We start from the raw sequence: 60948 nt of genomic DNA on the forward strand, positions 1-60948 counted from the left end.
ACAGAAACTCTGGACACAAACAAAGCAGTGAGACAGGAATGATAAACTCTGCTGTGAAAATGAGAATAAATGGATGTCAATTTCCATGTGGAATTGGTAACCAATGATCCATTAAGGCAGTCTCTCCACAACACACAGACAAAACAGCCTGAATTAGAAGTGCCTGACATTTCAGTTAATTGCACTAACCATGTCAGCTCCACAGTAGCTGCAAACCAGGTTAAGTCTTCTACCTTCTACCCACCATATAAAATGAGAGGAAAGGCCACATACAGAGCTTATGCATGCATGATCAGTGCACACATGCAACTGGTAAATACTTATATGCATGAATTGACATTTGATCAATGATGAAAGAAAATACAGCATTAAGATTCACTGTGAGGTGGAGCTAATTGTTGTTCCAATTATGCTCAAAGGAAGATATGTTCACATATTTTGGTCATTTGCGTGTAATCTTGATTGACCTTTTGTATTTAGGGATTTAGATACAATGGAAATATCTCATATGTCAGTAGCTTGTTATCCTGTAATGTTCTTTTAAGAATCTAGGGACACAACGAAACGTTATTTGTAGTTTCAGGGACATTGTATTATTTTATATCACTACTTTCCCTACTGCCCTGCTTGTGGTTTCTACTCCTATAGTTGCTTAAATTTGTAAGAAATTTGATTTCTGCAGTTCTCTTCGTCATAGTTGTGAAATGTGATATGTATTTTGTGTTAAATCCTTAGATATTTTCAGCCGAATCGAAAGAGAGGCACTAAATGAAGTGGACATATTATACAGATTTCTATATTTTTATTTTGATTCAAGGCTCTATTTTTCCCCTTTCACTGTCACTTGCTGCAGAACCGCTGTGCACTCTGAGTGAAAACGGGCCATTTTAGGTAGTGCCGCATTCTCAGTAATCTCACTCAGTTGTGATTGGTTTGGTCAGTGTCAGGCATGAGCTGGCAATACCCACAGACTATAGAACACACACACGACAGCCAAACACTGTGTGTATAACCGGATGTGTAAGGCAAATCAAAACACAAAACTGAAGGACCAATCAAACAAGAAGCTTTCAGGGCAGTTCAGCACCTTTGGGTTTGTTTTGTGGACTTATCTTAGGTGACAACCTAGTGTTTGCAGCTTTGACAATGTTCTACTTATCACATACTATATACCACTATAGAAATTTGTAAGCAACAGTGAACAGGTACAACGCTCTTCTTGAACACATATACAACAATGTACCTGTGAATGAGCCGACACCACAGTTTGCTGTCATGAAAGCAAAAGGTTTATTCATGTTTGAAATTACACAACTACCACAAGGAAGACTTTTCAGTCCAGGGTGTAGTCTGGTTAGAAAGAAACACTAAACATCTTTAATACATTAGAATCACTGCCACAAATCATTTGTCATGACTTTCAGTTTCAGAATCACATACAATAGAAAAAAGAGAAAAGAAGTGTTGCACCCTGTTGAACAGAGCTGGAAATTTACAGTTCTGAATACTGAAACCTCTATGCATTACACTTTTTATAGTCATTTTTTTCTTTTTTGCATGATTTAGTAACAAGATGAGCAACATTCAAAATGTTCTTCAGTATTTACAACAGTTTCACTGTTTGGTGTTAATTTATCAACAATGTTCATCGCTCCCCTTCGTAAAAGCCACACACCAACAACTTTTTAATTCCCCTTATTTTTCACGGTATTAATATTGTTATCATTTCCATTTTTTATTTTTTTTATTTTAAGTTGCAATACAGCAACGCCATTTTATTAAAAGATTAAAATATACATTAGATTACATGGAGAATGAAGAGTTTACAATGTTACAAGATGTAATCAAAATAACTACATAAAAACATTAAATTAGGGCAAAAAACAAAAACAAATATGGTGGTGATATTGTTTAGAGGTAGTAAGTGAGCACTCTAAGCTACAGAAATGTTGGAAATGATTGGTTTCTATGAATTTCAATGAGGTAATAAAGCTGTGTATTGATTGGTGGGATGTATAATTACTCTTAAGCTATATTATGTACAACTTTTCTGATGTAACGTGGGTTGGAGTCCTGCGCACCATGTTGAAGTGATGTACTGTAGGGGATCTGTTGATTTCCATAAGCAGTACAAAAAAGTGTTTACATATGTACATACTTAACATCAAATTATAAAATATGGAACGGTGTCATGTTATAGTCAAGCAATCAATTACACTTCTTTATGTTCCACAGTTTGAATAGTCATTTCCTTGTACTAATGTACTGGGAACATATGGCTGTAAGGCAAAATAAATCTTGAAAGTAACTACAAAGCTGCCATTGAGCTGTCAACAGGAGCATTGTTGAGTTGCTGGACTTTGCAAAGCACATTACAGTCAAAGAAACAGCTGCGTTAATCTATGTATTGTAAGGAGCAAACAGTTGTAAATAAAATCCAATTATCAAAATTGAAACTAGTGATTAAATCAACAAATGGGCATTTAAAATGTCATAAAATGTGGCAAGTGTAATCTGTAATTTGTTTAATATTGACAGGAAAAGAATCCTCTGAGATTCAGCATGAAGAGGATCTGAGGGCCGTTTCATATTCGTACATTTGTGTGCTTACCCCTACGACAAACAACAAACGACAACATGACGGTTAATGAAGACGGAGTGAAGTAAACATTGAGCGACAGAGATGAAGAAGGTCGTCAGCGAGTGAGTGGCGTAGTCGTGGAGATTTCTAAGGAACTGGAAATAAAATCAGTTGTGAAAAGGTTTTGTTATGTCCTCTGCAGTTGGTCAGTCAGTTAGAAGTCCATGCCCGGCTCGGGGCGAAGATGCATTAATAGCGGATCAATTCGAGGTATCGGAGTGCACACTTCCAGGTCCTTCTGTCGGAGATATTACAGAAGATGGAGTCGTTGCATCTTGCCATCCCCCATTAGCCTGAGACAGAAATGGAAAAGGGTCAAGATTACAGCCAGAATCCCTGAAATATGAGCCCAAGACACTTTAATACCACAAATACTGTTAAGGTAACATAACCACACTCTAAAAATAAGAATGATACACGTGGATGCATTAACGAACCACCAGACAGGAGGCCTTTTCTACTATTTTACTTGTTATTGAATTTGTCTTATATTTGCCGCCTAATTGCAAAAAGGATGACACATATTTTGATATTGACTAGACATGAATGCCAACCCTGTGAACAACAATGACACCTATGATGAACTGAGAATGATAACAAAAAAAAAAAAAATCACATTAATGTTTTTACAGATGTTTTAATTTCATATTTAATTTCGTTTTTTTCTAGGGGTCTATGTTTTTAGAATCAAATTTAGAATCAGTAATTTAATGAATTCATTCTAAATTTGTTTGTTATTAACATATATATTTTAATAAGACAATATTTGCTGAGCTGTGTAGCGAACAATTCCTTTTCTTAAACTGTGCATCTTTTGCATAACAAATAAAAGCAAAATTACCCTGCAAACTGATTTGTAAGATTCTAGAGGGTTTCACCATCAGCTGATCATAAAATGTTGGAGTGCGTTTAGCATTTGAGTGGAATCAGCAAAAAAGACTCCTGGAAACAAATCCATCCTGTGTCCCGGCCAATGGGAGCAAACCCCGAAATCAGTGTCTAAGCAGATTTCAGCAGCGGCCGACAGCTTGTCGCTACATATTCCCCTGTCAGTCAGAGGGTGGAGGGGGGCGAGGAGGGGCGGGAGCTGAGTGGAAGTGACGGGGCAGGACCTTTCTGAGAGAGAGAGCCGGTCTTAGCAAGCTCCACTTTGCTTTGCTGGAGGCATGACCTAGCCTTTACTGGATCCCCGTACGTCACAGTCAGAGCTAAAGGTTAGTCTGTGCTGAGATCGGCCTCTTTATCAGTCAGTGCGACAAACTATTCCAGTTATTCCATAAAATCATTTATAAAGGCAAATATCTTATTCTGTTTCTCTGCAGATCTGAGCGTGTGCAGTGCCGTTGTTGTTGTTTCGCCGGGATCAGACTCAGTAGGTGTAGGTCTGCACTGCACATGGAAGTGAGAAACCTTGTGAGAAAGTGCAAAACGCTTGATCCTGCTAGGAGCTGACATGTCTAAACAGCTTACGGCAAGACGGCTTCAACAAAGCTAAAATGACACCCAAAGCTCAGAATGCTGGCAACGGCCTCAGAGTCTCTTTTTTACAAAGCATGTCTCTTTATTTTTATAATTTCCAGACTTTTTATTTCAGTATAAACCTGTAAATACCTGCTGTGCTTCATTATTTTAGATGTTTAAGCCTTTAATGATTTCAGACTGAATATCTCACATTTCACCCAACAGGCATGACAACACGCAGACAGCACATGGTAATGTTCTGATACAGTGAAGGCGGGAGAGAGTGGGAGAGAGAGAGAAATGGTTTCAGACAGCTCTCTCTCTCTCTCTTCATCCTCTCTCATCAACCAAATTAATCTTTACTCTGATAGCTTCAGATTATGCGCTGCTTTACAAAAAGGCTCCGTATCAAACCTCATCAAGGAAGATGGAATTCACGTCTGGAAAAAGGCTGCGGGCGATCACGTGCTAATATTTTATCACGCAGAAGATAAGGCTGCGGAAAATTCTGTGAAGCATTTCAAAACAGCCGCCGTGCAGCGACAGCATTTCCATCTAATTTTGGCTGGAGACATGCAAAGTATTAAAAGAGGTTTATTATGGAAGGTTTTTATTCCCCTGCAACGCAATGTGCTTTATTAAATGCAACCTTTACACATATCAGGTGACAAAGTGCCAAGATGCGTGTGTAACACAATAAGTTACTTGATCCCTCCTTTAGGAAAACAAATGATTTTAATGCGATTGCATAGATTAGATTTCTATTTTTACCATGCATCTTGATGTTCGTTGATAACAGAAAAAAAGGCAGCGGCTTGTCAAGATACAGCGCCGTTATCTCAACTGTCCTTTGGCGTGGAGCTGCAAAACTACTTACATTTAAGCCATGTGGACTATACATCGCGTTCCCCCCGAGAGCATCATTGTATCCTGCCGTCTGACTGATAACATGGCGCAGGGTATCCACCTAAAGGGGACAGACAAGGCGGACAAGCTGGTCAAGTTAGTGTCTCGGGCCGGCTGAGGCCAACACTAACTGTACACATGCTCAGTGAGGCTACAGGTACTGACGAAGAGACTCTCAATACAGTAAATGCGCTAAGCAGACTCGCCCACGATGTAAACGTGGCGAAATAAAATCATACTAGCATGCTAAAGTTGTTTTTATTTTAGTTTAATAAACAAACAAAAAAGCAGCATGACTTTTATTTTACATTACTCATGAGTAGCAAACACTTGTACATATAGGCATGGTAGACATTGTGAGTCGGTCGTGTAGCTTCTATCAGACTACATAATGGAAGACAACATCAACAAACGAGAACAAGATGAGGCAGGAAGATAGAAATATAGAATACAGAACGAAGGGGAAACACGGTACCATAAACCCAATACCAACCCAAGAGCTCAAGTCAAAGCCAAATGCATTCCCAAAATGTTTACCGTTTGGAATTGGTCGCCAAGAAGATTGCTTTGCGTCATGGCAGCAATGGGGTGGGATTATATTTTGGTATTCCATCCAGAGTGAAATACTCAGTAAACACTTTGTTTAAACTCCCACTGTGGCACGTTTTGGTATGAGAGACATCGCCGCGGTAATTTGAGCCGCTAAAGTTTGAGCGGCGGGGATTTTTTTCTCTAATGATATTTACTTCAGACTGCACTGTGGATGGCTCAGTACACAGGCAAGACAAGGACAGCTCTCTGCACTGGTACTCAGGACCTGTCCCTGATTGTTGATCCTACCTGTGACTGTACATTGGCTCCGACTTGTGCCCCTTGGTAAGAATCCCCATTCAGACTCTGCATGCTCAAGAACATGTCCCCAGAGTTTGGGAGGTTAAAAGAACCTGAAGAACCTGGAAAGGGAAGATGTAAGTAGCTGAATATGTGAGAGGGCTATAAGGGAAAGCACAGACACACACACACACACACACAAACTACCACTCGTGTCTGCGTAGACAGACCCGACTCAAGCAGACCAATACACTGAGGAGATTCCCATAAAGCAAGCAACTACAAAGGGTGAAGGAAGGAAAGCAAAGAAACAGAAAGAAGAGGATGTGAATGACTGACGGGGCCCACACAGATCTTTCATTTTACAAATGCAGAGGACACAAATGAAATGAGAATCACATGACACAAGGGACTGGTTCTATATGTGGTTGGTCGCTTAAGCTCCCAATTGTTCCACATCGCCTACTTCCTATCTAACGTTGGGCGGGAGGGTTCACATGGTAAATGACAAGGACAATAAGAAGCTTATGAAAAGACCAGTACCAGTAAACATGTTGGTTAAAAGAGTGTTTTTGCTCTCTGCAGAATCCAGCTGAAACTCTTCATCTTTCATCTGGAATCCTGGGTGCAAGAAAAAGGGACCACTTCATAAGCTTACCACATCCCGACGCAGGTCAACTTAGTCCATACTCAGCATTACATCACTCTTTATCCCCGACTAAACATGCCCTTTCAGGCTCTGCCTCATTCAATAGGAACTGCATTTTCCATTTTGATATCATGCCATTACTACAGGTAAAATGCTCCCAGCAATTATTTTCCCCTTTAGCAGAAAAGCACTACCACTCAGTGGAACTACATACCATTACATTACAAATGACAGCAAGTTGACATAAAGTCAAGGGAAAACAAATCCCACTGGCATCATTGTGAATTCACTTCACTTTTTTTTTACTTTGCCAAAAATACACGTGTTCTCGGTTCACAAGTCAGGAACGCTCTCTTTATGCATGAGTTTGCATGGCATCAGCTGTCTTATAGACAGGAGACACTGTGATCCCCGAGCTGGGAGCAGAGCCTGTCACTGCTGGCTGTGTGAATGGTGCATGAGAGAGTGAGGCAGGTAGGCAGCGGGTTAGGGGCTGAGGTGGAGGGCAGATTGTTTTGTCTATATGCAGGAGGGCCTACCGGAGTTCGGTGTGGTAGGTGAGTTGGCCTGGCTGTTCTGCACTGCAGCGGCTGCAGCGTGTGCTGCATTTACAGCAGTCTTGGCGGCATACAGGTTGGCTTCTTCCTGAAACTTGCCGATATTTTTCTTGTACCGGATCCTTTTGTTGCCAAACCAGTTGGATACCTGTGTGGGCGAGCAGAGGAGAAGCAGAGGAGTCAGACGTCAAGCAGCTACAGCACAGTGCACTGAGCAGTGCGATTGTTTCAAGATGTCATGTTTGGGTCCATCAAGTACCCAATTCCCAGCTCCTGCAGTAATGTCCACTGGGTACACAAGCTAATTAAGCCATAATCAGGAAGCACTTGTGTCTTCTCATGGATGGGAGCATGACATGCTCTCTGTTTGTCTCCTGACAAAACCAACACACCCGGGGCCCCCAGCTCCCACTGCACAGGCACTAAAGTTTACATATTTTCACATCAAGAACGTGGCTGCTCATGATGCAAATCCTGAAATTTCCCTCAGTGAAACATGTTCACCTTTAGTCTCAGAAGGATTACGAACTGATTAAACAAAATAACTTGGATAAGATAAATTAAAACATAACATTACAACATTATTTGACTTAGGCAATAAAATGCTACCTGGTAAAGCAAAGCAGTGTATTATATGAAATGATAAGGGACATGAAAGAAGTGACAAAGCATAAACACGACAAAGATAAATGTCTGTGTTCAGATAATTTCACATTTGTAAGCATGCACACATCCCAATGAGCTCATATTTGTTTAACTGCTATTATTGGCTGGACTGAGCAGTTGTAACCATTGCACTTGCATCTTTTCATTGTAAAAATTCCAAACACAGACAACAGCAACACAGTACAGTTTTCTGTGTATGTCTGTGTGTACATGCAGCAAATGCACTTTTGTATGTGGTAATAAGAAAATGCAAGTAGACAAATGTGAGTTGAAGATTAAAGGCCTGCACACATCAGAGGCAGTAACTAGTTAATTGTGGTGGCAAATAACAAATGTGACTAAGTGAAATATTAGGGAATATTCAGGAATGAAATAGTGAATATTCAGATTTAGGGCTGTTGAACATCAGTCAGAGAGAAAAGTTGAACCTCGTGCGTGAGTGCTGGCTCTGCAATAACACTGGAATAATAATGAGATGATGCTTGTTTTTAATGGTCCTATAAATTAGAGTGTCTTGTCGCGGTGCTGGTGCCCCCCTCTCAGGCCCTGCAGCCCACGGCTGGACCAGCCAAAGAGCAGCTGCCCCTAATGACGCTTTATTTAATTTCCACCCATGTGCTTAAATTTTAATATCCCCAGCAGCCCGCCAATGCTGTGGCGCAAAAACTGACTGGATTCACAGGACATCAGATCATTTCTATCCCGCATGTCTCTGCGCTCTAAATCTTTAATATCTAGGCAATTAAAATTAATGACCATTCAGGCGAGGCCCACTGTTGGCAGGGTTTCCTTGACATCAATTGTTTGATGGGTTTACCTTGAGGTTAAACTAACAAGCAAGGTTTAATTGGAAGCAATGAAAGCCCTGGCCATCATCCTTTTTACTTAACCTGCTTATAAAGGATTCTACAGCCAAACAGGATGCAATAGTCTCACTCCTTAAGAGAGATCACATGGTGCTCACAAAGCACCCAAAAACACAAAACATATGTAGGCATTATAATCAGGAATACATAACGCACATTTATAGAGATACAAAGCATTTTACAGTTATAATATTGTCATACAAACACTGTGTTAAACTAGTAATATTCACAAAACAACAGGCAGTTTAATAGTATGTGTGTAATGCATGCAAAACTGCTCTAAACAATAGAAGATTGATGTCATCACATGTTGCAGCTTTTACATTAGTGTTAAAGTTTGATGTGGCTTTGTGCGTTGTGATGAAGGAAGCCTGTTATGACTTTGCTCTGCCACTGTATGGTGTGGCGAGCCTGGACAGACTCGGCCGGACATTGTGCCGCCCGTTCTACATTCGAGACACATTTCTCTCCTGTCCACTGAACTCTGGCTTTAGTGATTCCCGGGTTCAGCTAAATATTGAACAAATGCAAGGCGCTGTAAGGTGGGGCCCGCAACCCAATCTACAGAACTAATTCCTTTTTATCTTGTGGCAGGCCATGCATTCAATTGACTCTTGTGTGTAATGAGAACCAGGTTGTGAGACTGAATTACCTGACCTCAGCAGCCTCAGAGGCAGCGATTGTATAATGACCATGCACACTCCCTGCAAGAATACAATACCGTTGCCTTCATTGCTCCCTACTAGAGAGCCTATGGAGCTGCGGTTAATAATTCAAACAATTTCACCCTATTTCAGGTCAATACTGCTCGCTTGTCAGTGAAAGGCGATGCACGATCTGTCTAAGATCTCAATACATCTGAGGCTGTAAAGCTCGGAGCCCTAAAACACAAATACAAAGGTGGTCTCCCTCGCAGTTACACGGCGTGTGTTAATAATGAATAAGAACTCCAGGCTTAGTTTTCTCTAAATTCATTATGAGCTGAAATATTGAAAAGTGTCACTCGGAAGAAAAATTTGGCTAAATGCAAATTCATCTCGGCAATGAAATCCGACTTAAATGTTGAGCACAGCGTCCCTATGAACACAGCGTTCCCTCCACACTGGAGATTGTAGATTATATCAGTTATGGCCTCCGGCACATCCATAAACCTGACACAAGGAGCAGCCAGCCAATCCTCTGCCTTCATTTCAGGCTCCGGTGTAGGACATGCAAAGTGACAGAGGGAAATAAGACTGCATGCATCCTGCACTTGAGGAGCCACAGCCTTATCTAATCAGGTAACAGCAGATCATCGTACTGATGCTGCTATAAAAAGAATTGGAGTTTCATGATTAAATAAATCAGACACGTTGAAGTAATTGAGGTAATTCAAGAAATCCAAATCTTATCTTCATTTGAGGCGTGATGACGACTGCTGTGCATCCTGTGCATTTTAATTTAGTTTGTCCCTGTTACAATGAAGCACAACGTTGCATCAGCGATGATGTATTGTGCAAGACTGTGGACTGATATTGGCAAACCATTCACTATGGATAGTTTTTGCTTAATGAACTGCTTGTGTAATCACCAAAGCCCCAGAAAGAGTTTCGGGTAGGGGTGAAAAATGACCGAGCCGAATCCTCTGAGTGGCTACAGCTCCTCTGCGAGGCCGCGGCACGGTGAGGGATAACACACTTACGCTGCACTCGGCATAATGTGGAGCCTCAGACTTTGTTACGCACTTAAAATGAGCCAAAGCACTAAGAATAAGTCAATAAGAATGTCTGCCGTGGCCTCCGCTTGTCGAGGAGTACGCTACTAATGGGGCTTGAGATGAGTTCAAGTGAATTTTTAAAAGCCCTCTAATTTCTGCGTAGACTGATTTGTTCTCGTGGGAACGCGTACAGTGGCCTGTTTAGCGAGGCACTCAAGAAAACAGTGAGCGACGCTCCCATTTGCCAGGGTCAGCGGCCGTTTCTTAAACTGCTGTGAGGCGAGTGGCGATCGGGGGGGGTGGGGTGTGTGGAATAAAGTCAGCGCTTGGAAGTTTCAAGATGACACAAGAGGTCGACGCTCTACGACAGACAACAATAAAGCTGAATGTGATACACAGGAGCAGAAAGTAACAGATCATGTGACACATTTGTACACAACGAATATGGTGACATAGGTGTAGAAATGTGTGTGTTTGAGTGTGAGTGTGACAGTGTGTGTGTGTGTGTGTGTGTGTGTGAGACATTTGTTATCCATTCCTTTTTACGTGTGTCAATTCAATTAACTTGATTAAACTGGATTAAAAAAACAAATCAGCATTGAAGGAGGAGGAGAAGGAGGAGGAGAGGGAGGAGGGGGGAGGGGGGGGATGGGTCTGTGCAGGCTGTACATACATAAACAAAGGAAAGTACAACAAAATGAAAACAGTGGATCAGGAGAAGTTATGACATACCTGTGATACTGTGATGGTGCTTCCCACCCCCTGAAGGCAAAAAAGAATGGGCTTTTACAGTATCTGACTCTCATGACTACACTCCATAATATACCCCTCAACACCCCCCCTCCCCACACAGAAAAGAACACGTTAGCGTATAGATTAATGTTATAGTCTGATAGAACAATAGAGCGATCACAGTAGAAGCAGCAGAAACAGAGGCACAGTGATAATAATACTTTGGGATATGCGGTGGCGGGGAGGGGAGAGGGGGGGAGAGAGGGGGGAGGGAGGGAGGGGGGGTTAGGTGTGAGAGAGAGAGAGAGAGAGAGAGACAGAGAGAGACAGAGAGAGAGAGATTTGCCTTCAGGTTTACCCGAAACAAAGAGGCTCTGCTGTACATAAAGAGTGGTGGGAAAAGTCTCATCTTTTGTCTTTGCGGGAATCCAAAAATACACGCGCGAGTTAGCAGAACACACACTTAAGAAATACGTTTTGGAGGCAGCAGGGGGGCTTCTTTTTTCTTTTTTTTTTACAGCTTGTAATGGATGATGCCTTATTTCTTATGACCTGAGTGACTGACCGGGCGACAGAGAGCACACATGGCGGTGGATGGGAATGAGAGGGGGGGGGAAATGGCAGGGGACCCCAAGGCGGCGGGGAGTGCTAAGGAAAGGACAGCATAGTGCTTTGATTGAGGCCAAGATGATGACGGTCCCTGCTGGTCCCCCGTGGCCCTGCGCTCTGACTGACTGGGACCGGCCTTGACTGAAGCATCATTAGGCAGTCACAATGTCAAGGTTAGGTAAGGACATTGCGTCTCGTTGCCGTGACCTATACTAGCTATCCCCTCTAGGCTTTTGGCCTTTTCCACACTGATTACCCACCAGCTACTGTTAGAGGAGCACTACCCACCTGGGAAACTGTGATGCTGCACTTCTTCGCCAGCTCCTCCTTGGCCTCCTCGCTGGGGTACGGGTTGCTGAGGTGCGAGTAGAAGTACTCGTTCAGGATTTCCGTCGCCTGCTTGCTGAAGTTTCTTCTTTTCCGCCTGAGTAGGGAGGGGAGAGGAAAAAAAGATGGAGAAAAGGCCAAGCGAGCTTATTAGTGGGACCGGCATTAACTCATCCATTTGGATCGCACAAATTGCACAATCAATCTCACACATAAATGGTGAAAATAATGAGGAATGGGCTCTAAGGGCCCTCAGGAGCAGAATATTGTGTCCTGCTCCAAGAGTCTAGTCCACGCGCGTGAAACCGCACTCCTACCGCTAAACCTGACAAGTGCACACACGCCCCCACACGCATACTAAACACATACAATGTTTAATTTGGTCTGCTGGCCTCCAATCTCCAGTCCAAGCGTGTAATGTGTGGAGTTTAGCGCGGTGGATGGGTGGGCTTCACGAAGAGAGCGCGCAGCCCAGTCGGGAGTGCATCTCGGTACATTATAGAAATCACAGCATGCACAGTTGAGCATTGTTCCTGAAGTGCCACAGCCCCGGGGATCTCCAGCAGAAACGAGCAAACTCTAACTAGATCTGGGCTCCCGTCCCTCCCAGGGGCGCCGCTTATCATGTTGTTGAGCATTTGCTTATTTTGCCTTGTTTACTGCACTTCACACGGGCAGTGGGCAGCAAATGTGCTTCCGCGCGGATCGCTGGGCCCCACCGAACTTGTCCCGCTCGCTCACTCTCTCTCTCTCTCTCTCTCTCCCGCCGCAGAGCTCCACACTGTTAGTGATTAGAGTAATCCACAACACCTGCCGATGACCTCGCCTCCATCCATTACACAGGACTCGGTCCCCCCATTTCATTTAGTCTTAACTGCTCTCAGGTGTGAGAGCGTGATTGTCTTGCAAATGGATAATGCGTCAAACACGGGCGTAATTAAAATCATGCATCTCTGTGGTGCTCATACTGTGCGCTGTGCCAGAAAGAAACAGAAGAAAAAACTAACTTCAGACCTGTAAGAAGTCTTAAAAAAATGACCTCGCCCACTGGATTGCCTTATATGGGTCATATGGAAGCAATAAAAGGTTTGGGATACCACATCTCTCTCTCTCTCACACACACACACACACACACACTCATGATCCACTAACCTGGCATCGAGGAATCTGGAGCGCAGGATCATGACAGCCTCGCAGGTGCTCTGCTTCAGCTGCATCTGGATGGAGCTGAACTTGCGGTGGATGATTCCCACCATGCGCTCGATCTCTTTGGGGGAGATGGGCCGCGTGCGGGACTGTTCCCTCAGCAGGTTCATCACGTGGGTCGTGAACTCGTTGCAGGCCTGCCGGGTGAGAAGGAGACACGAGGTGGACGACCTCTGTAAACGCTCTCGGCTTGGTTGGACACGTTTCTCAGACAGGAAATGGCTTCATCGAGCGCTTCCTCCCATTATAAAACACTTTGGCAGAATGTGTTGTTTATATCGGACTTTGGTGACATCATCTATGAATACAAATGCCGATTCGCAATTTGGCTTCAACCTAACGCGGAGAGAATTTAAACAGCTTTTCGTTAAACCGCTAGTTCATACATGATTAATTAGAATAACTCATTTACGTAGTGCACACTTTAGCTCATTACTCTGAGTAAAATTCGTTAAGTATTTACATTTAGATAATTAAAACCTGGAAACACCCCTAAGAAAGATGCATTCACTCCGGGCAAAGTGTTGCGTGCCCCCACATCCCACCTCCTCTCTCCCCGAGCGCACAGAGTAAATTAGTCTAATTTACCTCGCTGGCTTGCTGAGGCATCGCTGTTACACCTTCTATTTTTGCCCATAATGCTTCTGTGTTTAATGGCGGGCCTTGGTGAAGCAGCTGATCATACTTTGGTTTCACACAGATGACTAAGGCGCTCCTTGGATCGTGATTATCAGCTACAGCGCAGTGACTAATGCTGCAGTTTTAACACTTCCTCCCCCATCCTGTGCATTCTCTGCTATTCTATTAGCAGGAGAGAAACAGTTGTGGGTGTTTTTTGAAACTGTGTGAAGTAAGATGTGAAGTAGAACTCAAGAGGTGCATTTAGAGACAAACGAGTCGATTTTGTAGATAAATTCAGCTTTTGATGGTTAAAAAAAGTCAACATTAGTGTCATCGCCCCCCTCACCTGTTCGTATTTCTCCAGCTCCGTGTGGTAGATCTGTCTGATCTGGGTGAGTTTAGCTCTGTAGTCGGAATGTTCAATGGAGTTGTCGGCCGCCCCGCCCGAGGCTGCGGCCGCGGCAGCAGCGGCTGCAGACCCGCCGCCCTTCTCAGGCCCCGCCACGCCCTCGGCCAGCAGCATGTTGTCTAAGCGCATGAGCTGGGGGTCCGGTGGATCCTCCTCCTGGGCACCGCGGATGCTGAGACCTGCAGGAAGCAAACAGACAAGAGGGGGACAGAGGGTCAGCTCATCCATGTTTTTTAAACTTGACAAATACATTCTTCATCTTATTTTGATCAGCAAATCTCTCTAATGATTAGAAGACACAAACGTTACTTTCAAGAACAACAAAGGGAATTAGTCAAAACATATAAACTAAACCGATGATGAACACAAGCTAAAGTAACAAGGCTTTGTCAAATTCTCTCATAAGAGCTAAAATAAGGCTATGTACAATTAAAAAGCAAGTTGGTGCAGGCTGCTATTGTGCGAGGAGTCCCCTGCAGGTATGTAGTGGCTTCCTCCGTGTGTGTGTGTGTGTGTATGTTTGTGTGCGCGCTGTGTACCTGTCGCCCACGTCTAGGCCCTGTTCCCTTTTATTTACACACTGCGCTGCACACTGTGTGTAGAGGAAGGCTGACATGACAGCAACATCCATAAACTGACAAATGCTCAATGGTGAAGTGGCACTTCTACTCTGTGAACGGATGCTAAACAGAAAACTATACCTCCAGTAAGCGGCTCTGTCTTTGACACAGCGAACGCCAGCAACTCCCAAAAAAACTAGGCCGCCGTTGATTTGCTGGCGAGACGTGAATGCTATATTCTACAATCCCGATTTTGCAATATTAGCCATGTGAGAAGTCGGAAGAATTAGGGTGTGTGAAATACAAAAAAAAAGGTGCTCAGACTGCATAAACGTGCCGCAGAGTAAATTTGATGTAAATCGCTCAGTCGTGACTTGTGCTAGTGTTGTCAAACCCTGCTGTTTGTTTCCTCCGGTTTCCCTGTCTAGCCAGTCTGTCAGCGAGACGTAATCACGCAGCAGATAGCGTACACACACACACACACCTGGACACGTCGTCAATGCAACCGCCGTGCCAAGAGACAACAAAGAAGAAAATACTGCAGGTCAGAATAACTGCAACACAAAAAAAAACCCAACTACACAAGCAAACCGGAGCAATCCAGTCCAGTAAATGGGATAAAGACATGGCTCAATGGGCAGTAAATACTGAGTGGCCACTCCAACGTTATGATTACCAGAGTTGTTTCAATTCAATAATCCCTCCCGCAATCCGGTGATTTTCAACAGCTCATTACAGCTTCATTAAGATACGGGCCAGCCTCTGGTTTCCAAATAAGAAGATTAGAGGCTCTATTGTGTCGGCCAGTCGCAGTGCAATCAGACCGGCTCTTTTACTGCGCTTTGACCGACTGACCCTGCGCCCCATCCACAGGAGTAAACACCAGGCACAAAACACAAACACTCTCTCTCTCTCTCTTGTTCTCTTTTCCTCTTGCAAACGCTACCCAGAGTTTAAAAAAAGAGAGAGAAAAGGAATTAGGAAACGACTCATATTCTCTGGTGTTTTGGTCTCTGTTGGTGTTTTTGCTCAGCTGCGGGTGCCCCTGAAAAACAAATCTGCCTCTATTTATGGATCGGCTGGCTTTGAGTCTTTTAGGTGTAATGGTGTGAGAGGAGTGGATGAATGTGGCTATTTGTGTTGGAGACATTGAGATGCTGGACAAGGCTTCATCAGGCTTGCCGAGCCAAGCCATCCATGTGGACAATATGCCACTGCTCCACTAACCCTCATCCACATCATGCTGGCTACCGCACAACTCCACCCAGAGCTCTCGTTCTGGACGCGCTCGCCCCATTTCTATTCCAGTTTGGTGCGGCGTGAAAAACAAAGCGCCTGCACGACTCGAGCGGTGACCGACCAGGTGCCCGGCCACATATCTCAACACACTCTTAATAGCTGCCGGTTTGTCCGCCGCTACACTTCATGTTTTCCTAATTTAGTACTTACACCTTTCCCTCCATATTGGACGCGAGCTCAGCAGGCTGCACTTTCCTTTGTGCTGCGGGTGCTGGTAAAGTAGGTAGGCATGTTTTTCATGTCAGTTATATTAAATATAACTCCGGCACGCGATGTACATTTCCACACCAAACCCAGTTGTCACTTCCACTCCGCTCACTCTATATCCAGGGGAGATGCAGCTGAGGGAATTTACAGGGCTTTTCAGCTAAATGGGCATAAATCACTGGTTTCATTCAAACTAAATAATCACAGGCCATAAAGAGCTACTTGTCTCTTACCATATATTACGGCAAAGTTCCTGCAATAATGTGGCCATTCGCAGCAAAGGAAAACAGAGAGAGACATTAGAAAGTGACATGTAATCCTGTTAGTCCGCTGACATGCGGAGTGGCCGTGACATTTTTATCATACGTGTCCATTTCTATTTGGGAAACCAGAGGGGTAAAAATGATTACATCGCTGCCCTGAGAAGCAAGGCGGCCCCTGCAGGAGTCCACCAGGGTGTGTTTGTGCCACGGCAGCTACGGCTAGCCATTCATAACAAACACGTCGGGAGGCTCTGGCCCTCCATACCTGCTTAAACTTGGATGCCGCTGTGCAAAATGCCATTATTTTCCGCAGGGAGAGAGTGCAGAAAACGTGAAATCTTATTAAATCCTTTAAGCACTCACGCACATAAATACTGAAAATAAAATAAAAAAGTATCTCTCTCTCTCTCTCTCTCCCCTCCCTGAGTGTCAAATACCTTTGTTGGACGAGCTGAGGATTGCAGATTCAGTGTCTAAGCTCGGTATCATCACACAACTTCCACAAAATAGGCTGGAGCCAGATAATATCTTTAATTTGCTCTGCCGTTGACAAATCTGTGTAGTAACTTGCAAAGCCACAGTCACATTCTAGTACCGCGAGCGCCGCTTTCTCAAATCTTTATCCCCCCCCCCCCCCCTTCTTTTTGCCTGATGATGCGGGTATTAAAACAAGTTTGGGCACTGCGACTTCGCTCTAATCCACCTCCGCAGTCACAGTGGGATTAATCTCGGTGTGAGTATGGTGTCACCTTGCTGAAGACTGCTGGCAACAGAAACTAGGGAGTGAAAAATCTATACATGGTCCGGTTAATGCATACAACTTTGATGATGCCGGCTCGCTTAATTACCAAAAAAAAAAAAAAAAAAACCTTGAATTCTAATAATAATCTAACATGTCCTTAATCGGCCTCATTTGTCATTCAACAATACAGGTGGAGCGGCTGGGAAAGAAGCACCTGCTCGTGTGATTGTTCCTCATTTCTCCTCGGCGGAGTGAAACAAAGGCGACGCTGTGATTAATCCGTCCCTATCAGTCAGGCCCGCTTCTCCTTTTCATTTTTTACAGGTTTCTCTGTCAGTATCTGATCCGAGGAAGTAACAAATTTGACAGATAAAGACAATGCCGCCTCTCTCTCTCTCTCCCTCCCTGCTCTCTGTTTATAATCATTTCCGGTTTGGGGCTGTTGTCTCGTACATCATTCCCTACTTGAAGGCCTGACAGTGATCTGAGCACCGCCTCGGGCCGCTCTCCTTTTCCTCCCACCTCTTTCCCCCTGTGCCCTCTTTTATTCCGTGGGCTTAGCTGACCTTTGGCCCGCTGCTTGTTTACTCTCATCACTGAAGTGTGAGCAGGAGAGCCATAAAGGCAGAGCCCTGCTGGGTTAATGTGGCCTGCTGAAGAGGAAGGGGGCGGCTCTGGGCTTCTCCGCCTCATTCTGCTGCACCACGCTGTCAGACGCAAACACAACAAACCCCAACAGCGCCTGCCTCTTCCGCATGAAGCCGAAAGACTTTGTTTACCGGCGAAATGAGCTTGTGGTTTTTTCCGCTGTTCTTTTCCCCCAATCGTCTGTATGTTTGTGTTTACGTCAAAGCTTTGATTATACGCCAACTGAGGCAATAAATCAATTTTTATTTAATGTATGCACCTAAATTGGCACAAATCGAAGTAAATTTACTATCCTAGATTATGGGATTAAACATCAATTTACTCCGACATGACAGAATCCAATTAATTCCATCCATGTATGCAGGCTTAATTTCAGTACGGGCGTATAATCAGAATATTGAGAGTGCGTAAACGTAGCGACGGATGCTGCTGGGAGCGTAAAGACATTCCTCGCCTGTGTGCTTAACTGCATTTGACGATGCACACGGTGGCGACTCTGCTACTTCTAAAGCACCCAGTTCGATACAAGTAACCCTGACCTCCTGCAGCTCCCCTCCTGCCCGCTGCCTCTGCAATGAACGTCTGCGGCCACATATTGACACCCTGTTCATCTAATTGCATCGATCGGCAAAGGTCTCCCAAAGCTAACTGATCGAAACAGAATTTATTTTCTGTCAATATTTGCAAAGGTCATCTCTCTTAAAGCCGCGGTTTGGACGGCGCAGGCGGGCGGGCGGGTGGGCAAGGCTGAGAGGAGGAGGAGGAGAGTGGAGGTGGAGAGTCCGGCCTGTTAACCGAGGCCCGTCCAAGGTGAGCCGGAACCCTGGCTCTATGCTCGGGATCCGAAGCTTCTAATCCGCCGTGTTATTAAAACCCGCTGCCAGAGCAACACACTGGAGACTACAGAGGGCTTAGAGTATCTGTTTCACAAAGAGGCCAGTGTCACTACAGCCGCGTTGCACGTCTCCTTTGACTTCATATCATCTCCTTTGTCATGGCGCCTGGATCAGTGACTTTCAGCTCCAGGAGCAGGGAGCTGGATCAAATTACCATTGAAAATCTTTTGTTCTGACAAATGAAACATAAGGATCCCCTTTCATTGATGTTCTTAAAGTCTTTTTTAAGCTTGGCCTACATCCACATGGCACAAAGAATCCAAGAGAATGCCTGCGGGCTCTCTGAAGCATGTACAGTAATTAACATGCCATTAACACATTAATACACATTAGCTATTCCCAATGTTAATGGCAGAGTAATTACCATACCTGATACCACACTGTGGGGAAGCCAAAGCACATTTGCCACTTTGGTGTTTCACTTTCTTTTGTCGGGTGAGCTGAAAAGAATAATAATTGCGAGGATAACTCATTTTCCCTTCATCCAGACAGAAACAATCTATCCCTGACGTGGTGTAACGCGGCGAGGCGAAGCTCTTCGTTTCAAAGCATGAAAAGGACTCTCACACACATCATTTGACGACACTAACTTTGTCATAAAATAACCCCAACGAAAAGGAGGAAGTTGCGGGCCGGCGTTCAGAGGCGACGTCGGAATGACTAGAGGGGACGGCGAGTGTGAAGGCGGTGATTAAAAAGGAGGCAGGGAGAACGGACCCCGAAACTGGGGAATCCCTGTCTGCGGCGATGATGTATCTCCTCGCAGTGCAGTGAGTGATAAGCTAATCAGCCGCGCTGACAGTGAAGTGTTACAGCCCCCCAGTGCTGGGTCAAGACTTCTCCCATCATACACCAGCGGCACACACTAAACAGACAACGCGTAGAGGTGGCGGTGGGGGTGACGGGGAGTGACGGTGGTCAGAAAAGAAGATCTCTGTCAGTTCAGGTAGCCTTTTGTCCCTCAATTATGACGACCCCCGCCCCCCCCTCCGCCCAACGAGGAGGCTCTGACAGCGGGGGCGAGGGGTGAAGCGAGGGGGCGGAGGGAGAAGGGGGGGGGGTTGCCACTTTCCGACCCACGACTCCCAAGACGTGCATGGGCGGAGGGTGGGGGGTGGTGTGCTGGGGTGGCGGGTGGGCATGGGGGTGGGAAAAGACAACCCAAACAAACATCTTGAAGACATTTTGCCAAGCGCACCAAAATTAATCACTGTCCCACGGTGGCACTGACATTTGTGGGAAGTGACACACAACATGACAGACTAGAGGGAGAGGATGAAAGGAGGCCGAGGGAGGGTGGGAGGGCCGGGTAAACAAGAGCCACTGTCACTCGCTGTGATCATGTGTGTGCGGTGTGTGTGTGTGTGTGTGTTTATATGTGAATCGTGTGAGTGTCTGCTTTGTTTCCTGCCCTCCAAGACTCGACGTGGGCAAACGGCCAAGTGGTGTAGTGATGGCTGACCGGGCCTGGCGGTGGCGGCCGCACGCAGCGGTCGGGGAGAGCGGCCAAAACGAGTGGACAGGACCTCCGCTACAGATCAGCACACTGACTGACCCGACAGGACACGTACAGCATGGGGCTCCGGCATAGGGCTCGCATGGTTCACATGGTCTGCTAGTCACAAAATGAGTCCCAACCACCGACACACACTCTCAGATATCCTGTATATGCGATGCACATAAAGGGAAATGAGGTAAAGCGGTTGGTCAGGGAGCTTTTCAGTCCTGCTCCTCGGATGTATGGACCAGTCTGAGACGGTTATTGCATGTTGTGTTCCAATATTTAATATCATTCCTCATATATCGTGTTAGCGCGTTTTGCCTTTTGCCTTCAATTGCATTTGATATTTCATGTATTGATGGTCTTTAGCTGCTAGCCTCAATTTGCTGCAAAGGTAGGCTGATTTGTTATTCAGACCCCAAGCAAATAATGCAAATGTGGCACTGAAAGCCACTTATGAAATACCCAAAGGCAACTAATCACTCCTCCTCTCGTTCCAGCCTTTCTGCAACCTCCTAATTAGAAGATGGAGATTGCATGAAACCAGGTCACACAGCAGGTCTTGCACACACTGATAACCAGGCAAACACGCTGGCGAAACTTCGTCCAGACGCCAAAGCAGGCATGCATTATTTCTAAGGCTAGAGGTGAGAAAATAACACTATTCACCTTATTAATCCCATATATTTCACTGTATGCTTCCCAAGAATGGATTTAGGGCTCGGAGCATTTTGTGTATGCATGTGTGTTTGTCTCTGCTGCGAGTGTGCGTGCGTGTGCATACGCTCGTGTCGCGCACGTGAACGCTACATGCTCGCATAAACAAAGAAACGCCATTGGAAGCATACAGGCAACCGTGATCCACTGCCAGAGAGATTATTCTTTGCAGTGGCATTTCTGCGAGAGAGTTGACAGTCCATCATTTAGATTTTGCAGTGTATCCGCGAAAAGGCTGCATTGCCTGAAGCGGAGGGAGCTGCTCTTTCCTTCAGTGTCTTTCATGGGGGAGAATTTGGCTCCAAACTGTGAAGCCAGAATCCCTCGCTCGCTGCGGTAGCGTGTAAGGACTCTGCTGCGAGCCAACCCGGGGTTACGGCACTGCGACGAGACTGCGCTTACGCTAGACGAGCCGATTCTCGCGAAACATAAAAACGTACAACACCTGAAGGAGAAGGAGAGGCACTGTTTCTGGGAGACTTCCTGAGAGTGAGGTTGCAGGTTGAAGGAGAGCAGTCGCGAGGAGCGGCGGCGGGGGTGGGATCAGGTCCGGGCCAAACAACAGCTTGTGACAGAAGCAGGCCAAGGAGGACACGTCGAGACGTTACAGGCAGCCGGCCTGCCATCCACTCTTCATCAGCTCCCCTTATACTCAAAACATCACTTCAGATCCGTCGCACGTGTCTCCTCAAGAGCATGGCGGGGGTAGGAGCTTCGCATTAGCATAAGAAAGCGGTGAGATACGCGTGGCGTCACCTTCGTTTCATCAGACCAGACCAGCCGAGTAGCCTCATTGTGTACCTACAGATGATACGCCACCTTTTTTGTTGGGCGATACCCCGCGAACAAGGTAACAAAAAAAGGTTATTTGGTGCTAATTATTCCCAGCATGTACTTTACACGCCATTTAATGAGTAAGACTGGAGGCGTGGCCGTCGGCTGTGACTCGCTCGCCCAGTTATCCAAGATGAACCGTGCAATCTCCATCACGTCACCCCTGTCATGTGCGCCGAGTCCCCCTCTGCCTTCAATTCCCCGCCACGGCTTCACTGGAGCAGAGACGAGGGGCCACTGAAGCAACACAACAGCTCCCGTAGCGTCTCCGTGCGCCGGCGAGGGGGGGAGCGGGAGGGTTTGCACGACTGGGGGGGGGGGAGCTGAGCAGAGCAGAGCCGGGAGCTCACTCTCATAATTACAATAATTAACAGTTGCAGATTTAATTGGAAGAGAAGGCATTAACAGGAGGAACATTGTGGCGGCGTGTGCGGAGGGAACCTTTGCTGCGCGAGGCTTTTGTCTCCGCCGTACCTAATGGTGCCTTGGCTGACTGGCTGGGCTGCGGTTGGCGAGTGCTGACACAACACAACAACACGACCGGGCTGAGGGTTCAGTCGGTGGGGCTTGTCAGGACTCAGACTGGAGGCAGATAATTAGGTGCCAGGTTAATGAGAGCACAGGCTCTTGATGGCATTTGGTTACTGTATGTGGGCAATTAATGACTTTGTTTTTGTGTTTTTATTGCCCACTTGAGTGGAAAACATAATACATTATTCACCTCAGGCCTGCGTGTGGTGTTTGACGGAGTAGCAGCGACTCCAGATAAAGAATAATTTCCATTTATTGTGTGGAATGGGTCTTTTTTCTCTCCCCGGTCTCTGAAATGACACACTACGTATGGAGTTTGTAAAATGTAATCTCAGTTTGCTCGTGGCCAGCACGCCGCCTGACCTTTTCAAAGTGCATTGCCTCACGTCGCCGCTTATAACGTCGGAAAAACTCACGAGGATGTCAAGCAAACGTCAAGAAATGTGCGCAAGGTGAGGCTCCGGGACGACGTCTCCGCCAAAGAAAGCAAACCCCAGCTGGCCGTAAGTGCTCGGTTAATTCGCCGTATCGCGTTCCGTAATGTATTTGTGAAATTCCATACCTCCCTTAGAAAATCCCTGCTTTCATTCCAGAGGATTTATTGGCAATGAATCCGGCGAGAGGTCTTTAGACGTCCTCTTCTTTAGCCCCGACCGCTCCACGCCTCCTATTTTGGAGTTAGTTGTTCCCTCTGCCTGTGGTGGCCAATTAGAGCGCCATAAGATAAATGGGCCCCCGCAACTTTGATGTCCATCTTTTTAATAAGCTTTGGTTAAGATGACATCTGTGTGAAAGAGTTCAATATCCTCACAGTGGGAGAGAAAAGAGGTTTATTCTAAAATGAAATATCATGTAAATACTGCTGGAGGTTTAGACTGGGTGGGGGTGGGGAGGGTGGGGGGGCAGTTTGGGGGGGGATCACCGAGTCGGCTGGGACTCCTGGCGTCGCGGTTCATTATCTTCCGGCCGCGGCTGCGCAGATTAGTCAGCGGGAAAAGAAAACGTGAAATCTGAATCGGCTTGGGTATAAACAGAAACAAAATGAAGAGGGAATTTACTAAATCCTTGAACGTCTATATAGAGGAGAATCAATCCCAAGGCCTAAAAGATGTATAGAGGCGAAATGTTGGGGAGAGCACAGTGGTAAAAACAGTATCTAAAATGGTGGGGCAGTAAAATGGTGCATGTGTATGAGTGTGTATGAACGAGCGAGGGAGAAGAGGGGCGTAAAGAGAGCATATATCTAACGCCGCCTGTGGACGTGCGCCTTTATACGCGCGTGTAACTCAGTCAGGAATAATGTAAATGTCTGGAGAGCCTTAAGACTGAGCAGCGCCCGTATAAAAGCGCCCTGTTTCAGGCTAGTAAAACAAGTCAATAAATACAGAGGGAGAAGCCGGCGCTGTCTGCCGCTCTTGCTCTCTCTCTCTCTCTCTCTCTTTCTCCCTCTCTCTCTCTCCCCACCAACGAAAACAGAGGTGAACTGCTTATTTTCAGTCTGGCACCAGAGGTTGACAGCGGCATTATGGGCGCTCATACATTCTGACTATCACTCGTCACAAGCTATATCTGTCAACATTACACTCAAGTGCGTTTTAGATGGAAAGCTGGCAATACGCAGCTTGCAGGGGGGAGAGGGGGGGGTTTAGAATTTATGCCGTGGCGTGGTCAGCTGCTAAATGAGCTAAACGCCTCCCGCTGTGACCCCGGGGTCAGGGTGTGTTATTCAAGTTTACTCTTTCTGGCTCAAACGGCCTTGTTTGTCTTTGTGTTTACTCTCGCAGGCAGAGCAAACACAGCGGGATTATAGACTAGCAGCAGAGGAGAAAGTAGATCTTTCTCGCCCAGCACTCCAAATGGGCAGCCGATGACATGGACTCACGCAGAATGGAAACACCATTAGGTAGGCAAACACTTCACCGTGATAACCGCTACCTGATTACAGGGGGGGGGGGGGGGAGCCGAGCCCGAGCCAGTGGTTCGGCTTTTTTTTTCGTACTGTGTCAACACTTTGGGAAAGCAAATATCTCAGCGGCTGCCCTCCCTGCGCTTTAATCCATATGGTGCATTGTGTTTGTCACCGCAGATGTTGCACTCCCAGGACGGGCCTGCGGAGCGGGAAGAGCTCTTGTAGAAACAGGTAACAGCTCGTCTGCTCGGCGCGACACAATGAGCTCGCAGAGGTCACACGCCGTATCGCACCGGAGGCCCGCGTCAATCCTTTATTAAATTACCTATTTATCTTATTTTCTGTCAACGGACTGATATGAAGGGTTATCTTTTCCATTTATGTGGCGGATTTTCAGGGGATTATGCATTAAAGATTAAGGGTGTGTATAACCAAACACCTCAGCACAACAAAATGTAATACCTCAGACGCTAGGCTGATGTGTGTGAGGAGAGGGAGGTTGCTATGAAACAAATCTTCAGCAGCCAGGAGTGGACAGGGTTTATTCTCCTCAGACAATACAAGAGGTGACTATACAGAGTGTTACACCCCTAAAATACTGTGGTAAGCAATACAAATCCCTTGGACAAAATGAAATGTATTAAACATGTGGATTTCATAAATCTCCCTTTCCTCGGCCCGGGTCAGAGGTATATTCACTGTAGAGCTCAGCAGGCACTTTTCCCCCTGCATTGTTACTCAGAGTCGCGGGGAGCTCGGAGTGGTTTCAAAATGAATGTCAGCAAAAGCTGCACATGTATGGCAAACAGCAGATCCTCACAGCAAAACGGCTCAAATCACTTACCGCTGCTACTTTATAAGAGTATTACACTGGCGTTGGGATTGCAAGGTCTGCTTTACAAATGCCGAAGATGGAGCAGGGGAGGTGATGTGTGACGGGAGCGACTCTGCTGTGCAACGCATCAAAACCTTCACCGATCCACGGCTGAACGTTTCAGAACGGTTCACAAATCCTCCAGGTACTCACCGTGATGTAGACGCCGTAAAACAAAACCCCCAAAAAACAACCATCCAGGTCCGAACACAACACTCTGTTAAACACCCAACTGGGATGCCTTTAACCTTGAGCAGCGTTCCAAAGGTAGAGGCAGCCCGGGGCTATGGGGGGACTTGCTACCACAACTCCCAGTGCCATGCTGTTCCACAGTGGGGGCCCAACATGACCAGATTGCCAAAGAGGCATGCAGAGGTGGAGCCACAGAGCGGCCCGGAGTTGATTATTCATCCGAGCCGGCCACGACATTCATTTAAGTGGGCTCGGTTATCTATTTGTTTTGATTGTCCAAATGATTTCTTCTCTGGTCACCTCGCCGAGCACCAGACGTCACCCGTGGTAACCTTGGTGATCACAGACTGGGGAAGCCTCAGAAATCCCTGCTAATTATTTATCTGGCTTGATGCGTAATCTGTGATCATTAAAAATCTAAAGAGAGCCGAGGAAGGACGGGCGGTAATTACCAGGTCTCGCTAATAAGGGAAGGACTTTGGAGAGTCAATTCAGAGGGAAACTATGAAACAAACAAAATCCTGCTTTAACTCCAGCCTGCATGGAAGCACTGTGGCTCTAATGGCCTTAAATATTTAGATTTGTCTCCTTCACCCAGCTCTCCCATGCACAAGCCAACAGCCAGTAAACAAAGAGATGTACGGACACTTTTTGATGACACATCATAGCTTTGCTTGGTGTGGGGCCCTGGGAAAGAAGCTAAGATGAATAAAGATAGAAGATGAATTAGTGTGTGAAAGGAATGTTCCTCGCCTGCAGCTCGTGTTATTGCTGATGCAAAACAAATAATAAAGCCTGCAACCTTTCGGCCCCCATTGTTCCCCCGTTGTATGATTCAATCATTTTTGTGACAGCTGACGATTACTTCGTCACAGCATAAAGACAGATTAAAAACTTGTCAAATTAAATATTAAAGAGGGACTGCAGGCAGTGGTGAATTTTTAAAGGAATAACACAGATTGGAGATGAAATGAGGCACCTATATGCATATTTTATACCATAGGGAACGAATGCATATATTTTCCTCCAGGCCACCTACTTTGTAATAAAGAATAGTGTGTATATAGATGTGGTAATGCAGCACAGCGGAAATGATATGAAAGAGAAATTGGTTTTACATAATGATGTCAAAAGGAATATGGCTCTGCATGGTCATGCGGAATAAAGATAAGATTCTCTTTCCCCGTGAGTGAATATTTTGCTAATGGTTTCTTCATTTCCTTTAAGAATAAAAAAGCCGGCTTTGTGCGAAACCTCCGATGAGTTCCCTCCTTGAATGGAGTTAACATTTATCTTTCAATAGGAGGAGAGGATGTGTTGAAAGTGCGCACGTGTGGAGCAGAATACCCAACGTAAAAGCTTTGTCATCTGTTGAAATAAAGGGAAAGTGACAAGTGACGGTAACGCTATCGCATTCTTAGCAGGAGGAAGGTTTGAAGAGAACAAAGCGGCGAAATGCAACGCGGGAGGGTTAAATCTCTATAAAGAACAGAGGGGAGGTTGCATTTCACCAAGGCATCATCGATTGGAGTAAACAAAGACTGATCAATACACACAGAAAAGGCTCCTCCTAACAAAGACTTACATGTAGATTTCATATATCATAGCTCAGAAACAGACAGTTTGGATGCAGTGCACGCTGTAAACGCCTCCTGAACGCGAATAACCGGCATTACTTCGCATATCTCAAGATTTTTTGTTTTCTTCTTCATTGTTGCGCGGCTGTTTTCAGTATTCCGCACACAGATACACTCCCGTCCACACACACTTACTCATGCAATAAGCATCATTGTCACAGAGCCGTCCCTTTCCAAATGGTTCAGCCTCCACCATCTGCAGGCGTTCCCAGACAACACCGCTTTGAGTCTGCCATAATGATGCATGACTAAGTACAGTTAAAGTGTTGCAGTCTGTTGGCAAAAAGCAGTCAAGCACTTTGCTATAGTGTCACTACGGATAAACCGTACCGCTGAAGGTTGACGATGGATAAAAGGCGCTGACAGCCCCAGCGGTGTGAGCGTGCGTGCGCGTGGATCCACCAGCGTACGGGAGGTTAGAAACCACGGCGCGGCAGATTTGTAAGTGTAGTTAACCAGGTTGTGAAATAGGGTTGGACACAGTGAAATAAAACGCTGCGCCGGAGTCGTCTCGGCGTGGGGACGGACGGAGACGGGGGTTTTTTAAAGTGATTTCCTCTGTCACAGAGAGCGAGCGGAGGACCATGCGAAGGGGCATCTCCCCTTTGTGCAGGGGGCAGGAGAGGGAATCACAATGTCACGGACTCCGCAAATACAGTTCATCATGCATAATGCCAGGAAAGTAAACTTTACTGGAAGAATTCAAAGTAAATCCCGGTCGTTACTTCTCGGTTTTCTTGTACTAGAAGGTTGCTGCTTGGTTGATTTGTTTGTTAGTGACTTAACAGAATGACTCTTAGTTCGGAAATGTAGATAATTGAAGGATTTGGAGGATTGTTTGATTGGAGGTTGTTTGTTCAAACTCCAGTGAGAGAGAGTTCTATAGGGAGTGTCTATGTTCCAGACATTCCAGGTGGAGGTATGCAGCCAAAGAGTGCCCTTCTAGTCTGAGGTTTGATTTTGATATGTAAGAACTATTGATGATCATTATGCTCAGTGTTTGTTCAGCCAGTTTGTATTCATGCATGTTAAAAAATTTGAATATACTGCAATTTAAGGCAATAAATCATTTTTTCAAACATTCTTTAGCCCATAACTGGACTGAATCGAAGTGTGCTCACTATAAAACCAAGATTATGCAGTTTATTCAATGGGAGGACTCACCTGAAGCACACTCATAAAACTGCTGTATCCTGAATTGTGAGATTAATCCCGCGTATGTTTCCGGCTTAAATCACATTTACATTACCGTGATCGCAGTATGGACAAATAACGAGAGCTCGGAGTGTAAATCTAGTGAGTGAGTCAGAGTCTTTGGCCTTTGCAGAGAACCGTTTACTGATGTGGATCCTCCTGCTTTTGGTGGATTTAGCAATAAGAGACTGGAGACTCTCTGAGCTCACAGCCTCTCTCTCCCCTCATCTCTCTGTCTCCTCCACTGCTCTTCATGGCGGATATTCAGCATACAGTGAATACAGAAGCAGACAAAGAACGATCCATTATACTGTACTCTCTTTGCCAAAGTCTTTAGTGTCAAAAAAAGCTCCACAGACTTCGCCGCTCCTTTGCCGAGTTTACCCCTGCAGTCGCTTTCATGTAAATGATCTTGAATGTTATTTTCTAAAGAATGCATTTTAAAGAGAAATTCTCATTTCTGCCTCTGCGTCTTGTCACAAACCCTTTTCTCTCCTCTCTCCTCCCCGCGCTCCCGCCTCCCTCCCCCGCCGCAGCCGCAGACTGCATAATTGATGCAAATACTGTCACATGTGTCAGGAGTGGAGGCTCTTCTAGTTTACTTCTGTGCAACACTTTATCGGGGAACATTAAGTGGAGAAAGCAGCCTCATGCCAGGGGTGGAAAATCAGCTTGTCAGTGGTCTCATTCACAAAGCCATTCCTCTGCGATTGTTTCATCAAAGTGATTGAGAACAAAAAGTGCGGCGGCAAATTCCAGCTTGCGCGCCACATATGTACGTTATTTATATTTGTCGCCCACCCGGCTCTCTCCAGCCATCTGAATACATCACCGTCTAATTCGCAAATATTTCTTCAGATTTCCTTCTATTTGCGCTACATCCTTTTCACATCAACCACGCCGAACCATTAAGCTTGTGGAGTGCACTTTCCTTTTTTTTTTGTGTGTGTGACACAGACCTGAAATTATAGATAGCAGCTTTCAACCAGTGCCCGGGCCTGATGGGAAAAGCTGTAATGGCCGTTGAGTGACTGGAGTGCAGTCGGAGACAGAAACAGGATTTCATTTACAACAACGATACAGGAGGAATTATGTAAAATGGTAACATTCCATGCCATTTAATGAGCCATATTCACTAATGTCTAAGTCTGTGGTGTAATAAAACGGCACCGCCTGCCAGAGCTGCCTGCTACACGGCTTCTGTCTATTTCCAGCTCTGTATAAAACAATGGTGCATAACCGAACAGGCAGACATTTGCAGTTCTTTACCCTGCACACTGAATGCTTCGCCATCCAACAGAGTGAGGCGCTTGTCTGCTCCCGTCCTCCTCCTCCTCCTTCTCCCCCCTCCGGTGCTCTCTCTCTCTCTCTCTCTCTCCCTCTCTGTCTCTCTCTCTCTCTCCTGTCCTCAGTCTGCGCTACAGATTAAGTGACTCGATCCTGCAAACATCTGAAGAATTCGGTTCCACAAAAGGGGGTCAGGCGGAGGCCAGGGGATAGCCTTACAGGTCCTCCCTCCATTAGCGGATCGGCAGAGGTGTCGAGGCGAGGGGGGGCCCTCAAAAAGACCAGACGTGCAATTGATGTTTATCTCCAGACTCATTATTAATACCATCAAAGCTCTTGCCCACTTAGACATATGATCTCTGAAATTAATGGAAGGAATCGATTAGTCCTTCTCTGCACGTGCAATACGAGTCAAGCTCGGGATAAATAAATATATTTTGGATTTGGATTTGGAAGTAAAATCCTTCTTTGCTCTTTCCTAAATCTTTGAAACCATTCTTTTTTTGCCCAAACAACTTCTTGCTTATGAACCGCATCGTTCCGAGTGAGCTGCTAGTGCCGGCTGTCTCTTTGTTTACACGTCTCTTGATGCAGACAAACAAAAAAAATACCCTCACATTTTCGAGGCAAAAAGCGTCCACAAAGAATATCTGGGGCTCCTAGAAAAACATTTCAACTGTAATAAGCTTTTCACCATGAGAGTCTGAAGCGCTTCTGAGGGCGTCTTTGAACCGCTCGCTGTGTCGACTTGCGCGTGGAGAAGCCTGAGCGCCACGTCGCCACATCGCTGTAACCTCTCAGTGCTTCCACATTAATAATTAATTGCCAAATGTGAGTAAACACCACTGTAGATACAAGGATGGCCCCCGACAACACACACTCTCCTGTTCCCACTTAAAGCCGCGTACGCCACAAATTTGGTGGTTGGAGTCCGCGGCTCTGTGCTAGTGTTCTGACACACACTCGTCACAGAGGATTCTACCAGCTTATATGAATCTATTAAGCTTTTGGAATTGAAGAAGCCTTTTACTGTGGCTGACAACATATATTATAATGAACGAGCGGCAAAATGTGCAAAAACCAACCACAAAGGCAAAAAAGCATTTCTCCTTTTCTCTTTTCCTGCTTCTGGTGTTTGCTCGGTTTATTTGTTTGTCGCCAGGATTATGCGAAAAGTTCTGAACCGATTTTGCCAAAAGTTCAGCAAAGGGGGGGCGCAACCCGGGAACTTTATAATGATGGATTAACATTTCCAGGCAGCACAGTTTTTTGGAATGAAGAAGCTCACACGTACACGTAAGTGTTAGAGATTTCAGCACCATCTTACCGTGATTGAAAAACAAGCCCCTCCCCCTACATGCCAGAGCTGCGTGTTTCAGGCAGGCAGCTCCATCTTTCACGCTGCACCCCCACCTCCAAAACGAGCGTCTCGACCTGCTCCAGATGAGATTTGGAGGCGTCGCTCCCGTGCAGTTACCCTTTAGCTTAGAGGCAACACGCTGCGAGTTTACGGCTAACACAGCCTCATTTATATTACTTATAGCGAGCGGATGTATGTGCGGGGCCTGTAGAACATGCTGACCTTGTCACTGCGGCGGCATCCCTTCGTGCTAGTGAGGAGCCCGCTGGTGTTCAGGTGCTGGTTACCCCGGCCGCTCGCCGGCTCCCGACTCGTGTTGTACATAAAGGAGAAACTAAGGGGCCTTTGGGTTTGACAGCAGAACAGTTGCTTACTGAATGCGCTCATCCTGCTGGAAAGCAAGATAACACAGCCGCGGAGCTCTGATCAAGAGGCCAATATCTGCTTTGAAACACACAGAGATGCACCGTGACGTCTGATATGAAGTGTGTTTTAATCTCATGGCTGTGGTTGCAGGTGGATGGACGATGAGCCTTATTTGGTGGCGGGATACGACCTGCTTTTCAGAATTGGGGAGCTAGGAGGGCGTCTTTGGTCTGACTATAAATCCTCATTATTTCTAATAGCAGTTTTGAAGGCTAAAGAGTAGAGCGAGAGCATGTTCTCTTTATTCTGCAGTCACTGACAGACATGGCCGAGCACTACGGGTTAATGTAATATCACAGTTGGATGCCTCCTCAACTCACTTATACTCCCTGTTAGCTTAAAAGTCCTTCTGCGCAAAAAAAAGAGGGACTGTGTGCCACTGCGAGGGAAATGAAAGGAGGCGACAAATTCAGGATGTCGCAAATGAGCCCAAATACGCAAAAAAGGCTTCAAAGAATATTCATTCAAAGGGGAAGAATGAAAATAAATAAATGTGTTTCCTTTCAGCAAAATGTTACCCGTCTGATAAAAACAGGATGCTGAAATTCACATCTGTGATGCCCACGGTCTCATTTAGTCATAGGGAAACGTTGGTCTAAGAATAGAAAAATGGACTGTAAAAAGTCCATGGTTCATCTACTGAGACTGGCATATCAATTAGGATTGTGAATAAGAGTGTAATTGAAAGCAACAGGAGCAGAAAGAAGCGGAAATTCATCAAGGCAAGCATGGAGAAGCACAAATGAGTTCCGAGTGAAACGTGGCGAGCCTCTTCCCTGTTCCTGCGCTCCCGAGAACAGAGCCACCTAATCTCTGCGAACATTACCCGAACAATGAGACCGCCGACCAAACCGCTCTGCCTGCTGCGGTTTCCTCGGATAATACTAAGGAGGCTAATTCCTTTATCGGCGCTGCAAATAAATATCGCTCAGACGTCTCTCCTTCATAAACTGCGCGTTAACGGCAAATTTGGCGCTAAAGTCTGCAGCCTCAGGACTCCAATAAGTGGTAAATTCAGTTTTATAAACCCGAGAAAACCGGGGGATCGATCCGCAGCATTAGCCAGTTACTCTTAGCTCATCATTCACTACCTGTTGAAGTGGCTCGCCGCCTCGTCTTTTTGTTATAAAACTAAGAAATTAAGGAGGTGCTGAGGTCAGGGGGTCACCTTAGAGAGACTTTTATAGGCGGCTTTTATTGGGTGCGTGGGTGCTCAGAGGGAGCGCCGAGAGACTCGCTGGCCAGGAGCATCTGTGTCTTCCCATATTCTTATCGACGCTGGCGAGTGAGCAAACGCCGCCGTGCAATCATTGTTGCGTGGCTCCACTGTCACTAAATGGCACGTTCTCTCAGCCCCAGTCCTCCCTTTCCTAGGCACGGGCATCTCCAGCTGCAGCCTAATTTCCTGTGACTTGCCTAATTACTGTAATTAAGGATTAATTGCCATTAATTATTCACACATAAGCTCATCGCAAATCATGGGGTAAATGTCTTATGAAAGCTGCCATACAAGCCATGTATAAACACACTAGGATGCTCCAGGCTGCTGAATCGATCACTCAGCCCTCCAGCAAATCTCCACGCCACACTTAGGAAAACAGCGATAACTCTCCCCAAAAATCAACAGCCTATCCAGGTGATGGAGGAATCAATTCACATGCTTTATTTGTCCCTGCTACTATTCGCTTGTTTCCAGTGGCGCTTCCAGGTTCTCCAAAACCGCCAAAGGAGACAGAGAAAAATGTGCTGTAAACAATAACCCGTGACACAAAAGGTGCCGCGTTTCCAAACACGGACGTCGCGATAAGGGGAGGAAATTAAGCTGCGATAAGTAGAAGTTAATTCTACTTTAATCTACTCCCATCATCTTATCCCGGATGCATTCCAGTTCATTCTGTCTGCCATCACAGCGAGCAGGTGACAGACGTGAGGGCTCGCTAGACTTTAAGGGCTTCAACGCGATCCGCCCCACCGAGCATTTCCGATCTGGTTGGAGACCACATCAGAAATCAGTCAGAAGTGCACAGTCTAAACCTGATAGATCATACAAGCGGGGATAACAGTGCACACTTTCACTTTCAAAACCTCAGGCTGCTGCGTTGAGCGAAGCACACAGCAGCTTTTGTACCATGTTTGTCAGGATTATGATCAGGAAGTTCACTCCATGCTGATTTGGGTGGGAGGAAAAACTAGAGCCGGGTTGCAGGCAAATATTTACACTCGCTGACGCTTCTACAATTCCCAAGCATTTTTAGGGAAATACTTTTTAAAGCTCTGGTGTCATAAAATCATAACACCGGCTGTAATTTAAATCTGCTGAGTGTGAGATGTTTTCTGGGGGGGGGGGGGCATTGCAAACAGTATTTAAAATGAGACGCTTTTACAAGGCTTTAAATCAGCAATGCTCCCACAGCTTTGCATGTGTACAGATCGAGAGAGAGATAGAGAGAGAGAAAGAAGAAGTAAACTGTCTGGGCCCTCACGCCAGCTCTGTGAGGCCTTGCAGCATCACGGCAAACTCTGTCATAACACACACGTCTGACAATTATTTTCCCAATCCTGCAAAGCTGCAACCTCAGCAGCAACACAGCGGCGTCGCATCTTTCCTTTTCACGCCGAGAGAAGGGGTCTGAGAGGGCACTAATTGTCGGGCACACGGGCAGATGTGGCAGATTAACGCAGGGAAACATTTTGCATCTCTGGTGCCTAAGTTTGTGCGTCTGATTTAAACATTTATGTTAATGGGCCTTCTGGCAGATCTCTAATGCTTTTTTGCGCTCCCTTGTAAACAGCTTCTTCGCAAAAATCCATCTTCCCATCGCATCGTGCAAAACAAAAGCTGCATGAGGAGAGAGAGAGGGAGACAGAGAGAGAGAGAGAGAGAGAGACTGAGAGAAAAAGGGAGCAGTTACACTGCTTCCGATCAAGACGAGGGGATAACAAGACCGCAGACGTACGGAGGCGGCCCGAGCCAAACGCCGGCAGAATTTCCCCCGATCAGCATTACCGCGGGCCCGAGTTTAATTTATAGAAGCTGAGCCAGTCCAGTTTTTATGCGTTTGCTAGATTAATGTTCGGCGCCGTACTTTTTCACTGCTATGGTCTTTGATCAAGTTCTATTTATTGGGATTAACCTGTGGTTCAAACGTGGTCTATGATCCATCCTCTATGTCCTCCTGCTGTGATCGAGTTTCAACTCCTTATAATTAAACGCAAGTATAAACTGTCAAATCTGTCCTCCACTTCTATAGGCTCTCTAATGACCCGTGCTCCCCTTTGCCAAAAAACATATTAATGTCGTTTTATTGTGAAGTTAGTTTTCTTGCCGTCTGACTTCCCCTTAAATTAGCGTGTGTTAATTGTTACCTATCAGGTGCAACGCTGCGATAAACACCACTTTTCAGTGATAAGAGAAGTGCCATGGCGTTAATGTGGAAACGTGTCGTACAGGCGGCTGCTCGCCGTGTCAGCGTGTGAGTTACGAGACCTGCAACTTTTCCGCAGACCCCGCTGCCCCATCACATTTCACACTCCCACCTCCCCCGGTGTGACACCTCCCACCACATACATGCATCACTGCGTCACTGATGCCTAATTGATACTTCTCCTATTTATTGTCACCTTCCCTCTCTGTCAGCTGACTTCCTTCGCCACGTCTCTTTGCATTTATGGACTCCCGACTGCCTTGATCCCGGTAATTAGAGTTTATGTGCTAATTGGTGTAAATACAAAGATGGGAGTTGCGGGCGCACACTTCACACCGCAGCTATAAATTGTGGCTCTGGTAAGTGTGGGTTGTTGTACCGTTGAGGGGATAGCGTACGTGTCTCTAGGTAACTGATATTTCTGTCACCAGCCTGTTACTTTTTCTTCTTTTTTTTTTACATCCAACTCACAGCACATCTCGTTAAATATTTGGACACCTTAACACATCTTTGTATGGTTTGTGAGTCTCATTAGGCAGGAGAGTTAAAGGTTTTACTATAATTATCTATGAGCTGGAATTGTTCGGGTTTCAAACAAGTTGCGAACACAACACATCTATTCTAGTCTTATATATCCGTATATACTGTTTTATTTAATCCTTTACATATAGTTTGAATCCTCAACTGTGCAAAGTTTTTTACAGAAGAGTCCAGTCTCCAGATTCCTCATTGGAATACAGGGGAATTTAAACTTGTTGTCGTCTTTGTCGCTGTGACGGAAATGTGAAAGTACAACATCAACTCCTATCGGGACTACAGGTGACTGCATCTCCCAAAAGGAGGAAAAAAATTAGCTTTGGGCAGCAATGAAATGAAATTTGTCAAAGTTAACAAATATGATGTTCATAATAATCAAATGGGTATGGTCATGTGATCATTCAAACTGTAATCATCATACAGATTCACAGCACTGAGTCACTGTAAGTCCAAACCAAAGACGTGAACGTTGATGAAGGATCAGGCCAAGCTGACACAGGCGGGTAACTGTAGTTTGGTTCTTCCCCAAGTGTAAACAGAATCTTAACTCAACATTCATTATCTTATTTATATAATCCGACCTCAGAATAAAGATGCACATAAGAAAATCAGTACAGTAAAAATAACAATGAGACCTGGGTTGAGTTTCAGTTTGAAAGAAAAATACATGTCAGTTGTTATTATAATCTGTCAAAACCAAGGTTTTAGTTACACGATTTGACAGCCAAAGTGACGAGTTGAAGGCCAAAGCATCATCAGTCCTCTCATTCCACTCTCTAAACTAACACTTTGTAAGTCTATTACATTCACTTACACTTACATACGGTTATTTAAGGAACAATTATGTAGAGGCAAACTTTTGCACTGATTAAAGCTGTGGCTCAATCATGTGCCTTTCACATGCAAACACACAGATGTATGCCACCCCCCCCTTTCCACTTTCAACTTGGTTCTTTTTCAACTCTGTGTTGTCAGCAGATGTCCTTCTAACGGAGACAAAGAAAATGAGAGGGGGCTGGATATCATCAGCATAGAAATGAGCCTCCTCTCCCCGGCCCTTCTAAGGCACAGCCACAGTGCCGCTCCAGCCACTGCACTACCTTTTCAACTTGCAAATGACAGTGTCACCAAATGCTATCCTTCCATCAATCAAGTCAGGGGGGTCATGAATATACAAAAGGCAAAGCGGAGAGTGGCTGCCTCCCGCAGCTCTACTTGGCCCAATTATACAGGCTCAGCTTTCTCCTCAGAGCCTCCACTTTTTGTTTCAGTCTAAAGGGTACAGGCCCAGGCAGCCCCGGGCTTAATCAAGGTAGGTCACGCATACTGGACCTCTCAAGTGGTCTGCAAATGCAAGTTAAATGTGGACACCAAATGTCATCTTTCTTTTGCATCATTTCTGCTTGGGGGCAAAGACAGCTGGGGTCAGCTCTGCACCCCTTTTTTCCGTGCCACATCCCATGTACACGGCTCTCCTCTTTCCCCCCCAAACACGAGGCCAGACCACTAGGCCGCTGCAGCCCCCTCCTCCCTCTCTCTCTCTCTCTCTCTCCCTCTCTCTCCCTCCCTCTCCTGCTTGGCCCTTTCTTTACCCCAGCTGTCAGATCATAGTAGTGAATTAGCATTCTAACGGATACGCCTCAACCCGGGGATGAATTAGCCCACAGGAGTAACTAATGACCTCCCTGCTGAAAGTGGACCTTACAGTCGATGGCACCGCTGATCAATACAGCCGCTTCAGCTCAGCTTACCCTCTCTTCCCTCTTTTTTCCCCCTGCTTTTGCTGAAATCATTTCATAGCTGCATAAGAGGCATTAAAGACACTTAAACAAATTACAAAATTAAGAGCCGGTTATCGCAGGAGTCACGCGCGCTTCTGTTTTTTTCCCAATGAGAACTGAAATGAGACCTGTCGATAAGGCGACTGGTGGCTGCGGAACACAAAGCGGGCAGGTCAATAACATGTCTTTGATATGTATTCATTGTGATGGAAAATGTAAACAAGACAATCCATGTGTTAATGTAAGTAATGTTACCTGATTGTATCAATCAGTAAATGCAGCAATTGCATTCTTGTTCTCTGTTGACAAAGTGTTACGTGAGAGAACCAATCAATCATCTCATTAGAACCGATGACGCTCATTGTTTTTGATGAGTGTGGCGCTGATACAAAGGTTAAGACCATTTTGTTGCACTGAAAGCGGGCCGGGAGAACAAACGCCGCATAAATCTGTCAAATCAAAGCGGCGGACCAATGAAGTAAGAGTTGACGCTGATCGCTTTGTTATGCTTCCAGCAGACAGAGATTGTGAGTCTTGAGGCTCTTTAGCACGGAGGGAGGTGCTTCGACTCGTGCGCAGTGCAAATCAAAATGGCGACCTAGTCACAACTCAAGAACATCGTTGCTTTGTGTTTAACTGACATACAATGACTGATGCTAGCAGTTCATCGAACAGTGCAGGATGTACGAAATCGGGTTTGACTTGGGTCATATTCTGCGACAAACGGTGAATTGTAGCACTTAAACAATCGTGAAAAACCTAGCCTAATGTACAATCATCCATGCTAATTTGCTGCCGACAGAAAATTTCATTGCAATGATCTCCCGACTCCCGGTTTTCGCCCAGAATCGCGCAACGCGGGAGCCTTAACACAATGACCAAACGAATTCATTACAATCGCGTTTCTCGTAGAAGAGCCAATGACACTTCACCATAAGAACATGAAAGCGAGAGGCTGTCAAATGTGTTTACGAGCATCTGAGGCCCTCTGAAAACAAATTACCAGATAGCAGGTAAAATATGTCGAGGCTGGAAATGGATGTGGCGTGCGGTTCTGAACGAGCTTTGATCAGCTTTTTTGATGTGTTAATGTGTCAGCGGAGACGCAGTTATCAAACCACAATAAGTCTCGCAGGAAGCCGGAGAAAGCGGAGGGTTAACGCGGACCCACGGCTGAGAAAATAAATTACTCTAAATATGTAAGTGGACGCTGGAATGAGCCCTGTAAGAGCGGCGCGGGTTTGGGTAAACCAACAGTCTGTCTGCAGTAATTTATAGACAGCTATGATAAATACTATTTGTCCATGACAGTCACATGAAATAATAAACCACGGCTGGCTATAAACATTACTAAATCCTGACACTATTGATTTATAATGTCTAACAGTGACATCAAACCAAACAACTGACAGAAACAATGCCAGGGCTTTAGGAGCAGTTTGTCAACTATTAATTCTGTCAAAGGGGGTTTCGCTCTGAGCCGAGTGAGCTCGTCTCGCAGTTGTCAATCCCTCGGCTGGAAATGACTGCAACACGTCCGCCGGTGAGGGCCCAAGGCGCTGCTCCGTTAGCCCTAATTACCCCCATCCCTGCTTTGGCAACGACAACACCAGCCTCCATTTAAAATGCATGTTAATTATGCAAATTATTAATTGGGCTGGTGCTCGAGGATTTGTGTTTATGCCCGGATTAGAGTTAATAACTGTATCAAGCTACGTTTAAAGCCTGACCTATGACAAGTAATGCCGAGGTGCTGAAAGGGATATTTTCCAATACATTACCCTCTCTTCTCTTCCAAGTCCATTCCCCCATTACAGCAGGCTGAATAAATGACACACAGATTCTCCCGACCTCGCAACGAGCTCCGGTTTGGATCAACGCCGTTGTGTAACCCGGCGCGCGGTTAGCTGCCTAGCTCCTGTGCGCATATACAAGCCAGGAGAGACGTACACACACACGTTTGCGTAAACAGTAGAGGGTCTTATTTCATGGCTATCCAGGGCTGGCTGTCAGGCTAATTGCACACACCTGTGATGGGGACCACACACAAACACACACACACACTCTCTCTGTCACCTGCCATGGAGAACAGTCCACGGCAGTCTGCGCTTTCTGATCACCCTTATATCATGGCGTTCAAGCAAGGAGCGTCGACTCAAACTGTGACCAGAGAAGGAAGGCTGTTAATTTTAAAGAGTTGTACCTCCCAGATTCTCTCCCTGCACACAGTATTACCACTACACACACATAAGTTTGGCTTTCACTCAGTGGTCTGCAGTCCTGCAGATCTTGCCCGAGCCTCTGGGACTCTGGGAGCGCTCCCTGGACGGGGTTAAGCTCGAGTTTGTGTGCCGACAGTCATGCATGAGCGAGAAACCGCTGCACAATTCCCAAGAGGTATGACAGGAATATCAAAAGCCCAAACCTTAGAGTTACAATAAAGACGTGCACTTCCCTTTGGATTGTATTTTCTCTTTCTGCGGGTCGTTTTCGTTTAACACTGACTAGGAAAAGGAAGTGGAGAAGGAAATGACATGTTATTGTCACAGGGTCGTATTGTGCTATAAATGCACTGTGATCCAGTTGCTTCTTCGCATTTCTCTGGCGCACGTTTTCCAAAATATTGCATAGACTTTATGATTAAACAATAAGCAGGCTGCAGAGGGCGTGGGCCCGGTGTCGGCGAGTCAGCAGTCTTTCCGGTTCCTGCCAGGACTGGAATGGTTAAGGGTGCATTAAGCTGTTTTGCTCAATGGCCCTTGACCAATATAAAGAAGCACTGAGATAGCATGTTCTGATTTATGCCCTGTGAAGACATTACCAATGCACGCAAGGCACACACGCAAAAAACACACACGCCTACAGATGGAAAGATAGATAGACAGACAGATACTGTAGATAGATAGATGGAAAGATAGATAGATAGACAGATAGATGGATAAATAGACAGTGTTTCCATCTATTTTCAACTGAACCTTTTGTTCGTTGGATCTAAATTCCAGCTTGATTAAAGGCTAACAGGGGGCTACAGTAAATCCTGTGCGAATGTTTGCAGCAGTTCCTCTAAAATGGGAAATATTGATCAGCGTGATTTCCCTGGGTGCTGGGGGAGCCGTGGAGTAAGAGAGAGAGAGAGAGAGGGAGAGAGAGAGCGAGGGAGAGAGAGAGAGAGAGACATTATTTAAGGGACATGGAGCCTAAGTAAAAAGGGGGGGGGAAAAGTGACGTTACGGCCCCGTGCCTTGAAACATGACTGAGTCTGAGTGGCCTTTGATGGTACGGCAAAAAGGTACTTCATCATTGTCTGCATGGGAAGCGGTGGGGGTGGGTTGTCTTGTGTTGATTTTACATTATTAATTTGAGGCACACAAGGTCATTGGGGCCGCCGCAGTCATGAGAACCAGTTGTTATCTCAACACAGCTGTCGGGCCGAATCTGCCCTGACTGATTATTCCATTGATTGTTAACATGGCGAGAGGAGAAGCTTTGGGATATTGCTCTGCTTTCATTTTGGCAGCAGGCGAAAAACAGGCGTTATTATATATATTATAGTCTCATCTGTGTTAAACAGGCAGGTTTTCCCACGCATCCATAAGCAAGCAAGCAAATGAAACTCAACCGGTTCTGCGAGAATATACGCTGATGCACGATAACCTCACATGCAGGAAGGTAAATAGAAAATAAACGTTAGGGGAAAAACTGTGAAATCTTGAACAAAGGGGTTGAATCCTGAGCAGCTGGCACGGAATGAACTCTTCTGGAGAGGGAATGCCAGTTTCAGAGCGCCCCGAGCTTCGATTTGGAGCCAAGGCAGTAAACAGCTTTTATCAGCAATAATGATGGCATAATCCCAGCTAAAGAGGAAAGTAGCATATGGTGCAAAGCTTACAACTGCAATCCCAACAAAGTAGGGGGGATTTTCATCACTTTGTCCACTTGAAAGACGCTCTGCCAGTTCATTTTTCTTCTTCCAAGGATCATAATCTACTGAAATTAACACGAAAGCTACAGAATTTGTTTTATATCAATCTCAGCCAAAACTATTTAAAGAGTTTTTTGCTGATACGCATGTCAAAACTGTACGATTGTGCTGTAAACACTGTAATCACACGTATACATAACAATGCATTGAGGCTTTTCAAGGTAACCATTATGGTTTCCAGTTAGCAGTTTACATGCAAAAGCTTTAATTCAGATCTGATTAAAGCAATAAAGTCAATCTATCATGTCAACGATAAAATCAGATTGTAATCAGAATAAAGCCACATTAAGAGTTATTTTAGATTATATTGTTCTCATTTGAGGGCCTCATTCGATTGTCACACCCCTTGACGCACCCTAGCAAGGCACTACCACCTATGCTGACGATTATCCGAATCTTCTAGTTTTGTTATACTACCCGTTCGGGAGGATTCGTCCCACATTACCACTGTCTGCTCCACACGACCCAGCTGTTTGTCTGCATCGGTCGCATGCATTTCCTCATCATCCTTTCCTAAGCCATCCATTCCATTATGCTGCATTTTTGCCTTAACTGCAGCACTGACAAAAGTACTGCATGCATGTCAATGACAATCAGCCATGCACCTCAGTTTGATTATGAAAAACAGTCATAACACTTTCTGCAGGAGCAAATTCAGATGAATTTCGACATTCTCTGCGACAACGTCTACATTTCCATGTCAGTCTTTCAGCATCCTCCTACATTAGACCGATCAGGCTTTTGTTGTGATCCGGCGAACGTTGCCAGCAGACGGCTCTTTTCCAGGAGCGCCGTTACCCTGCCAAGTAGACACTCTAGACCGGCTTCAACCTCTGTCATTGATTTTCCTCCGAGCTGTGACCATTCATTGTTTGTGACATTCTCCTGTCGGCTCTTTAACACCCTTCAACCCAATCAATTTCATATTTTTGTCAATGCCTGGCAACTGGACGAGCCTGACGGAAAATGACGTCACGTGATTTAGGACGTCGATTTTTGAATGTTCTGGAAACTGTTTTATCTGCGGTTTTGAGAAGGTTTAAGGAGGCGATGTGTTCATTTAAACACCAAAAATATAGGTAATAAGTCAGTCAAAGCTAGTCTTCATCTTTAGTTATTAATTATTGATAATTGATTCATTATTTCTGATCCCATACGTATCGTTTTCATTTGCTGGTCTGGATAGCGTGCCACACTGTGTACACAAGCACTCACTCTTACGATTATGTGTCTGGATTGCGATTAAGTCCAAAAAACGGGAATAAGACTGACGCGTAGACGGGATTGATTGCAGGATTCAGCAGGTTTGCGATGGCCGTTGAGGAAATATACGACGTTTACATGCCTGAAGCAATCAATATTCAATCACATAATCTAGGTCTCGGGGTGAGCATACTTTGATTTATAGCCCTTCCAATGAGGTGAATACATGATGTTTGCAAAAAAAGTATGACCTTAAACAGAGTATAATCAGAGTTTGAGGCCTGACTGAGGCAAACATCGCGTTCCGAAAGTCAGAATAATGATTTTGAGTCTTCTTTTTATATCATATTTGGTTTATCCTTACAGTTGTCAACATTTCTTCAGCCAGAACTCCTACTTTGCTCTCTGTCAGCACACTGGGTCACATGGCTTTGCCCTCTATTATACTCTCAATATCACATTGACAACAATAATAGCGAGGGTGACCTTGACTTCTCATCTGGACTCTAAGAATAATATTTGATAGAAATATTAAGTGCAACAATAATGAGATGAATATTCCCTATTTAGTCCAGACAGCTTTAGGACAAATTCTGAAGGGAGAGCTGCCTGCTGCAGCTACATGCTGGTCACTCTTAGTTGTCAAGGCTGATTTATTGCCTCCTAGCTGTTCAATTTCACATTTTGTCCTCGTCATATCCCCGACTCATGATCATTCTGCACTGACCCTTGTAGGGCAGGCAGGGAATATTGATAAAACAATTATCTGCTTGCCGTTCATTTGATTTTCCATTTCAATTACGGATTGGAGGAGGCAAAAAGAAAAGATTGCAGCATTGATTTTTCTCCTCTACCTTACAACAGGAAGAAGGGCGGCTTTGATGGGATGCTTTGGTGACATGGAACAGGGGCCAGAGGAGCGTGTAGTAGCTCCAGGCATCGTTTTCTCTTACTGTTGTAATTTCTTTGCTTGTGTCTGCGATTATGAACGATTTAGTGCGGCTTACTCGTAGTATTTTCAAAAATAACAAGAATCTCTGTATCGCATCACATCACACACATGCATCCAATCTAAGTCAGCGTCTTGATTGTTTGGCTGATTATTGATTTTGACTATTCAAACGTGTTGAGTGTAACAGGCTGAAGCTTTTCTCCACATGGGGGTGTGGGGGTGTGGGGGGGCAGCGTGTTGACTGCAGCTGTCCGGAGGTAAATATGTGCCTTGCCCTCCGCAGGCCAAAAGACCAAAAGGTCACAGCAGTTTGTCAGCGACACCGTTCCATTCGCTCCCCCTTTCTGATGGTCTGCCACTGTCTATTTGTCACTCTAAAATGACAACAGAGTTGCATCACGCTTGTTTTTTCCCCGAGCGCTGACACAAACCTCCGCCACCTCTACATTCTGCACTGTGGCGTTTTGATGGAAAACAGCGCGCAGATGATCTGAAGGCTTGTACGAGACAGTAGTTTGAGGGGGAGAATGTGACAACTGAAAGCATGAGCGAAGAAATACAGTAAGTGCGCATGTTAAATGTCGAATTTCTACTGAGCAAGGCATGTCAAATGAATCCATTACCACATAAAGTAAATAGATTCTTCTGTAAATGATTTGGAACATTGGTAATGGGTAAAGACCTAATGGGAATCCGGGTAAAATAGCCTTTGGGGAGCCTGGGAAAATCTGCCTCAGTGAAGTGGCCGGCTCCTGGCCAAAACCCTGTGTAGAGGGGAGAGGGAGGGGAGGGTGGGAGGAAGAATAGACTTCACAGAGATGGCAGGAGAGTACAAGCCAGGACAGAGAGAGAGAGAGAGAGAGACAGACAGACAGAGAGAGAGAAAGAGAGAGAGAGAGAGAGAAGGGCAAGAGAGAAAACGCGCTCTCAAGGAATCTTCACCCATGGATGATGTTAACTTCCACCGTTGAGCATAATCGCGTAAAAACGCTGAAGACTCGAAAGGCCTGATGATAATGCTGTAGCTGCCCAGTGATCCAGCGCGGTCACAGGCAGCGGTGGCGGCGCTGGCGACAGCAGGAAGGCACGGCGCTGCACCCGCCTCCTATACCGCCGTCCGCTTCGCCGCACACGGCACCTCCCGGGGGATTGCACATGGCTGACCTTAAGTAAGTTTTGGCTTTGATCAAAGTTTAGCGTTAACGCGACTGGGCCTCTTTGCTACAGATCAGGGGATCAGGGAGATGAGACCTGGGCTAGGAGGTCCTGGCAACAGCAAAGAAGGAAAAAAAAGAAAAAAAACCCTCTTCCCAAAGCTCCAGCGTACCCTTCCAACATAGGATTATGTCGGGCAATTAAGGTAATGAACTGGCTAACGTAACAGCTCATAATGATCCTTTTTATCCCCGCTCTCTACGGTGCCTCCTCCAGCTTCTCTGACACGTCTTCCTCTGCAGCGCTTTGGAAACAACTGCTGCTTGGAATGGGAAGGCGGCGTTACGGTGAAACTACGAGAAATGATCGCAGGAGACGAATCTGGCAGGATTGGTAACGAGTAACAGAGGCGAGGGAACAAGAGGACATCTTAGCCACGTGTGTGTGTGTGTGTGTGTGTTTCTACGTGCAGCTGTAGAAACCTGCGCTGGCGTGCGTACTGGCGAGCGAGCGGACGGGGCCTCGTGTCCGTCTGCGCGGCAGTGGAAATGCCTGCATTCCAGTTTCCCCCAATCAACCTCCCACCCCATCAGTGCACGACTTGTCTGCCTGCTCCCTTTTCATTTGAACACATTTTCTAGCCAAAAATTTCACTTCAATCTCACCTCATCTCTCCATACTACATTAACCCCTGGCAATTGCCTTCCAAATGACCCCATTAAGCTGTAATTGCCTCAGCAGGCCTGCTCCCTCGCTTGTAATTCTGTGCAGCGAACCCACCAGACGTTCCCCCGGCATTGTTTCATGTTCTGGCTCCCATCAGCCAGTTCAGATGCTGACCCCCCCCACATCCTCCTCCTCCTCCTCCTCCTCTGCCTCGCCTCCTCACCACCGTGGCCGGAGCTCAGCACTGCAGCACTGCCACTGGACGACTCTCCTCTCCTCGCCTCCTCTGTGAGCTCGCGCAGTCGCTACACTCAATATCCATTATGCAACCACATACATTCAGCCTAAACTAACTAACCCTCAGCATGGCTTCCTATTGTGTCATCCAGGTCATAAATAATAATCACATTTACACATTAATCTATTATTTCCCCCTTCAGGTTCTCAGACTGTGATGGCGGCAGATAGAGTTGAGCCGCCATGGCACCTTCCAACACAACATCACCTTTTCTGTTCCCGACGGGGAGCTGGTGTCAAGTCTGCTCAACTTTTTTGACGAAGGCCTCCGCGGATAACTAACGTGCAAATGCGGATAGGTGGAGAAAGCGAAGCTGACAGTGATGTATTGCAACTAGTTGCAGGTGAAGAAGACGCTCTGCCAGCCCTTGGTGTGCATGCAGTGTATGTATGCATGCATGCACACGTCGGTGCCCCTGCATGTTTTCCTGTGTCCCTCTGCAGATCACACGCGGGCCTACGAGAACACGGGCGTGCGCGCCAACGTTCGTTTTCCTGCACGTATATTATATGCGTGAGGGTGTTTATGATCCGTCTAAGTCTTTACATGTGACTCGGTGAGGGGGCACTCGGACTAATAACCCATTCAACCCTCCCTCTATCTCGAGCAGCACATCCTCCCTGCCTCCCAGAACAAACTGGTGCGCTCATAAAAGCCTTCCTCCTCCTCTGTCAGACACTCAGCCTCTGTCTGCTGCTAACTTCACACCATCTTCAAACCCGCCAGTCTACAATACGTTTCCATTCATTCACTTAAACAAAAAAAAGAAGGAGAGGCTGCTCGCGAACGTGAAATGAGATATCGACAAATAGTTACATTGATTTTCCCTTTTAGGATGGAGTGATTTACTGTAATTTGCGACGTGGATTCTAAATGAATCTTAGACCTTAGACACACCAGCGTTCTCTGAACACACACGAACCTTCAGGAACCCTTTAGATCATTCCGTTCTCTGGTTGCCCGTTTATTTAAATCCATTCTTTTCCTAAGCAAATGTTCCCAGGAATATCAAGGTGTTTTTGTTGCAAAGCTCTAACTGATCCGGTGGGATTTGCTTCCAACAGCCTGTCTCTCCCTCGCCTTTCAACACAAAACTCTGCGCTCCAATCAAAATGAACCACCAGGGACCCCCCACCCCCATCGCGTCCCTACTCTCTCTCTCTCTCTCTCTCTCTCTCTCTCCCTCTCTGCCCCCCCCCGAGCTACGCCTGCTCGGCGCGCTGTGATAGCAGCCTGCCTGCCATTGATCGCAGAGTTTAGCACCGAGCACGCACGCCACTGTTAGCAGAAAACAAAGACCTCTCTGCCTTTAATGGTGGCGCGCGCCGTTAATGCGGCCTGCGTCTTCCGCCCTCCCTGCCGCACCGGGAGAATGAATGAAACAAAGCAGATCGCAATTAAAAAGGTTAACTAGGTCCCGCGCCTCGTCACAACTCATCTTTTTCACACAAATCTCTTTACCTCATAAACAGATGGATGTCTTTTGCACGTTTGCTTGCTTGCCACCAGTGATCAAAAACCCCTGCGTTCCTGTCTTTACTTATAATTGCGTTTCACGTCGCAAATCTAATCGCCAGACATTGGATTCAAAAAGGAAACACAGCTTTATTGATCCACCTAACGCAGACCAGGGAGGATCTCATGAATTAGGAATGAGATAAATCACCATTAACCCCGGAGAGCCCAGCTTGCGGTCGACCACTGACACGCCGCACTGACGTTTTCTTTCTTGTTGTTGTTGTTTTTTTTTTAATAATTCTTCCTGGCAAACTATAAATATAAGTGGTGGATGAATTCAGCATGTGTCTGTTTATTTAATCAAGGCCTGATTTACTTGTGACAGAGAATAAATTCTACTATTTTCCGTGCGCCTCTATAAAATTGCCATCATTTTTAATTAATTCTTAATTAAAATATATTACACCACAGCTTCTACCCATCTCTCTTGATATTCTAACATAATCAATTCAGAACCATTTACATATCATTAATTAAAAGCTTTCCTCTCTCATCCTTAAAATCATAATGAGGGCCGATTCCTCATTAGTAACCTATAAGGGAGAAAATAACAATACAGTGGAGAATGGATGGCGCCTTCCACCGCCACTTCTTTTGTCTCCTCGTTTTCCGCCAGAGCATTTTTTTACACCCCGCCAATGGATTCCAGCGTTCGTCGCCAGTCAACTCGGTGGAGTCGACGGTAACGGCGCGGGAGAACTTTGTCGCGTTAGCTCGACATCAGCCCCTCGCTGCTTTGAAGAAGTGAAACCAAGTCGCTCGGCGGAGGAAGAGTAAGATTGAAAACGTGCAAGTAAATCCTGTAGCAATATTACACACACGCGCGTTTGTTAGTTTAACGTGCTCGATAAATAGCCAACCTGTGAGTTACAACGCGGAGCTACGATAAACAAACATCCTAACCTTGCTCTTTGTTTACACCAAACACACAAATACTAACACGTCTCGGAATAATTAATAAGTGTGTGCGTCAGATCACATTGGATAATTTAGCTGTAAATATCTCCGCCGAGCGTTTATTACTCAGACTTTAAAGAAGCCGTTGGCCGCTGCTATCTTCCCATCTTACGAGCTCTTTTCCCTTTTGAAAGAAGAGTAATAATATCAGGTAATGATAGGTATTGTTATGCCGGGGATCAGGCACGTCCTGATTTTTATCGCCCGTCTCTCACAGGTGCTCCGGCGTTACTTGTCAGGACTGCATGTCTGGGTCTTCCACACGTCAGATAAAAATCGCTGCACTTGGTGTTTCGGCAGCCTGACAGCAATTTATTTGAATGTTTTGTCACACTGGTGTTGGTGCATTTTGTGTGTGGGCTGCTCACCGGAATGGCAACAGCTCGTAGCTTGCTGACACTTGTGCGCACACACACACACACACACACACACACACACACACTGACTGCCACAAACTCACAGATGCATGCTCAATATACTGCATGTCTACTTTAGATAATTAAAGACTGCATATGTTTAAAAAAAAGGTGGAATGTTGGTAAACTGTTTAAAAGCGTTCATTAATTTGCAACACTTTGTGTAAAGCAGGTGGCGGTGTGTTATTATCCCTTTTCTAAAAATATAGATTTTCATTTACACCTTCACAGCCGCTACATGGACCCTGAAATGACACCAATACAAACCGTCCACAAACGCATTCAGGGAGGACAAATATGAATAATAAATGCCTTATTTTACGAGTAAAAAAATGAAATGGAGCAAATATCGCTTGCACACATCATTCACTGCTGTTTAATGGAGAAAAAAAAATTCATGCTACAATTTCGAGATTCCTGACATGGAATACTGAGTTAGTTAATGAAATCCTCTCAAAGACAGGAACTCTATTTTTACACCATGATAATTAAAGTACGGCACAGTTATAATTTACAGCCCTCGCTTAATTGCGTCGGAAAAGTAAAATGGGAGAGGTCTCAGAGAGGAGATTAAATGTGTGTGTGTGTGTGTGTGTGTGTCTGTGTGTGTCCGTGTGTGTGTGTGTACTTACTCACTCAGGAAGAGTGAATATAAAAGGGCTCCAAGTGCATCTAAACAACAGGATTGTATCTTTTAGCATCGTGGACTGTATCAAAGATTAGGTAATGAAATATGCACCGTCCTATTTCTCTCCCCTGCTCGCGGGCCCTTTGACAAATCGAGTACAATCCAAAATCTCCATAAATCACGATTAAAGACAAGTATATCATCACCGGCGCATATATCTTCCCCGGCCTGACCTGTAGACTAATGAGAAAAGGCCCGGACTATCTTGTCTGATTAATTAATTCAAAATGTCGGCTGTTATTCAAATGTGAGGCTGCTGTTATTTGAATAACACTTGACAGCGACGCCTGAAGAAATAATTTCTGCTTTGCGAGGGGCTGCGGCGGCATTACTGATGACGGCTGGTGGAAACGTTAGAAGCCGAGGAGCATTTTTCCCTCTCTTTCGCTCTCTCCCTCCCTCACCTTTCGCAGTCATGATAGCTCCAAGAAGTATTTCATTACTTCAACCCCCCCCCCCCTCCCCCCCCACACACACACACACCCCTTTCACAATTATGGCTCTTACGGGTTTTTTCCACTGTCTGTCCTCTCTCTCTCTCTCTCTCTCTCTCTCTCTCTCTCTCTCTCTCTCTCTCTCTCTCTCTCTCTCTCTCTCTCTCTCTCTCAGTGTGTTTGTATTCCCTCCCACGGTCGGCCCACATCTAAACGGGGCAGCGCCGTGGCTCCGCGAGAGACATGCTTGGCAAAGAGGAAGGTCATGGTTTTTACAACTGCAGCTCCCCGACGCTCTGACAGCCCGGCGCTGCCAAAGTGACACACTCTGTTTGGCTTTCCCACGTTCATGGAGCTCGGCGTCTTTATCACAGGGCGAGCACACACACACACACAGACATGCAAGCAAGCACGCACGCACGCACCCGCACACACACGCACGTTTAATCAGCAGCAGAGACGCAATTCCCGTGGACGTGGAGCGGAATGATGGGGAATTATCACGACAGACAAAAGGTGGAAAATGCCCAGTTTTTTTGCAGCGTTTTCACTGTTTTTTGCAAAAACCCAACGGATTGAGGGTAAATGGGGGGAGGGAGATCGGGAGCGTACGAAACGTGCGAGGGCCCGGGGGCAGTGCACACCCCTCTATCGCTTCCCTCATCAAGCATGGATTCTAATCAGGGCTGGGGAGATATAAGACGCTCGGTCATTAAATAAATTAACTCTGCCACTCCATGCTCTCCTCTCAGCGCCCCGCGAGAGGCCCCGGCGTGCTCTGCATACTTACAGAGGCTCCAGAGCATCAAGCACCTCAACCTTCACGCCACAACCCAGAAGGCCTGCCAACACACCCAGACACACACACACACACACACACACACACACAGGTGAAGAGGTAATCTGGAATATTTAGAGAAGGAGTTGAACCACACCTCTTGACGCTCGCTTTAAAAACACCAAAAACATCTCTCGGGACTTTTTCCTGCAAGGACGGCAGGTAACGTCCGACAAATTTGGAAACAATCGAGTGATAAATAACGTCCAGAAGAGCCCCGATGCTGATTCACGGGGTTTGTGAGACAGCGCAGACGTGGAGTTTAGGAGGATCTGTTCACTGTGCTGCCATTCATCAACAGGGAAGCGAGTGCGGTGACGAACAGTAAGAGAGCTCAGTGTCGGCTCGGATCACTGACACAAACAATCAAAGCTGACACAGTCTTCGTATAGCACCTGCCACTTGCGGAACACAAATAGATCAATATGAGGGGGAGCTCATCCGCTGTTTAAAACTCATATCCTCGCAGCCCGCATCATCTTCCAGAGCATCGTGATGTAAAAAGTGCATGCTTAATACGTATCAATCATTTTGACAGAGGAAATGCTTATTTGAGAAGCCAACATGAGCCAAATGCACCGTGTCAGCACAATGTCCATTGTCAAAACTTGCCATTTGAATTTTCAAACGCGCTGCGCAGAGACAAATGTCCTTAGAAATCCCTTACATTGCAATTTATATCATTTTAATGCATGCTTTAATTCTCCATTACTTAGAGAGGAAGTACCTGGGAGGGTAGAAAACACATTAGAGAAAGTAAGAAATGAACAGAAGGGTCTGGGGATCTCTCCAGCAGACACAATTAAATATTCATGTGTCTCCTCCTAGGACACAACAGATACAGATCATTATCATGGCAACAGCACACCACCATTTTGTTCACACATTCGCCTCTGAATCAACCAACGGCACGTATAGGTTCCATATCAAATAAGCCCCAACGTCAGGATGAACGCCTGATTCTTTAATTTATGCAAACGTTTCATTGACATATCCAGCACGGGCTCTAAAAATATGGCTGTAATTATAACTGTGATATTCTATAGGTAATTATCATAGGTAAGTAGTGTGTGTGTGTATTTCTTTGTACTCCCTTCCGAGTACTCCGGCCACATGCCATGGGACATTACACACACAATGATAGCGAGTCATTCCGAAAATTCATTACGAGCGCTCGGCCCCTTCCTGCCTTCAGCGTGAGGAAAACGCAGGAGAAGAATAGCGGTAATGTACTCTGGATGACCTCCACTTTCTGAGGAGAGGAGAAACCAAACCCTTTTTTTTCTGCTTTTCAATCCCCATCAAAGAGGAGCAAAAAAAGGAGGGACAGCATTCCCCCGCTCGCCGTCATTAATCATAGCTTTCTGGGAGCAAGCGCATATTAATTTCTGTCATCCCAAACATCATTTGGTATTGTTGTGCCACGGCTTAGTCCTCATTCACCGGCAGACGCTGGCCGCTCCTCCTGGCTGAGGGAAGACAGGGGCCTGTGTGGCTGTGGTTCAGAGCAGGAGGCCTTTATCCCCGGGGCTCTGACACCAATTAAGCCATTTCACCGAGAGACGAAAACAGGGCCCGCCGTTTCACTGTAACATGAGCCAGCACCTCGCTGCTGCTGGCCCCTCGCCATCTTTCCATTACTTCAGACACAAAAATGAACTTCAAGGGCTTAAGAAAATAAAGGATGGTATGTTAAGAGAACGCTTGTGTTATACCACTGACCACTGGCAAAATGACTACATATCCTGTGTATATGTAGAGCTAGATAGATAGATAAGATAGATAGTCAGATAGATGTGTGTGTGTGTGTGTGTGTGTGCGTGTGTGTGTGTGTGTGTGTGTGTGTGTGTGTGTGTGTGTGTGTGTGTGTGTGTGTGTGTGTGTGTGTGTGTGTGTGTGTGTGTCAGTTTGTATGCGTGTTTCTTACAATGTCTGACACAATAGTATTCTGGTAGTGAATAAAGCTCAGTGTGCAGTTCCTTTCTCTCCTCGCTCGTCTCTTGGCAGGCAGCAGAGTGCAGCTTGTCTTTGGGCTAAAGCAGAATAATGCAAGGTTTGTTATGAATTAAATATTAGAAATCTTAACACAGCAGCCAATAAGAATTATTTGCCTTATTAAAGCAGCAGAAGATGCTGATTAAATTTTCATTGCATTGCAGTCTTTTTCCCATTTCTGCCTTCAATATATCATTCTAATGTATGAAACATGTGGAACAATGGCATATGGAACAATGGGGAAAAGGGGAGGGGGCTTAATTTCAAGACTGCAAATGAGGAAAAGACAGCAAAGATTCTCTCTTTTGGGGGGAACAACGCTGTGTAAAGACAGGAAAGGTGACGACGGCGTGTCAGCCAGCCGTCAGAATACTACAAATTATTGAAACTAAAACATGCAGGTCCTCTAACTTCTGCCTGTGCTGCTAAAATTCCAGCACGAACAGAAATCCATCACCTGTGGGACGAACACACACACACACACACACACACACACACACACACTCCTCCTCGCAAATACCTCTTAAAATCAGCCGTTTAACTGTCTACAGAGTAGTTTGCTCAAAAGTGTAAAGCGATCAAATGTATATGTGAAGTGAAAGAGCAAAAAGAAGAAACAGAGAGAGGGGCAGGATTGTGTTTCACCGTTGCATTTAGTCGTTCAGTCATTTAGTCGTCGGCGTATAATGTGTACAGAGTAAATGAACATCATGGTATCTATTGTCCCATGAGGAAAACTCTTCCCTGAAACACTAGAGCTAATGAAATAGAGACCTATAAATAGCCGTATCATTACACAGAGAGGACTTGCTTTGCACTAGTCTGAGCCTTTTGCACTAATAACCGACTGTGTGGCGACACACACACAAGTCGGCCCGTCGACTGATTCACTGCTGAGCGCCGAGACGGAGGATCAGAGACCGCACACATCTGCCATGGGTTCGTTTTTTTTAGGAGTAATTGCAGGTAAACACACGGGGCTGAAAGTTGCTCTGTCATCCGTGTATGAAAAGCGAGCGTGGCGGCGATGAAAGGGTCATTTGTGCTTTTGTATTTAATAAACATAGTGGCAGGTAGACGACTTTTGAATTTCTGTGCGATACTATTGTTTATTATTCTGTAAAAAGTAAGTGTGAAATGCTGAAAGGTATCAACTATTAATTATCCAGAGCAGCAAAGACACATGACACATTTACACAATAACACACTGCAATTTGAGAGGTCAAAGGTGTCTTTTTGGGGCTTCGATCATGACGGTGCAAATTCAGCGTTAATTCAATAAAACATAAATCTGATAGAATAATAATGTTAAAAAATAATCCTGGTTAAGTTCAAACTTTAAAAATAACTTATAAAAAATAAAAGACGATTGGCCAGCCTGTGACCTCAGCATCATAAGGTTCTATTTGTCTTTTTGTGGTCATGTTACTCTATCATCTCTGGGTTTACTGATGTTTAAATGACATCATCTTTTTTAACAACAATTCCAACTCTGTAATTTCACAGCCAGAAGCTCACGTCTGCATTTAACCGCCACATTTAATCGCTCCATATCTTTAAAAAGAAAAGCAGATAAACCCTGGTCGCTGATGGGGTTTCATCATTGTAACGAGCTGCTTCCTCTCTGACTCAGGTGTGGTCAGGTTATTATTTTGAAATTAGTACTTTCTGACAATTTCCGCATGCAGTCACTGAGAGACAAACAGGAAAAAGGGGGACGCTTCTCCTGCTGCAAACTCATTTCAATCAATCCTTCCTTTTTGCATCCCAAGCAGCCTCTGCTGGCTGCCACCGCCTGAAGATAACTATTTCACCACCTCTGTCATGCCTAATTAACAACTCAGATGTACAATTTAGAAATTTCGCAATTAACCTACTAAAATATTGTTGGAGGATGCTAATTGTTATGCCAGTTGCCATAAAGGCTCATTTGCATAACGTATGTGCAAAAAACAATTATGAGCTGTTGATCGCGCAGGAGCCCGCGGAAAAACGCTTGGAGCGATGGGAGGGGAGGGGAGGGGGGGTAGGGGGGGGGGGGGAAACATGTGCAAGATGGGTGCTCCTGTGTGTGTGTGTGCGTGTGTGTGCAGATGGAGGGACAGCACTGAATCATAGCACAAAAAACCTGATTTGAGGAAGCTGCGCAGATAGCAGACACAAGCGTCCAGGGCAGAGGCATCTATCTCCACCGCACAATAGCATTTAGCCTCGCAAATGAAACTGATATGTACTCTTTGTTTTCCCTTCCCTCTTTGTGTGCCTCTCCTTCTTTTCATCTCTGCTAATGGGGGAAATGGAGGGCAGTATTTGGGAGCTACTTAGATAATAGCCACATCTTCCCAGTCTCTCCCCCCGCACCCCTCACCCTCCAACACACACACACACACACACACACACACACACACGCACACACACACACACTCGCGTCTACAGAGGAGGAAGCAGCACGAGTGGCCCTGCCATAGAGCCGGCCAGGAACCCAGCTGTGAGCGAGCCATTCTGCACAACACTATCTAGTCACTGCAGCCGCATCGCCAGGGCGCTCGGAGACAAAAAGCAGCCAAAGTCAATTGTCTCTGCTGCTGAATGGCTTTCTGTTCGCTGTCATACGTCCACTGGAGCATTTTCACAACTCATAAAACCACAGGGCAGGAAAAAATAAAAAATATGTAAAATCTGATTTTTGATCCTTACTTGACTGAAAAAATCTAAACGATATAGTAGTAATAATAATAATAATAACAATAATAATAATAATAATAATAATAATAATAATAATAATATTAATAATAATAATAATAATAATGGGGAAGGCTCATTAACTCTTTGTCAGGCAGCATTGAAATTAATGTTCCCAGCAGATTTGGGAAACGCTTACCTCCTCAGTCCTAACTCTATTTACTGCAGGTAATGCTTTTAGTCAGCCTTGCATGTGGTTAATTACTGGCTCATCCTGCACAGTGTTTAGCTCACACACTTCCTATCTTTGAACATCAACATATAGCCCGGATGAGGAGGAATAAACACACACACCGGCGCTGCATGTTTTGTATAACGCAAAACAGCCCCCCCACCCCTCCCATGTAATCCACTGCTTTAAACAGTGGATCTGAGCATTTATCAGTCGGAATCTGCACCTCTCTCTCTCTCTCTCCTTCTCTCTCTCTCTCTCTGCTACCTCTCCAGACCCTCCGCCCCCCCCGCTCCTGAACCTGACGAGTCAAAGGTCAGGAAAACAACAAGTCAATACGCAGCCAAAAGAAGCGCCGTGGTGCTGAGAGAGCTGTGGAGAGGGCTAAGCCTCTCTGTGGCACTCCGTGATTTAGCCTGTAATAGTTTTCTGTAATCTCTTTCTATTGATTAAACCTCACATCAAAGAGGAGTCCTGCTACAGAACCTCTCTTTTCCTGGTCAGAAATACCATATGGAGGTAATCTTTCACCTTTGTTATTCTTGCTGCTCCCGCTGCTGCTGCTGCTGCTGCTGCGAGCCTCCATCCAGCGTGAGAGCGAGACGAGGGGAGTCGCCAGCAGGATAAAACAAACCAGCATAGAGACGAATAACTGCAAAACTCATCTGAGAGGGAGGACATGTCCCGCTGAATGCCTTCATTGTCTGCGTCTGGTGAGAGAGCTGAGCACAGCGGGCACAACGCGAGCACCTGAATGTACATGTTTCATCCTCCAATGGTGTGAAAGAGGAACCGAGAATATAACAGAAATGAAGTTGATGTGTGTGGAAAAACACAAACACATCGCAGAATGAAGGACAAAGACGACCATGAAGCTCACATGTAGCTTATCTAAATGCAAAACCAGGAGAAATTAGGGGGGCCAAAAAAACCCTCCTGCTAAAAACACTCAATTTAGTGACAGGCAAATGACTTCATGCTGCCACTTAATCTCATTTCTTGCATAATGCTCTCTAATTAGCATATCAAAGTGAATTAATACTTCTAGGGCATTAGCATTGCAGAAATATGCTACAGCTCCACAATACCAGTTAGAGGAGTGCTTGAAAGTTCTACACACCCCTGTAAAAGTCGCCGGAATGGCCCATACACACACACACACACACACAGAAAGACAAACACACACACACCTCCTCTCTGCTGGACAATGACAATGAAGCTTATAACAAGTTTACTCTTTTAACTCTGCCGTCTTTTGATCTCAGACTGATCCCACAATCATTTCTAAAACGTCCACAGCTTAGATTCTTGACATTAAACCGCAGCAATCAAGACAAACTGTTTGGTAATTACGCAGGTGATGGCTGAGCTGCTCTCCAATTCATTCTTAAAAGTCTTTTTATTTTATTTTTTTTACCCGAGCAGGGAGGCTGATGGCTCATAAAGGTAGCGGCCCCCCCTGTGCCATCTGAACGGACATGAAAGAGGTGGAGGAAGCCGTCTGAGCGGAGCTACAGGAGTCAGTGAATGCCTCACTGTGTGCTAGAAAAACACAGCGGTCAACAAGGCCACCAGACCAGCTGAGCTCTGTCAATGGCTAAGAGGGGGAGGCTGTGACTCTAAACCACAGGTTAACCACGCACACACACGCACACGCACACACACACACACAAGCTCTCTCTGACTCTCCCCCCTTCTGTCTCGTCTCTCTTATCCCTGAGCACGTTTCTTTTCGCGCACACACACCCACACACTTGTCTATATGTATTTATTTCAGGCAAAGATTATCGTCATTTCTTCTTCCCTTTTCTGCGTTAATTGCTGTCATCGCTCGTACTATTTTCTACAAGAGTGTCTCACAGCAAATGCAACATAAGTTTGAAAATATTGCAATTCTACTCCCGAGTTATGCGTGAGACACTTCCACATCAAATCCACGTTTACGACCGAATGTAAATAGAAGCCGGCGCTTTGTGTAATCCACTGTATGTCCTGTGGTTTCTCTTCTCCTCAACAGGCACACACACACACACATATACAGCAGAGGCGGCGAGCACTGTGGACACTTTGCCGCCCCTGTGGACGCCACCTGTGCTGGGGAAGTTCATAAACTTTTATGATCTCCCACAAGCCAATTTCCTCATAAACCACACAAAGGTCACAAATCCGGCAAACCACAGCGTTTACCAAATTCAGCTCAAATCCAAGGATTGTTTTTATGCAATATTATTATTTTTGGGCTTGTTTATTTGGCCAATATTGCTGCTATATAACACGTATAAGCACTTTTTCTGTCTCTAATTCTGACATATGAAACTATGCATATACATTAAGCAATATACAACATGGCAAATTTGTCCTTTAAAAACCTGCAATGCAAACCAGAACAAAACTGCATATTTTCATTTACAAATTGAAAACTGCGCCGGTCTCCTATATGGTATAAAGTAAAGAAAGTACAGTATAGCAGAGGCTCAAACAGCATTTGTGTGTGCAGTGTTGACCTTTCTAAAACAAAAAACTACTTTGGTCGAGTTTGAGTTATAAGAAAAGTTACAAGAAAACACTATAGGTCTAATTTAATCTCTCACACACACACACACACACACACAGACAGGAACTTCCTCAACCGTGGACATATAGAATATAAAGGTGTGCTGCTTCTACAGAGCCACTGTGCCTCCTGCTTCTTGTTCAGGAGGACGTCCAAAATGATTCCTGCACATTATTTTGCAAGATTTAAAAATGTTCCACCTCATATTTTCACTTTTCCAGGCTGAAATGGTGGCAGGTTTTAAAGCCTGAATTCTGCGTGACTCTCAGCTGCGTAGTTCACATACAGCTGACAGGAATCCCCCACTTTCTGCTTAAATGCCACAATACTGAGGGGCGAAAAAGCTGGAGCGCACTTTCTGTGTAAATCACCGCAGCCAGCCCAGGGAAAAGATGCTCCTGCACAGGCGAGAGCACAGTGTCTTCAATGAAACAACAAGCTACGCCGTCTCTGGCACAGCAGGAGTGTTCCTGTGGCACAAAGACAGATTTAAACCTGTGACTGATTGATTTGGGCAGAGTTCCCCCCTACTAAAACCTGGATGCCTTCAGATCACTGGGAGGAAAAAAAAAACTGGAAGTGTGTTATTGTGCTGACACTACCTTGTATGCGTGTGTGTATGTATGTGTGTGTGTGTGTTTCCCCTCTCTGTATATTTAGAATTGTATCACAAAAGGTCTTACCTGTCTTTTCTTTGATTTCACAGAGAACACTGAAGAGCGCTGGTTTCATTCTGTGACAGTTCAGTCCATGTTTCCTGTTTCAGTATAAGACAAGATACAATATTGAAATAAGTTCACTGTTACATCACATTTTGTACACATGTGCAAGCAAAAGGAGTCATATTAATATTCAATTCTAACTTGAAATATTGCTGACATGTAGTTAAGTATTTGCTCCAACTTCACTATTTACTCAATGAATGTAACTGTGAATTGCAATGTGTCAACCTAAAGATTCAATTATAATTTCAACCACAATTAGTATGAATTTTACTTCTTCAGCCACAAATTTAGTTTTCTTATTATTTACACTGAGACTCATAACATAATGTGTGCACATCCAAACTTTCTGCACATCACAAACTCTACACAAGCTCACAATGAGATAATAAACAACAAAAACAACAACATGCTGGAATTCTCTCACTGGCAACTTTTCTAGCGTGTTTAAAGCTTTGTGAGGCACGGAACGCACCTTAGATTATCATTAAACACACTCAGGCTTATTGTTATACATCGGACACTTAAAGTTAAACGGGCCACATCCCAATATTGATCTGCTGAGCGTTTTCTACAAAAAAAAAGAGGGGGGTGGGGGGGCGAAGTTAATAAAACATATAAATTAACCAACTTTGCTTGCGCCTCGTCCAGACTTTGATCAGTAATGGTCATGATTTGATGAAGAATGTCACCAATGTCTTGCTTTCTTCCGTCCCCGTCTGTCCCGTCGTGTCCATGCGGAGGCGGCAGTGTCATGCCTCCTTGTACGGAGTGGCCGGCCAGGCTGACACCGCCGATGGACTGCATGATCCGGGCTTGATCGTCCATGCTCGCCGCTAAAGAGTCTGTGCACTGAGCCACACAAATTGAAAAACTCATATACAAAATCAGCTATAACATGTGCCGCGGACTGGGATTAGGATCTGCACGGCCGCGTTGCTCTTCAGCGTTATACGGCGTTGAAACAAAAAGGAAGCTTTAGCGTCAAAATCTTGTCTTGTCCCCCAAGTTCTTCGCTGTCCTCTTTGCCCGGTTTTTTCTTCTTCTTCTTCTTTACGCGCGGTCCAAAGTGTCGAAACGTGTGATGCTGCTTGTCCAAAAACGCATGAGGCTCTTTCAATGTATTCTTTTCGCTTTTTTATTATTAAAACTTCTTGGTCAAAATTGACGGCGGTTGTCCATCGTATCCGGCGCGGATCCTCATGCCAATCTGTCTTTTTCTCTGGGATTGGACGGCTGCTGTAGACACAAACGCTCCTTGGTGATCTCTCATTTATTAGCGCATTTTCCTCTCCAAAATGTCCAAATCCTCCCGGCGAAGCGCAGGCAACAAAATATCCACTGTGGAAAAAAAACGTGTAAACAAATAAGAAGAAGACGAAGAATAAGAACAAGAACAAGAACAAGAAGAAGAAGGAAAAATCTTAGGCTTGCATGTGTTGCCAAGTGTAAATACGCGGAAACGCTCCCAACTGAAAACGTTAAAAAAAAATGTACACAATCTGCGGCGGAGGTGTCCAAATGTGCCTATATAAAAATATGAAAGGTAGAAAAAAAAAAGTTGGGAGATTTCTGCTTAGAAAAATCAACAAGGAGAAAGAAATTAATTAGGCGACACGTTATATAAAGGCGATGCGCAAAAAAATAATCTCGCCCCGCTTGAAATTTATGAGCTCCAGCCTCTGCCTGTGTGTGTGTTTTATGTTGTTTGATGGCAGCGGTAGTGAGCGATTGACAGCGTGCCAATGCCACTCACTCAGTGCAGACGTGTCAGAGCGAGAGGGGGAAGAGAGAGAGAGAGAGGGGTGGTGGAATAAAAAAATAAAACATGAAACCAAAAAAAATAAAAATAGAAAATACGGGCTTTTAAAAAATGCACGCTCCGCCCTGCAGAGGAGAGAGGAGAGAGGAGAGGAGGAAAGGAGGAGAGGAGGGGTCTGTGCGCCTCCTGTCACTTCTCGCCCGCAACAGCGAAAAAACAAAATGTTAAGAGCTCGTACTTAGGACGGTGATTATAATGATGAAAGCGCGGTGAGCTCAGTCCGCCTGTGTGTGTCTCGCAGCGGCTTGGTGTCCTCGTTTCCTCACGCGTGCTCGGGCAGCTATGTGCATATTCTCCCGCAAAAAATCAAAACCTGCCGGAAAAGTTTTTTACCCCTGCAACAACGCGGGCACATGCATAATGAGAGTTTTACGCAGTTTTGATGAAGAACTGCATAGTCTCTTCCCCCTGTACCGCTTTGGTTCAAGCCAGGCGAGCAGGAGACATGTTTATATTATTGCAAAAGTGAAGCTCGCCGACCAATCACGGAGAGGAGTGACGGAGACTGACGAGCCCCGCGTCCTATTGCTGGCAGATGCATGGCGCCCTGAGCCCACCCACTCCATCCCTCCATCTTCACACCGCCAGTACAAAAGGATGGGAACTTCTGATTGGCCGTTGCCACGAGTGACATCCGTTGCACAAGCAGGCGGGCGCTGCTCGGTGCTCCTCCGCAGTTGCTATGGCAGCAGACAAGTTGTTGGGCTGGATGCAAGGCAGCAAAATACTGTACACTTCTACAAGGAGAGGGAGATAGAAAAGAGAGAGAGAGAGAGTGTGTGTGTGTGTATGTGTGTAGATTATCGATTTAAAAAAGAAAGAGAAGACAAAATGCAG

The 60948-nt window shown here is 45.5% G+C and overlaps 1 protein-coding gene across 3 annotated transcripts; it reads right to left on the minus strand.

The window, feature by feature from the left end:
* Positions 1 to 2658: 2658 nt before the first annotated feature.
* On the minus strand, positions 2659 to 59117 carry pbx3b (pre-B-cell leukemia homeobox 3b). 3 transcript variants are annotated; one of them, XM_076154243.1, is made up of 10 exons: positions 58921 to 59117; positions 58251 to 58324; positions 14115 to 14356; positions 13094 to 13284; positions 11903 to 12038; positions 11006 to 11035; positions 7028 to 7193; positions 5849 to 5961; positions 4980 to 5069; positions 2659 to 2934 (listed from the first exon to the last, which is right to left on the minus strand). In XM_076154243.1, exons 1-10 carry the CDS (start codon positions 59115 to 59117, stop codon positions 2842 to 2844), a joined length of 1332 nt encoding a protein of 443 aa, XP_076010358.1. In that variant the 3' UTR covers positions 2659 to 2841. The 3 variants fall into 3 exon arrangements, with proteins under 3 accessions (XP_076010358.1, XP_076010360.1, XP_076010359.1); XM_076154245.1 differs by lacking the exon at positions 11006 to 11035 and having other exon boundaries at positions 5873 to 5961; XM_076154244.1 differs by lacking the exon at positions 11006 to 11035.
* Positions 59118 to 60948: the final 1831 nt, after the last annotated feature.

The sequence above is a fragment of the Genypterus blacodes genome, unplaced genomic scaffold (genome assembly GCF_046128005.1).
Source record: "Genypterus blacodes isolate CSIRO-AG114 ecotype Tasmania unplaced genomic scaffold, CSIRO-AGI_Gbla_v1 ptg000061l_1, whole genome shotgun sequence".
NCBI lineage: Eukaryota > Metazoa > Chordata > Actinopteri > Ophidiiformes > Ophidiidae > Genypterus > Genypterus blacodes.

What these genes read in the sequence shown, in the direction of transcription:
- pbx3b (XM_076154243.1), bottom strand. Translation starts at nt 59,117, where the DNA reads ATGGACGATCAAGCCCGGATCATGCAGTCCATCGGCGGTGTCAGCCTG. An exon ending in TGAAATCAAAGAAAAGACAG is followed by an intron (nt 14,357 to 58,250) that starts GTAAGACCTTTT and finishes TGCTTCCTGCAG; the next exon opens with GTCTCAGCATCCGCGGTGCC. An exon ending in ACCTACCACACCGAACTCCG is followed by an intron (nt 5,962 to 7,027) that starts GTAGGCCCTCCT and finishes TTCCCTTTCCAG; the next exon opens with GTTCTTCAGGTTCTTTTAAC.